General features: G+C 43.2%; 1 long non-coding RNA gene and 1 pseudogene across 1 annotated transcript; one reads left to right on the forward strand and one right to left on the reverse strand.

Annotated features, from left to right (window-relative positions):
- The first annotated feature begins 25,330 nt into the window (after positions 1-25,330).
- On the forward strand, positions 25,331-52,526 carry LOC132342331 (uncharacterized). Its single transcript, XR_009490663.1, has 3 exons — positions 25,331-25,595; positions 49,410-49,497; positions 51,743-52,526. It is a non-coding gene; the product is annotated as an uncharacterized lncRNA (long non-coding RNA).
- Positions 52,527-54,158: 1,632 nt separating this feature from the next.
- Positions 54,159-54,851, reverse strand: LOC616568 (leydig cell tumor 10 kDa protein homolog pseudogene; annotated as a pseudogene).
- Between the last annotated feature and the right edge of the window lie 17,238 nt (positions 54,852-72,089).

The raw sequence follows: 72,089 nt of genomic DNA on the forward strand, positions 1-72,089 counted from the left end.
GGGGAGGCACAGAATAAAGAACCAGTTTGCATATGTAGAATTAGGAGTTAGAGATTTCAGACTTCTCAAAATAATTCCAGCAGCTAGAAGGCAGTAGAATAATGCCTTCAAAATGCTGAGGGAAAATAATAAAGCTGGGTAAGGTCTCAAAAAATTTATATCCCATACCCCATTTCTCAGGACTCTGCTGACAATGTCTCCACCCAAATTTGAGTATAAACCCAAAAACTGAAAGAATATAATATCAGAAACAGGAGACCCGACCCAAGAGAGAGGCCAAAGGAATTCCTATGGATGCTGCTGAGAGGTCTCCGGATGACAGCTGTGCACTGCCAGGCAGGGCAGCCTGCACCAGCAGTTCCGAGGCCACGGAAGAGCCTTCAGGAAGATGAATTGATGGAATATCTGATGTGAATGAAGAGGAATATGGACAACCTTTGAAGAGTTTAGGAGCATGGGAAGATGGAAAGGTGCATATGTTTGGAGGCACAAGAGAAAGAAAGGGAGCTAAATCTTCATTTTTTTTTTTTTTAGAGTGAGAAATCAATAGATGCTTTCGAACTGTGGTGCTGGAGAGTCCCTTGGACAGCAAGGAGATCAAACCAGTCAATCCTAAAGAAAATCAACCCCAAATATTCATTGGAAGGACTGATGCTGTAACTGAAGCTCCAATATTTTGTCCACCTGATGAGAAGAGCCAACTCATTGGAAAAGACCCTGATGCTGGGAAAGACTGAGGACAGAAGGAGAGTGGGTGACAGAGGATAAGATAGTTGTATGGCATCATCGACTCAAGGGACATAACTTTGAGCAAACCATGGGGGATAATGAAAGACAACAAAGCCCGGGGCACTGCACTGCATGGGGCTGCAAAGAGTTGAACACAACCTCACAACTGAAGAACAACAAAAACCAACCCTCTCCCAAATCAAGAAACAGCCACACACATAGATTGTTGGATATAAGGTGATAATGACCAACAGACATCTAGAAAAGATGAACACAGTTGCCTCTGTGGAGGGGAAAAAGGAGGAGGTGACTAGGGGCTGTTCTTTGCCTTAACAAACGCTATAGCAGCCATTGAATGTGTGTGCAGGTATAATCCTAACAAAAATTAAAACTTAAAAATAAAGTTTTCCCTGGATTTGGAGTGGCAACTGAAGAGAACAGGAAGGTGATCTCTGAAAGAACCTGAGCCCTTTCATGCTTTGACAATGAAATAAATAGCTATAATCAGACTGCTGCACTTTTGCACCACCTTAAAGTTTATTCGTTCATTTATTCAACAAATATTGACCAAGGTCCCACTGTGCAAAAGCTATTTCACATCCATTACTTCTGATGATTTGGCTTTAGAAATTAGATGGAAGTTGCGTGGCTAATGACTCCCTCTCTCACCAAGTTTACACAGAGGCCCCCAACTCCCCTGGGAGGGAGAGGGTGGGTTCTGATCCAGTGATGCCAGGGGGTAAAAGAAGCAGAGGCAGGTCAGTTCCTCTGAGCTGCAGTGGAAGCTCCTGTGGTGTGTCTAAAATGAGACATCTCGCCACCCAAGTTTCCTCCCAAACGAATGCTTGCTCACAACATAAACTCATATTTGCTGTATTAATGGGATGCATGAGAGAACAGTGTGGGATGGGGAAATAGGTGTCTGTTCTCCTGTTTGTGGACTATTTGTGAACTAGAAAAGTGATGTTGTTGAAGTTCAACACATTCCCTGATAAATAGAGAGGAATCTATATAGCCTAGTGTTTGGTTCTATGAAACATGCCCTCCTTGAGCATGTTTTGCCCACTGTAAGTCACCAGAAATTCTCAACAGCCTGTCCATTCACAGGGAGCTCGCATCGCCTCCTCTAATTGGCAAGCCATTTTGACTTTCTTGGCAATGTCCTCATCCACAGAAGTGTCTGAGCTTTTTGTGACTGAGATTGCCTTAGGATCAAGGTGCTCAAAGGCGAAACCAATGACTCCTCATGCAAGGAAGAGTCACCAGGCACTTGCCTACTCATCAGGGTAGCTACTCTACCATGGAGGAAGAGAGGAAAAGAGGGAGAGAGGTAGGTTCAAAGTGAAGATGCTTAGGCAGTTTCCCTCTACAGTCTGTTTAATATCGCACTTGACTATCACTCACTCCTTTCATTACAGACTCCCCGAATCACAGCCAAGACAGAGGGGGGACTAGTCAACACTGAGATTATTTGTTGCATTTGCCTGTTGTAAAAGCTACATTTCAGAGCCAAAAGATGAGCTAATATTCTTCTTCAATGTCAGTAGCAGAAAGCAAATAACTTAGGGCATGAGAACCAAGAATAAGAAGGGAGCTTAATGCTTCCATAGAGAAGCAAATATTTGCACTTATTAATATCCTGAAACCCATGTTGCCATGAATAGTTCCTTCTCCTTTTATCCCCCACCTTTTGTCTAACACAGTGATATATTGCCACTCTTTCAAAACCCTGACACAGATGACATTGAAGCAAATTATGTACCTTGGCCAGATTTCTCAGTTGAAATGGAGATAGCTGATGTGTACTTTTTTCCATCTAATTAACATTCCACAGTCTGAATAGCTGTTATCATGCCCTGGGTCCCATATGAATGGGTGAATAGATAGAAAGATCCATAACAGCTTGGCTTGCATAGAATGAGATTTCTCTTCAGACAAAGAGAAAATGGAATGAATCACTGTCATCTGGTGGTAGCAGTCATCAGAGACTAGCACACAAGCCCTCTCTCCCATGTGTGCAGAATACAAGTATGTTGCCTGGCACCAGCAGCCATCTCTACAGAATCTTTGCCCACTCCCTGTTTCTGCAGTTGGCCAAATAATTGTTTTCACCCAGGTCTTTGTTTACACTGTGTGGTAGTTTTCAAAATTATGTTTCCTAGATTTTTTGCTACTCCTCCACTCAGATTAATTCTCCTCCCCTTGAACTTAATGATTAGCTTCCAAATGAATAGAATATGGCAGAAGTGATGGTATGGAACTTCTAAGACTAGATCAAAAAGCACATTGCCCTCTTCTTCTCTCCAAACCCTCGCTCTGGGGAAAACCAGTTGCCATTATGAGAGGCAGTCCTATATAAGATGCATGCCATCCTATAGAGAGAAACCAAGGCCTCCTGCCAATATTCATGGGAGCAAAACGTCTGGAAGTGGATCCCCAGCCCCAGAAAAGCCTTCAGATGAGACCACAACCCTAGCTGACATCACGACTATAACCCCATGAGAGACCCTGAGCCAGAACCACACTGCTAAGCTGCTCCTGAATTCCTGACTCAAAAAAACTATGTGATATATTAAATGTTTGTTGCTTTAAGATGCTAAATTTGGGAGCGATCTTCCATGTAGCAATAGCAAACTAATACACACTGTGACTTCTCTTGACTGTCATCACCATATTTACGGAAAAAATTTTCTCCCAAATATTCAAAGACCAGAGTGACTACAGCCTTCATAGCAAGACCCTAAAGACATTGCAGAGTGAACATGAGGGGATCAGAAGCTTGATCAGATCTTCTATAAACTAGTCAAGCCCAATCATTGGGAACTACAGAGACTGCTGGAGAATGAAAAAGAGAGAACAAAGGGAAATGTCAAGGGCATGCCATGGGCCCCTAATCTCTCCCTTCCTCCTTCTTCTGTGAATCCTCCAAGCCTTGTCTCACCTCTCACAGAACTCACTGTGTTCTTCAGCCTTTTTCATCAGTGGTGTGTATACTTTGGCCCCTAACTAACTCCCTGTATACTGGTCTTCCCCCAGAAACCTGTAGCTGGCCACACTGGTGCTCACACCTGCAGACTCCAGTCCATGGCAAGTCCTGAGCCAAGCCCAGCCAGGACAGACGGTGTCAGAGATCGTTCAGTGCTGTCAAAGCAAGCTGGATATAGAAATCCCCATAAATAGAGTAACTAAAAACTAGTAGAGGCTAATGGTCTTTGTTTCAGAGCTAGACAGAAATGGGTTTGATTCCAGAATCCACTCTTGACTACCTGATTGATTTTGGAGAAGATCAGTAATCCTTGGGTTCCTCTATAAAATGAGAACATAATACTACCTATCTTTAATAAGATTATATTAAATCTATATAACCTCTTAGCAAAGGGTCTGACACTTTGCTTAGTAAATATTGCTGTTAAGATCAGGAGTGGAAGGGTTGTTATCACAGCTTAGAATCCACTCCTAGCCTTCTGCTGTAACTTCATTCCATCTCATAAATGCTGGTGATTCCTCATATCCAAAGTGGGTGGTTAGTTTGGGGGAATTTCCCCTGCTATTTCCTCATTCTTCTGCAGTTTCTATCAGCCCTAGTCATGGCTCCTCCACTAACCCCCAGCCCATTCCTAGGCTCCTGTCATCTTCTGCTATTGTTCGTATCTGCCCACACGCACCTTTGAACACCCTGTCTCACCCTGGCCAGCCCAGCTAGTCAGCAGGGGACAAAGAGGAGCTTACCACCTGGACAACAGTGTGTTTCTACACATCTTTAAAAGATTTCCTGTTTTGTCTTCAGCAGGAAAGATGGAACCTAGGCACCTCCCTTCATGCAGGCCAACTGCCTATTCCATGGAACATCAGCTGAGGTAATTTAAATTCCCTGCTTAATTACTTCACTACCAGACTCCCAGCTAAACTGCCCTAGCAACACCTAGCAACCGGCTGCTGCCCTCAGCAGCTTCTGTAAGAGGGTTCTTCTAATTGCTTTATAAGCAGTCATTATTGGTAGCCTTGGTACAGAAATGAGTAAGTTAAAGTAAGACCGGGCGTGATATGTAAGCCAGTTCCATGCTACCCCCTTTACTTGGTTTTGCCTCCACTTTCCTGTGTAGGCCCAATGTCATTCCTCCCAGGGCTGAGCTTGCCTTTTCAGAGATGGGTAGAGGCAGTCATGGATGTGTTTCAAGCACATCTTTAGAGTCAGATGGACACTCTAGCTATGTGACATTAGGAATATTATTTAACGTTGATGCCCCTCAGTTTCTTCATCTGTAAAATGGGAGTGGTAACATACAGGGCCTGGCATTTAGTACATATTCACTGTTGGCCGCTATGATTATAAATAATCTAAGATGAAGAAACAGCAGCCAGTTTTCCAAACGATACTGCCGCAGAGCCAGCCAGCCTGGATACCCATGAGATTGTGAATTGCAGGCAGTCTGTACTTGGCTGGCCCCTCACCCTCCTGCTTTGTCCCCTGGCTGTCCCCTACCCCTTGTGTCCCATCCCCCCTCCCTCCGTGACATAAGGTCCATAAGAGCAAGAATTGTTGTCAATATTTTGTTCACTACTATATGCCAACACAGTGCTTGACATGTAACAGGTGATCAATAAATATTTGTTGGATAAATGTTTGCAAACTACTGCCTTATGCATATGGGTTCCCTTGGGAATTTCAAGTGCTAGGACATGGGAATTCCTGGATCCCTAACTTTATACATCTTTATAACATACCAACCCCTAACAGCTGCTATATCTTGTCTTTGTATATGGCCAGATCTAACCAAAACCCCAAATGTAATATCTAAGACCATCCTAAGTGTTCGTTTCATTGCCAAGACTGTCCTATGTGGATACAGATCACAAATGAGAGTGAAGGTGTTGGTCGCTCAGTCGTGTCCGACTCTTGGTGATTCCGTGGGCTGTAGCCCACCAGGCTCCTCTGTCCTTGGGATTCTCCAGGCAAGAATACTGGAGTGGGTTGCCATGCCCTTCTCCAGGGAATCTTCCTGACCCAGGGATTGAACCCGAGTGCCCTCCATTGCAGGCAGATTCTTTACCATCTGAGCCACCAGGAAAGCCTAAGTCACAAACTCTTTGCTAAAATTAAAGGTATGAACACAAGGGGGAAACTAATAAAATGAAATCCAGATTCCCAAGACCCAGAGTGGAAGGAGGGTGTTACCAGTGTACCATTCTCAGCTTGTGTCTCTAACCCAGCAGATCCGTCCTAAAGCAAAGAGTCTAGCGGGCAAGAGAAAAGGAAAGTCCGAACCAAGCAGAGAGAGCTTGTCAGGCTGTGAAGAGGAGGCAGGGCTGGAGCCAGAGCCAGCCCACACCTGGGGTCGAGAAAGCAGAAATTTAAAGGAGGTCAGAGAATCTAAGCCATGCATTTGTAGGAAGAAGAGGGGAAAGCCACAAGTGAGGGTAACAACAGATTCATTGCCAATGTGATCTGAAAAGTGTGAGAGGCTACCTCCTGCAGATTTTAGGATCTTCCCAAACAGGCACCTTTGGAAGGCCCAGGCTTCATCTCCCCATTCTGGGTCTTCTGTTACATCAATAAATCAGAAGAGTTTTATGAATCCAGAGGAAGCACATGTTCCCACCAGGGCCAATCTCTTGTGATCCAGCTCATGTCCTTCCAAATTTTCATATTTTGGAAGCAAAGTTGAGAGGATCCCAGAACGAAACATCAGTTAGCAGGACTGCCAGGGTCCCTGCACAGACTGATGGTGGCCCTCCCCAACCTCTCCTAAGGGTCACTAATAGGAGTTTTCTCTGTCATTCCCAGTGCTTGGTTCCCTTGTACGTAGGTGGTCCAGGAAGCAGCCTCTCCCTGCTGAAGGCAGAATGAAGACCCTGCCACCAGGGTTCCAAAGCAGATGTGGATCAAGCTACACCAAATATCAAAGACCCAGCAGCCAACTGCTCCCTAGCATCTATGCCCATCTCTCTGGCCAACCTCTTTAGAGCCCAGGCCTTGACCCTTAGAGGCACAACCGGTGAGACCATCCAGTGAAAATCTTTATTTATAAAACTGTGAAACTGAGATTTAGAAAGGAGCCTGGGACTTCCCTTGTGATCCAGTGGTAAAAACTCCACTTCCTTCCAACGCATGGGGTACAAGTTTAGTCTCCACTTCCTTCCAACGCATGGGGTACAAGTTCAGTCCCTGGTTGGAGAATTAAGATTCCGCCATGCCACACAGTGCGGCCAAAAAATACAAAATAAATTAATTTTTTCAAAAGAAGACAAGGAAAGCCTTCCTCTGTCTCCTGTAAAAGAGGGTCAGAAGTTAATTTTTAAAAAAGAAAGAAAGGAGCCATGATTTCCTTGACACACATCAAATCCATGGGCAAGCTGAGTCCAGGACCCAAGGCTCCTGATTCCTGTGTGTGTGCTTAATCACTCAGTCATGTCCATTCCTTTGCAGCCTCATGGACTGTAGCCCTCCAGGCTCCTCCATCCACAGAATTTTCCCGGCAAGAAATACTGGAGTGGGTTGCTACTCCAGGGGAACTTCCTGACTCAGGGATCAAACTCACATCTTTGCATCTCCTGCACTGGCAGACAGATTCTTTACCGCTGTGCTGTCCGGGAAGCCTGGTTCCAGTTTCTCTTTCCAGCACTTCTGGACTCTGCATTAAGTCTCCTGGGACTGGCAATGCTCTGAGTGACCAGGAATATATTAGGTGCACTTCCCCTGGGGAAAGCATGAGATTAACTATCAAAAGACCTGATTTAGTGCTCAGCACCACCTCTCAGCAGCTGTGTGATGTAGGCAACTCATATAACCTTTTTGATCTGCATCAAGAATAACTGCGAAGCTGGGCAACACTAAAGGCGATACGTCATGAACTCATCTGGAGGACTCAATCAAAAATGTATTAAAAAGCTCTATTTTCAAAAGTAATATACGTGTAATTATCCTTATTTCTTCCCCACATTTTTCAGTGTTTTCCAAATTATCTACAATATTAATTTTAAAAGAAAGATTATACAGAACTTTTAAAGAAATGGTACCTTTTACCTATCGAATCAACAAAGCTTTCATTTCTTACTCCAGCACTAAAGGGTACACAGAGATTAGCACTGTCAGTGGAAGTATGAATTAGAACTAACTTTCTGAAAAATTATTTGGCAACAGGCATCAAAAGGCTTAAAAATAGTCTACATCTCTTGTCCCAGTAAATCCACTTCTCAGAAACTATGTAAAAGAATCATTAGCTCTGCAGTTAAGAATAATTAATAAGGCACTTTGTAGCAGAATTTTACTTAAGTATTCCTGAAAACTAGAAACAACTAAATGTTGTCCAATGAGAAATGGTTAAATAGCTTACAGTACTGCTTACAATAAAATGTCATAAAGGCCCTTAAAATCAACTTTTCAAACAATACTTAATGGACTGAGCAAATATTTGTAGTATAATATAAAGTAAATCAAATAGAATATTACACTGAATAGGTAATAAAATTCCATTTTCTAAACACAGATAGACACACAGAGAAAGAAAAACTCACAAAACCATTAACTGCATTCCCTCTGGATGATGGGATATAAATATTCTTTATAATTTTTTCTGCATTTTAAAATTAATTACAATGAGATTACTTTCTTTTACCACCTGAAAATGCTGTTGCAAATAAAAACGTAAGTAAATATTTAAAGTTGTAGGTTTTTACAGTCCACTTTGTCACCGTGGTAGCAATTATTTACACATACCTGTATCAAACCCTCTCTCGTTAGTGGTTTGAAGCTTTTATTAGCTTTACATTTCTTTAACTGGTTTTTGTGCTTTCTGCAGCATCTTTCCAATCCTAAATTCCCATTCTTACATTTTTCCTTTGATTCATTTTCACGTAATTTGGAGGCGAAATTGAGTCATTTTATAGAAAAAGTACTTGGGCGATACCTTTCTTAGCCTTTGGAGATGAGAGAATGTTGTCATCGATTGATGACAACGTGGCTAGGTGTCTTGGTTCATTCGGGCTGCTGCAACAAAATACCATAGACTAGGTGGCTTATAAACAACAGAAATTTTATTTCTCACAGTTCTAGAGGCTGGGAGTCCAAGATCCCATGTCTGGTGAGGGCTTACTTCTTTGTTCATATAACCTCACATGGTGCACGGCAGGAGGGAACTTTCTGGAGTCTCCTTGAAATTGTTATTTGCTAAGTTGTGTCCAACTCTTTGTGACCCCATGGACTGTAACCCACCAAGTTCCTCTGTCCATGGGATTTCCCAGGCAAGAATACTGGAGTGGGTTGCCATTTCCTTCTCCAGGGGATCTTCCCAACCCAGGGATCAAACCCAGGTCTCCTGCATTGCAGGAAGATTCTTTGTCATCTGAGCCACCAGGGATTTAAGGGCACTAATCTCATTCCTGAGAGCTTCATTCTCATGACCTAAGTACCATCCAAAGGCCCCACCTCCAAATAATACCACCACATTGGGCATTAGATCTCAGTATATGAATTGGGGGTTAGTTAGTTAGTTCAGTCACTCAGTCGTGTCCGACTGTCTTGCGACCCCATGAATCGCAGCACGCCAGGCCTCCCTGTCCATCACCAACTCCCGGAGTTCACTCAAACTCACGTCCGTCAAATCTGTGATGCCATCCAGCCATCTCATCCTCTGTCGTCCCCTTTTCCTCCTGCTCCCAATCCCTCCCAGCATCAGAGTCTTTTCCAATGAGTCAACTCTTTGCATGAGGTGGCCAAAGTACTGGAGTTTCAGCTTTAGCATCATTCCTTCCAAAGAACACCCAGGACTCCTGTAGAATGGACTGGTTGGATCTCCTTGCAGTCCAAAGGACTCTCAAGAGTCTTCTCCAACACCACAGTTCAAAAGCATCAATTCTTCAGCGCTCAGCTTTCTTCACAGTCCAACTCTCACATCCGAACATGACCAGTGGAAAAACCATAGTCTTGACTAGACGGACCTTTGTTGGCAAAGTAATGTCTCTGCTTTTCAATACGCTATCTAGGTCATAACTTTCCTTCCAAGGAGTAAGCGTCTTTTAATTTCATGGCTGCAATCACCATCTGAAGTGATCCTGGAGTCCAAAAAAATAAAGTCTGACACTGTTTCCACTGTTTCCCCATCTATTTGCCATGAAGTGATGGGACCGGATGCCATGATCTTCTTTTTCTGAATGTTGAGCTTTAAGCCAACTTTTTCACTCTCCTCTTTCACTTTCATCAAGAGGCTTTTGAGGTCCTCTTCACTTTCTGCCATAAGAGTGATATTAACTGCATATCTGAGGTTATTGATATTTATCCCAGCAATCTTGATTCCAGCTTGTGCTTCTTCCAGCCCAGCGTTTCTCATGATGTACTCTGCATATAGGGGATGCACAAACATTCAATTTATAGCATTAGTTAAGAGATCTCTATTTCTATAGGCATTTGTACAATTGACTTCTCAGATTTATTATTTCAGAGAAGAAGTCTAACATTAGTTAGATTCCTCTAAAATTATCCTTAGTTTTTCAGCTTATTTGCTTCTGGGACTCCTACATCCTTGAAATTGAATTATAGTATGACTCTAGTGACCCTGGAAACCAAGTGCCAGAAATCAGAGCGACTGCCAAAGCCCAGATCAAATGAGTAAGCTTTCACTGAAGGTTTCTCCACTATACAATCATCTACATTCTACTCAGAGTTCAGACTCACCTCTTTACCACCTCTTCACTTTTGTTGCAATAAATACAATTGCAGACAAAACCTTATTTCTTGGTCTTTTAATTTCTGCAGGATGAACCCCTAGAAATGAAACTGCTGCATCATGAGCATGTTTCCCACCTACCTTCAGTAAGTGCCTTTAACAAGTATTTCTACGAGTAATACAAGAAAGTCCTTTCCCCAGCAAAAACCTCTATGAATTATTACCCCTATTTAATTTTTCCCAGCAGGGTGTGTGAGAGGTCTTATCTCATTGTCCTGCTGATTTGCAGTTCCCTAACATCTTTCACATTGTATCTGGATTTCCTCTTGGATGAATTGACTATTCATATCCTTTGTTTATTTTCCAACTGGGATGTTTTTCTTTATCAGTTTGTAGAGATGTTTAACAGAGAAGGCAATGGCACCCCACTTCAGTGCTCTTGCCTGGAGAATCCCATGGATGGAGGAGCCTGGTGGGCTGCAGTCCATGGGGTCGCTAAGAGTCGGACACGACTGAGCGACTTCACTTTCACTTTTCACTTTCATGCATTGGAGAGGGGAATGGCAACCCAGTCCAGTGTTCTTGCCTGGAGAATCCTGGGGACGGGGGAGCCTGGTGGGCTGCCGTCTATGGGGTTGCACAGAATCGGACACGACTGAAGCGACTTAGCAGCAGCAGCAGCAAAGGTGTTAAAATATTTTGAACATTAATCCTTTATCTGTTTTATAGGTTGCAACTTTTTCCCAGTCTATCATTTGTCAAGTAGATATGACTATCTTTCCATTATACTATCTACATTTATTGTCTTGGTTTAAAGATCTCCCAAGCCACCAAGCCATAAATGCACTCTCTTAAATTTTGCTCTTGTATTATTTTGTCCATATTTTACATTTAAATACTTGATCCATCTGAAATTTATTTTAATATGTAGAGTTCTCTTCCATTTTCTTTTGGATGGATAAGGTCAGTTGGAGAACACGATATAATACACAAGCCAATCTTTTTCTTCTCACCAGGGCTGGTGTCACAGATGTGTTTTTTACTTGTGCAGTCATATGGGGCCTCACTATGTGTCTGGTTTAATGCTCTGACCTTGAAATTCTTAATAATTTGATCTTTCAGTTTGTGTTTTGTAAGTGAATTCCAATGGCGCGCTCAGTAGGGGACTTGGATCCTCAGCACAGTTCCATCCCTCTCTGCCTCTCTGCCTCCTTGGGATGGTTCTGGGCCTCCACCTTGCCTGGTGCCTGGTGCCCTGGCCCTGCTCAGCTTCCCCCTTGCCACCTCTGCTCTTCTTCAGACCTTTGCAGACACACAAGTTCTCAAAGAATTTAGCTATCTGCACCCTTTCTGAAAAAGAAACTGGGAGATATACTCCAGCAAAACAAGAGTAAAACAAGATAGAGGAAAATATGAGTTCTGGAAATAAAAACCCAGCGTGGTAATGAGAAAGAGGAATTCAATAAAGATTCAGCTGGTCCTGAAGCTAGACAACAACTAGTCCAAACCACGTCAAGAGGACAGAAGATGTACCAAGGGAAAGAAAGGAAACTGCTAGATTCCCTAGTGTGCTTGCTTGACCTTACTCTGAAGAGCTTTATAGCTCTGTGGAAGAGATGGGGCAAAAGGGGAAAATGTTCACCAAAAAATCCCTGGAAACTGAAAAAATAAGACAAATTATTAACTCCAAGGAAAACTAAATGCCTTGAAAGTACTCATAGATTACCTATTGACTGCTGCTGCTGCTAAGTCGCTTCAGTGGTGTCCGACTCTGTGTGACCCCATAGATGGCAGCCCACCAGGCTCCCCTGTCCCTGGGATTCTCCAGGCAAGAACACTGGAGTGGGTACCTGTAATATAATTATGTGGTCATAAGCTGGTAAATACTGAATGTTGATCTAAGAATTATGGTGTGGTAACTCTTTGGAGAGAAGTTTGGGTGGGAGGGAGAAAAGGAGTACGAGAACTGGAAGATTACTTCATCTCCATTGTGGGATGTTAATAGGGAATGTCTAAAGTTGAAAGCATGACAAAGACATGACAGAATAAGCCTGTTATTTAAAAATAAGGATATACGTGCCTGTAGAAACAGCTAGAGTTAAATGTGTCTCTGGGAAGCAGAAATCAGGCCTGAGTTTCTGGGAGCAGGCAAAAGTGGTTGTTTTTCTTTAAAATCTGTATAGTATTCTTTGCCTTTTTAAACTATATAGTCATATTGCTTTCTTAAAATAAAAATTAATTTTTTTTAAGTAATAGGCATGTAAATCCAGGATGTGGCTCCCTTTACATAAATGAGAGCAGCTCTAGTCATTCATTACTCTTGCCTGGCAAATCCCATGGATGGAGGAGCCTGGTGGGCTGCTGTCCACGGGGTCGCTGGGAGTCGGACACGACTGAGTGACTTCACTTTCACTTTTTACTTTCATGCATTGGAGAAGGAGATGGCAACCCACTCCATTGTTCTTGTCTGGAGAATCCCAGGAACGGGGGAGCCTGGTGGGCTGCCGTCTCTGGGGTCGCACAGAGTTGGACATGACTGAAGCGAGTTAGCAGCAGCAGCAGCTAGTCATTCATTGAAGGCTTTTAATGTCCAGACCAATCTCTGTCCAGTTTGATTGCCAGCACTTAGGTGTTGATCAGTTTTATTGATTAGCTTTATTTACTTCAATTCTGTGAAACTATTCAAGAATTGGGCTTCCCTTGTGGCTCAGCTGGGGTTGGGAAGATTCTCTGGAAAAGGGAAAGGCTACCCACTCCAGTATTCTGGCCTAAACAATTTCATGGACTGTATAGTCCATGGGGTCCAAACAGCTGGACAAGACTGAGCAAGTTTCACTTCACTTCACTTCATCCAAGAACTGCATGACCCAAAGACAGTTAATCTTTAATTTCAGCATTTTTAAAAATTAGTCAATCATTTTTCATGTAATTTTCATAACAGTCTCTGATCTGCTTATTAGTGTCTCAGTTCCCACACCTGTTATCATCTTTTCCATTTCTTTCAACTCCTATTTTCTTTAAATCCCAAGAGTGCTTTTCCAAATTCGACCTCTGCTACAAAGGCAGAACTTGCCTCCCAACTTTCAGCACTTGATCCATTTTTCATAAATGGCCTAGGACATTTTAACACCAAGACGGAGAGAAAGATCAAGGTTCTTCCTTAAAGAATAATAAAGAAAACCATAATTACAGAGAGCAATCATCGCTAGCAATTGAAACCTAGCATGAGAGTCTCTATGTTGTACTTAACATAGTTATATTTATTTCTGAATTATCATTTCATGTATGTTTAGTAGCAATTCAATTATTTTAACACAGGATTTTGATGGGAGAAGAGTGACTAGACCAGTGCCTCTCAATCACCTGGGAAGCTTTTAAAAGTACTAATACCAGAGAGGGTTTCACCCTGAGAGATGCTGATTTAACTGGTCTGGGTACAGCATGGTCATAGGAATTTTTTTCATTCCCATTGTTATTCTAACATGCAAAAAAATTGGGGTACCACCATACGGGATCACGTCCCAAGTGTTCTCTCTCAGTCAAAACATCTAAGAATAATCTAATTCAATAACCATAATTCAGGCACTGAATTCACCTGGTAGCATGTGCCCTTATGGCATATGAATTCCTGGAGGAAATAACCAGCTGCTGCTGCTGCTGCTGACAAGTCACTTCAGTCATGTCCGACTCTGTGTGACCCCATAGATGGCAGCCCACCAGGCTCCTCTGTCCCTGGGATTCTCCAGGCAAGAACACTGGAGTGGGTTGCCATTTCCTTCTCCAGTGCATGAAAGTGAAAAGTGAAAGTGAAGTTGCTCAGTCATGTCTGACTCTTCGTGACCCCATGGACTGTAGCCTAACAGGCTCCTCCATCCATGGGATTTTCCAGGCAAGAGTACTGGAGTGGGGTGCCATTTCCTTCTCCAGAAATAACCAGAGGGTCTTGCAAAATTAAACCTTAAAGTTGCAGGAACTGTCAAACCGCCACCCCTGGGCCTCCTCCTCCTTTGCAATAGGTTCCCAAAATGGCGGGCCAAGGAGAGCATAGACAGGCTCGTAATGCCCCCCTATTATGTCTCTGCACAGACAGTGTTCATTTCCAGACAAGCAGTTTATTCAAATTACAACATTGCCCATTTTAGAGCCACCCTGACTGCCCAAACAACCAGCTCTTAGCTCCCCAGCCAGGGATCAAAACCAAGCCCCCTACATTGGAAGCACAGTCTTAACCATGGGACTGCCAGGAAGTCCCTTCCCTGCATTTTTTAATCAAAGAATTGGATTGTCCAATTCTGGTTAATTCTAAGTCTTTTGGTTGTGGTCCCTAGCACATTCAATGAACAAAGGTTTTATGGAGCCCATTTCCTATGTGGAATTAGAGGACATTTTGTAAGCATATGCGACACGGCTCTTCAACAACTACAATATTGTCTGCCCCCTCAAAAAGCATGTGTTTGTAGAGGATGAATCAAGTCCCACAGCTGAGACCCGAGATTGGTGACTGCTGTCAGCAGTTGGAGCCTATTAGTGAAGCAGACAAGGGGGCTGTTAAAAGGAGGGCTTACTGAACAGACTAGGCCAGGGAGAGCATGTCTGAACTGCAGCAGGCAAGGGGTAGGTGCCACTGGGATCTGGAGCCCAGGTAGAAGGAGCCAGGCTAACATGGGGCCATACTGGCCTGACTTCCAGAATAGAATCACTACTAGACTCTTAGAAATGCAGAAATAGATTCAGGGAACATAAAAGGGGGCAAGAGAAAAAAGAATGTTGTGATTATCTTCCTGGAGATCATCAGCAGTCCCGTCAACTTGCTGAAGCAGTAGGGTGAGGAGAAAGGACCCAGGGAGCATCTCTGGGGCCACAACATCTCAGAGCCAGAGGCCTCCAAGAGCAGGAAGAGAGCCCTCACGAAAGTAGCCCTGAGGAAAGCCATCTACCCAAGCCACAGTCTGCAGCCCCTGCTCATACCTGGATGGTATGTCCCCAGTTTCTCCATAACCAGTGTGAATGTAGTCAGGCCATTGTTCAGGAGCTCAGCTCAGACCTGAGTGAAGGGGAGCACACTCAGAGTGCCCCCGAGCCTGGGCCAGGCAGGGGCAGGAAACCATCACTAAGTAATGACTGCAACCATACTTAAATGGAAACAGAAGGCCACAGCTGGTCAGCCCTTGGAAGGCTGGACCAATTTCTAATTTTCCTTGTTGTACTAAAGAACCAACATCTTTGAGCTAATGCATAAGATGAAATATCATCCAAAATCCATCCCAGTTATTATGAAAACTGAGAATTGTTATCCTCCTCCATACACGTTTAAAATAATCTTGATCTCTAAATATTGGAAAGTCAGACCCAATCCTCCTAAGCCAGCCCCTTTAGTTCCTAAACCCTTTGAAAGCTGAGAGTTCCAGAAAAATGCTGGCCTTTCTTCCTAGGTTCTAAGTATTGGAAAATCTCTACAAATTTGCCAAAGATGTTAAACAGAATCACAGAGTTATGGTCTGTAATATCTCAGTTATCAACTATTTACTGAGCACCTATTTTAAATGAGGGACTGAGGATACAGAAATAAATCAGTCCGAACAGCTGCCTCCAGAGGCCCTCAGTGAGGGGGAGATGCAGAAATAGATTATCTCAGTACAATACCACTCATGTAAACCACAGACATACGAGTAAGTGACAGGGAGTTAGACCCTGCATGAGGAAAGGCTTCCTTGAGGAAAGGGTCCTGGAGCCTAACAATGAAGAAAGAGTAAAATAAAAGTTGAAACGCTAGCTGTGATATTTCATAAACCACAAAGTTCACACAAGGAGTGAGGGGCGTTGTGGAGGTTGGGGAATAATGCAGTGTTCATGACAGAAGGTCTAAGCAAAGGGTGGCCGGAAGGCCAAGAGCTGGTTCTAGAAGAGCAGAGCTCATGTTAATAGCCAGGGCTCAACCCCCTGAAGCCTCAGAGAAACTGGAAGTCCCCACTGTCACTCCCACCCACCTAACTCGAGACCCAAACAGCCCACTACATGGAGATGCAGCTGGGTCAACAAACTTTTCCCCTGGGAGGCAAACAGTGTGAATCTATCAGCCACCTTGAGTTTCATCATTTCCATCCTAAGAGCTCAGGCTCCAAGGGCTGGAACTTAGATTGGGAGGGAGATGGAGAAAGGAAAGGAAAGAGAAGAGGAGGGAAGGAGGACATTCACACAGGCCAATCTCACCACCTCTTCTCCCAGCCCCCACACACAGCCTCCCTCTCTAATGGCATCAAAGCCACGACGGGCTGCTCCCACTGACGAGGGCCCTAAGCCTCAGTGTCAGGGACATGCAGAGCAGGGATTCATTATCTTGGACCCTGCGCTGGTTCCCGAGAGAGGCTGTAACAAAGGATCACAAACAGGGTGGCTTAAAACAACAGAAAATTATTCTGTCACAGCTCTGGAGGCTCGAAGTCCAAAATGAAGATGTCTGTAGGGCTACACTTCCTCTGAGACTCTGGACAGAATCCTTCCTCGCCTCTTCCAGCTTCTGGTGGTGCTCAGCAATCGTTGGCATGACTTGGCTTGCAAGCACATCACCGCAGTCTCCGCCTCTGGCATCATGTGGTGTTCTCCCTGAGACTCTGGCTCCACACAGGATTCTCCTTTTCTCATAAGGACACCAGTCACGTTGGATGAGAGCCCACCCTAATGATCTCATCTGAACTTGATTACATCTGCAAAGACTCTATCTCCAAATAAGGTCACATTCCCAAGTACCAGAGCACTGTGGACTTCAGCATACCATTTAGGATGACACAGTTCTACCCGTAGCTGCCCCTTTATTCCTTCCCCCTCTGGGACTTGTGGCAATAACTAAGGAGCAACTGCACATCTTTCCCAGAAAAGATAAGCATGTCATTCCCAAGCTAGTCACCCTCAGTGAATCTGGAAGGCAAAGCAAGGGGATACCCTGTCTTCTGGTCCTTCTAGAATATATAATAACATGCTGACTCACCGGTGGCTGTGGGATTGGGAATTTCTCTGTTAAATCGTCCTGTGCTCACCCTGACTGACAGCTTCGCAACCCAGGGAATCCTATGGAAGCTGCAGTCAGGCCCTGGTTACATAAGCCCCCTCCCCTCAGAGCCCAGATTTCCTCATCTGTAAAGTCTAAAGAGACTCCTGGTGTCTGATGGTGACTATAAAGGGGGTACATCTGGCCCACATCAACTCCACATCTGAATCCCCAATTAATACACAGCCATTCAGCAAGTGTCGCTTGAGATCTACAGGAAGGCTCGTTAGAGTGCCTGAAGCACCTCCCTGGGGACAGCGCGTATCTCAGGATGCAGATTCTGAATTGAGATCATAACGAAGCTCCTGCTCTGCTCCTCCCAGGAGCCCATGCTTTGTATTCACACAGAATATCTGGACACCCACGCAGACACCACTAACATACATACGCATGAGAAATCGTGGCGGGTGAGAGCCAAATGCAGCACAGTGTCTGAATTACAGAAGAGGTGGAATCACTCAGCAACCAGTGTCCTCTTGGCTTCAGTCTGGCAACTGCATAGAAGCTAAATAGCTTCCCCTACAGAAGGAAGGGAAAGAATCTATAGCCCAGCAGGACAGAGATGGGAACAACACACAGTTAGGGGCCCTTGAGGGTCAGCAGGGCCATCTGAGAACCACAGCCACAGGCCACAGCATATCGAGCAGTCAGCCATGAGCCAGTTCAGCAGGGCCCTGCTGGGGGCTGGGGGGTGAGAGGATGAGTCCAAACTCTCCAAGGAATTATGTGCCCCAACCCCCGAGAGGACTAGGCAGAGAATCAGGACCCAATCACGCGGCTCAGTCATGCTAGGGCAGGACTCCTGGCCCAGCCTGGAAGCCCATACCCTGCAAAGGATCTGATGGGGAAGACGTTGACTGAATGAGAGGGTCGGGAGGACAGACAGGAAGTGAGAGAAGTGGGAATTCAGTGACCAAGGACAAGCCATGTGATGGGTGAGACAGTATTTGACTTGGGGGGCTCTGGAGACTCAGGGTTCCCCCTGGCAGGTGAACCATCAGGCCCCTGAGTAGCAACTACAACCCCGCCCCCACTGCCATTCCTCACCTGGGTCAAGCAGGCTGGACCCCACAGGGCTGGAGGGCAGATAGACTACACTGTGCATATGACACAGTGTGCACGGGTCCCCTGCTCTCCTCTGCCCCACCCATCTTCCCCTTACCCCATCTGTTGGTGAAAAGGCAGTGTCATCAGAGAACAAGATCTGGGCTCAGCCTTTACTGGGCAAATAATACTGAGCAAATTATTTAACCAGACTAAGTTGCTATATCTTCATCTGTAAAATGGGAAAGTAATAGTATCTGCTTCCCAGAACCGCTGGGAAGACTAAGTGAGATAATGCATGTAAGTAACATAAGGGTGGACATGGTACCTGACATACAATAAGCCCTAATAGATACATATCCCATAGCCCTTATAGAAAATGAGAATAAAGGGAACACTGTCTGCAGGACAGAACCCAGAGTCAGTCTTGAAATCCCTCAACCTGGCAGATTCCATGCACCAACAGCACTTGGAGCCCCCGAAGGCACTGCTTTGTGTCTAGAAATGAAACAGCAAACAGAGGCCTCTTTTTCCAGCTCAGAGGAGCCTGCTCATCCTCATACTAGTAGCTCTGGAAAAGGTGCTCTCTTACTGCCTCACGAAACATGTCCCCAACTAATTAACAGTCTGGCTGCTGAATAATACAAATGAATTTACTTACAAAACAGAGACCCTCAGAAAACAAATTTATTATGGTTGCCAAGGGGAAGAATGAGGGGAAGCGATGGTTAGGGAGTTTGCGATGGACATGTACACACTGCTATATGTAAAATGAATACCCAAAAGGATCTACCTTATAGCACATGGAACTCTGCTTAATGTTATGTGGCAGCCTGGATTGGAGGGGAGTTTAGGGGAAAATGATACATGTATATGTACGTCTGAGTTCCTTTGCGGTTCACCTGAAACTATCACATTGTTTGTTAATTGGCTATACCCCAATACAAAAAAGGTTTTTTAAAAATGTGATGCATATGTATATTACCATATGTGAACTAGATCACCAGTCCAGGTCTGATGCATGAGACAGGGTGTTCAGGGCCAGAGCACTGGAATGACCCTGAGGGATGGGATGGGAAGGGAGGTGGGAGGGGGGTTCAGGATGGGGAACACATGTATACCCATGGCTGATTCATGTCAATGTATGGCAAAAACCACTAAAATATTGTAAAGTAATTAGCCTCCAATTTAAATTAATTAGTTTTTAAAATGTGATATATATAAACATGGAATATATATGTATATGTATACAAAAATATATGTGTGTATATATGTATACATAAATATATATGTATATTAAAATGGAATATTATTTAGCCTTTAAAATAATAATAATATATTTTTTAAAAAACAGTCTGGCTGCTGCCCTGGGTGACTGATGGCTGCCCCTCCTCTCCCTGGGAGGCTGGGGATGTCTCAGGAAGATTGCCCACACCCCCTCCACCACCCACTTCACTCATTGAAAACACAAGATGCTGAAGGGTGTGCGTCCCCCTTACAGAGCTCAGACAGCTCAGAGGCATGGCCTGGCCTCACTGTGGTCTGACGAAAGAACATCCGTTGGTATAAGGCAGACCCTCATGACTGTCCTGATAAACTCAGAACCACTCAACTGGCTTCCCCCTAGATAACTTTGCTAACTCTGCTAGGAAGAGAGCAGAGAAGCAAGGAGAGATTAACAGCCTTTTCTTCTTAAATGAAGATGCCTAACTAAAACCTTTGTCTTTGCCATCAGCCCATCCCAGCTTTCCCCAGGGGCTGGAATCTTTTCACAGGTTCCCCATCCATTTGTCTTGATCAGTGCTGCTGTTGAGCTGTCTCCCTTCCTCCACAGCCCTCTTCCTAGGGATTGCAGGGTGCTATCCAGGGAAGCGACTTGAACATAAGAGCATTTTCCAAGGTGGCCTCTGCTCCCCAGCCTCCAACATCTTTATGTGTGTGTGTGTGTGTGTGTGTGTGTGCTAAGTTGCTTCAGTCGTGTCTAACTCTTTGCGACCCCATGGACTGTAGCCCCCCAGACTCCTCTGTCCAAGGGATTCTCCAGGCAAGAATACTGGAATGGCTTGCCATGCCCTCCTCCAGAGGATCCTCCCTACCCAGGGATCAAACCTGCGGCTCCTGCACAGCAGGCAGATTCTTTACCGCTGAGCCACCAGGGAAGTCCCAATGTCTTTATAGTAAATGACTATCCATAGCAACAAATTCTGAAATCTTAAAACAGTTGATAAACGGACACACTTAAAAAGCTGAGTGTGAATTTTATAAACTGCCTGCAATTACTAAAAGGGGTGGGTCTTTTTTATTTAAGAGAAACATTAGTCATGGAATTGTAGCATTTTAAGGCTGCAAACTTTGAGTGCCTACTGCTTGGTTTTATTTACATATTATATTTGGAGGCCCTACCATATTTCAGAAAGGTTTAACATATTCACATCGCAAATGCCTGTCTAAGCAGGGCTGTTTTGTGGATCAGAGGTGGGGCTGTGGGTGTGGAGGGAAGAGCCCTCCAAAGGGAGAGAGAAATCTGGGACTCCAGTTCTCAGCTCTGTAGCTAACTTGAGTGTGACCTGGTTCACTCAGCTCCCTCCATGCTGGTATAGTGAGTGACAGTACAGAGGAGAGGTTGAGTCAGAGATCATGGCTGCAAGCAACAGAAGGGACTCCAAGCAACAGAAAGGACTCTGGCTGAATTAAGCAGAAGGGAATTTACTGCTCCGATTGCAGGATCAGAATCAGGGGATGTTGGAACACCTGGCTTGGACTAGACTTGCTAGGACCTAAGGTAGCCAAGCCACCAAAACCTAGGCAACACACGTGATACTGATGGCCCAATCAGCAGGAGGCTGCTGTTGCCCCTAACAACCTCCCACCAATCCAACTTAGCCTTGCCAGACATTTGCTCTGGGACTCACTGAAAAAAAATCAGCCCCGAAGGCTGAGCAAAGGTCACAACCCACCGAGGCTTAAGGTCGGCACTCCGTGGGAAAAAATTAAGCTCTTTGGCCTTTGACTTTTAAAATGAGAGAGTACAGTGACAGACCATGTGAGGAAAGTCATTCTTTGGTGGTGGTTTTACTTCTGGTGGTGGTTCTCCAAGGGTGATCTCGGACCAGCAACATCAGCATCATCTGAGAATTTTTTAGAAACTGCATTCTCAAGCCCCACCCCAGATCTACTAAATTGGAAACTCTGGGCCGAGGGGCCCAACAATCTGTTTCAACAAGCCCTCCAGGTGACAGTAATATACACCAGTCTGAGTGTAATACACCTCCACCCAACTGCCCTACAAAAAATCCGAAGGCTACTTAAAAGGTTGAATGTCTGCCATCATGTTAAAATAACAGTTGGCCAGTTTTAATGGGTGAAAAGCCAGAATTTGCAACCAACTGGCAGGTAAACAAAAATAAAATATTGGGGTAAGGGTTTTCTTTAGACAACATTTTTTTCCTACTGATGTGTGACAGTGAGCTTGCTGTGCAAACACAGCTTCGAAACAAATTCGACCCTTCCTTCCAACCACACTGCCACCTCTTCACCTTCCTACAAAAACCCTGGGCCCACCTGTTTCTCAGGCCCCACTCCAACCCCCTCCTGCCTTCCCTCCAATTACAAGACCCAGGAAACAGCCCTTCTAGCATGCAAATCTAAAACCTTCCTGTTCCCTTTCTTCAGACAATGCTAATGAACTGTCAATGTCAGAACTGTACATTGAGATACTCAGAAGCAAACAAACTGCCATCCCCTGGCCTTCTGTCACCTCTGCCCTTCAGGCCATAGTGCCTTTCCTGCTCCAGCAGCTGGAAGCTGGCTTAATGGCTTAGAGTCCTCTCAGCTCCAACTAGCCCTTGCCTATCAGCCAGGAGGAAACTGCGTCTGAAGTCTGAAAGGCTTAGACTGAGCTGGAGGGACACCATGTGGCCATACTTGGTATGACACCCCAAGCCAGGGGCTTCAGTTTTTTCTTTTTTGGCCGGGCCACAGGGCCTTGGGGGTTTTAATGAACTTCGGTCCTCAGCAGTAAGAGCGTGAAGGCCTGTCCACTGGACTAGCAGGGGGTTCCCAGGCTTCTGTTCTTTAGGTGATCTTTTTGTAAAGACTACGAAACAATGACCTGAGGATATGTGGTGAAAGTTAAAAAAAAAAAAACTGAACCCACAATCATGTTAATGGGATTATTTTTATTTGTTCTTACTCTTAAATATTTTCTGACAGTTACAACCACAACACCCTCTCCATGAAGCATCCCTTTCTTTTCCATGGCTCTCTGATCATCAGTATTTTCCACGCTAATTTGAGGTTTTAGCCACTGTTCTCTTCAGTGACAGTCACTAACATGTTAGTGCAATGAAGTGGAACGAAAAGGCGTTCGACCGCTCGGCAGGTGTGTGGCTAAGCGCCCCATTTCGGGAATGACACGGGCAGGGTTTCAAAACCCAGCTCTGCTACTTACTTAGCTGTGTGATCCTGGGCATGTTTCTTAACTTTTCTGTATCTCACGTTCCTCATCTGTGAAATGGGAAGAGGGAAGACTATGACCTACTGAATAGGGCTGCTATGAGAATGAAATAATAATATGTGAGGAGACTCTCAACACAAGACCAGGCCATACCCCCGCTACCAGCATCATTCTTTCTAAATGCGTCCTCATGGGAACCATCACACACAGCTGATGCCCACTGAGGACCTCTCTTGGATGGGAGCCCTGAAACTGCAAGTCTAAGCATGTTTCATAGCTGGAAAAACGTAAAATGAGGCAGCTGAGATTTCAGAGACTAGGACCTTGGGACAGGCAAATGGGATTCGGGGGCAGGTCCCCTGTCCCCACTCCTCAGCATCACTATCAAGCAGTGTGTCCCTGGTCCCCACTCTTGCCAGTTGCAGCAGGCCCCAGATTCCTCACCTACAAGCCAAAAAAGGAGCTTAGCTACAACTGCCTTCTTCTAAAACACAACGTGCTCAAAAATGTGGCTACAAACTTAGGATTCTCTCCAGGACACAGTACCTCACGAGGTCCTTGAGATGCAGTCAAGGTCAGCTTGACTTGTAACTGCCTAAAATCTGCCGTGTACTCTGCCAGAAGTTTCTCTACAGGAAACCGTCTTGCTGCCAAGTGAGGCCCAATGAACAAAAGAAAACAGGGAAGAAAAACTCAGAGACTCCCTAGAAGAGGATGTAAGGGAACTCTTCCTCAATGACACCCTCCAGAGAGCCAGACACCCACCTGGAGAACGAGTCTTCATGAGACCCTCTGCTGTGTCAGGCCAGGGGACAGAAGATAAATGGGGCTGTTCCTCTGTCCTCAAGGCCTCAACTTTTTGTCAGAGGCAGGCTTAGGAAGAGACATAGACACATAGAGCAACAACTCTGATAGTTTCATAAGTTATAACACAGGGCTGTTCAAGGTGCAGTGGAAACAGAAGTGAGCCATTAATTCTGCCCTGAGCAGTCAGGGAAGGCTTCACTAAGAAGACCTTTTTTTTTTTTTTTTTTTTTTAATTGGAGGCTAATTACTTTACAATATTGTAGTAGTTTTTGCCATACATTGACATGAATCCACCACGGGTGTACATGTGTTCCCCATCCTGAACCCCCCTCCCACCTCTCTCCCCATCCCATCACTCAGGGTCATCCCAGTGCACCAGCTGTGAGCACCCTGTCTCATGCATCGAACCTGGACTGGCAATCTGTTTCACATATGATAATATACATGTTTCAATGCCATTCTCCCAAATCATCCACCCTCACCTTCTCCCACAGAAGACTTCTTTTAAAGGAGGATCAGATTACAGGTGAGACTCCAACAGGGCTGGATCCACTAGAAAGCTGTTTATTGTAAATCACACAATTACCCCTGAACTAGGACAGGGCCTTGGGCTACTGTGGAGGGAAGGGATGCACCAGAACTAGCCGAGGATGCAGGGAGGTGGGGAGCAAGCTAAAACATAGATTTCCAAGCCCTGCCCTGAAGACCCAGACCCAGTAGGCTTAAAGAGGGGCCCAAGACTGAATATTTAGCGAGCCCCTCCCCCAGGATAACGCTACTGCAGGTGAGTCACTTTCCCACCACTCTCGTTAGCCCCACAGCCATCCGGGTCACATCCTGGTCACCCTTCCTTCTTATGGATTCTGTGGCTTCTGCCTGGGAGGTTCCTCCCCTTCTGCTCCCCCTTGACTGTCTTCTCTTTCAAGACCCAACAGCTCAAAAACACAGATAAGGGGACTTCCCTATGGTCCAGTGATTAAGAATCTGCCTACCAATGCAGGGGACACAAGTTTGATCCCTAGTCCAGGAAGATTTCACATGCCGTGGGGCAACTAAGCCAGTGAGCCACAACTACTGAAGTCTGCGTGCCTAGAACCCAAGCTCCGTAACAAAGGAAACCACTGCAATGAGAAGCCTCCACACTGCAACCAGAGAAAAGCCCCCAACACAGCACAACTAGAGAAAGCCCAAGGGTGGCAATGAAGACTCAGCACAGCCAAAAATGAAATAAATAAATAAAATTTTAAAATATATATATATACTGATAGGTAAACCCTTTCAGATTTCAGAGTATAATCTTGTGCCAGGCACCAAGTTAGTTCTTTACATAGATGATTTCATTCAATCCTCAAAACAACCCTATAGAATAGGTCTCCTAATAAACCCCATTTTCCAGATGAGGAAACTGAGGCACAGAGCAGTTAAGTAACTGGACCCTGGTTGTACTGCTGGGGCTTGTGCTTCATCTGTATCCCCCACTAGACTGCTCACAAGATGTGGCTGAGGCTGTGTCTCTGAAGCCCTAGAGCCTGGGGCAGTGCCCAGCACAGTTGCTCAGTAAATGTTTGTCGAGCAAATAAAAGAATAAACAAACACCGCCTCCTTCCATCTGTGACCCTCAGCCAGCACCCAGGCAATGAATCTGCCCGCTCCCACTGCCACCTCCAGGAAGTACTCAGCAATCAGGGCATAATCCGCCCTGTTGTTGACCAAGTGACTCCGCAGACCAAGAAACATGACTTCCTGGACTGCTGAGCCTTTTTATTTGGCGATACCAGAGAGGGAGCAGAGAAGGCAATGGCCCCCCACTCCAGTACTCTTGCCTGGAAAATCCCATGGACCGAGGAGCCTGGTAAGCTGCAGTCCATGGGGTCACTGAGGGTCAGGCACGACTGAGCGACTTCACTTTCACTTTTTTCTTTCATGCATTGGAGAAGGCAATGGCAACCCACTCTAGTGTTCTTGCCTGGAGAATCCCAGGGACGGGGGAGCCTGGTGGGCTGCTGTCTATGGGGTCGCACAGAGTCGGACACGACTAAAGTGACTTAGCAGAGAGGGAGTGCTCTCTGTCTCAACTGCAGACAGGCCTCCTCAAAGTCTCCTCCTCCTCCTCCTCAGGGCTGCCTGCCAAGCCTCTGCCTCGCAGCTGCCTCCCCTCCCGCTCTGGCTCCGTCTCTTCACCCCACCTGCCTTTCTGCTCCCCTCCCAGCATTCTTCCCTCTCCCTTCCCCCTTTATCCTCCTCCGACTTCTCTCTAGGTTTTCCTGCCTCTTTCCTTCTCTCCCTTCCCCACCTCACTCCCTCTCTGCAGCTAGCTCTCTTTCTGTTGATTTGTGTGTGCTGTGCGTGCGTGCGTGCATGTGTGTGTCTGCTGGTCTCTCTCTGTTTCCCTGTCTTTCTGTTTCTCTCTCTGTCTCTGTCTCTCTGCCTTTCTCTCTCTCCTCTCTTCTCCCCACTTCTTCCCTTCTTCTTCTTTTCCCCAGCCTTCACTGTCGCTCTCCCTCCCGGAACCCAGCATCACTTCCTCTCTGGCCTCTCCCCAACTCCCGGAAGGAGGTCAGTTGGCTGCCCTGGTTCCCTCCTCTCTGCGTCAGAGCCTCAAGGCCTGGGGGCCTCTGGGCCCTTCCCGCCAGCCTCCCCGCTTGTATCCCTTAGGCTTCTTTCTCCTCTGAGTCCTCATTAAAGGCTTCTCCCGCCAAATCCTGCCCCACCTCCCTCCTGAGGGCTGCCTCCTCAGGTTGCTGGGGACTGTTCTCCCCGACCTGCCCAGCAGCTCTGTCTCCCCAGCTCCCTGCAGTGGTAGGAGGATCTTATTCCTCAGGCTGGGCCTCAGGTCCTGCCAGTGGAGGCCCGGGGGCCTCCACTGGCCCCCTCTGCTGCCTTCAGACAAACTGCAGAAATCCTGGAGCAGAGCCAAAGGGGCCGGTCCCTGCTTGGAGGCCACCCAACTGAGAAGCCAAGGGGCCTCCATATGGAGTGCAGCCACCCTACCAGCTCTGCTGTCAACTCCAGCACTTTGAGCCACAGCCTTAGGCCCTCCCCGGGCCTATAGGGCCTAACTGGCTCCACAGGGGCTGGGCCATCCGAGAAGGCCAGGAGCTGCAGGGAGTTCAGGACTGTTCTGCCCTCACCAGATGCCTGCAGAAGCCTTTGTTTCCAGGGCAGAAGCTGTCAGAAGACTCCAAACAGGCTCATGGGTGATAGTGGGGTCCTCTGGGGGCTTAGCCAATAAGCATAAAGCTAGGGCTGCAGGGGAAGAGGAGAGCTCAAGGAGCCCCTACCCCAGATCTCCAGGCAGCTCCCTCCATTCCCGTCTTCAGTAAACATTTAATTTAGAGCCCAGTGTGTGCCAGGTACTGGGTGCCAGAGATAAGCAGAACGGTTGTCCCTGCCCTATATGGGCTGGTGAGAGAGAAAAACAACTAAACGGCAAATACAATGTGATAAATGAACTCATAAAAATGGATAATTAGGAAAGGAAACATTGAGCACGTTATGAGCAATGACCAAATGCTGTAAATTGGCAAAAGCATTTTATGGTATCTTATTTCAATCCTCATCTGCACAAAAGGTTTCATCTCCATTTTGCAGATGAGGAAACTGAGGCTCAGTTAGATAACTTAACTGCACAGCTAACAAATAGCAAAGCTGCCTAACTGACCCCAAAGTACTGCTCCCTTCTGATATAAAACACTAAGGACAAATAGAGAGGTGAGGGGGGTTGGGGTATAAGTGGACAGAGTGGGTACGAAGGCTTCACAGAGAAGGTGAAGCCTGCTGGGTGTTTGAAAGGTGAATAGGAGCTCCCCTGGCAGCCAAAGAACACAAGGGCAACGCAGACCAACAAATGCTGTGTCCAATCTCCTTTGATTTCTTGCAGATTTTTTCTCTAATGAATTTTTTCCCAAGCTATTCAAACTCCAACAACATTTGTTTACTAAGTACCTATAAATGTAGCAAGCACTTTTTAAAATTTAAGTATAGTTGATTTACAATATTATATTAGTTTCAGGTGTACAACACAGTGGTTTCGTATTTTTGTAAATTATACTCTATTTAAAGTTATTATAAAATAGTGATTGTTTTCCCTGAGTAGTACAATATATCCTGGTAGCTTATTTATTGTATATACAGTAGTTTGCACCTTTTAATCCCCTACCCTTACCTAACCCCTCTCCTCTTCCCCTCCCTATTGATAGCCACCAGTTTATTTTCTGTGAGTCTGTTTTTGTTATGTTATATTCATTCTCTGTTTTTTAGACTCCACATGTAAGTGATAACATCCAGTATGTCTTTCAGCATAATCCCCTATGGGCAGAATTTCTTTTTATGGCTGAGTAGTATTCCATTGTATATGTACAGCACATCTTTATTCGTTCATCTGTTGATGGACACTTAGGTTGCTTTCGCATTTTTGCTTCTGTATATCATGCTGCTATGAACATTAGGGTGCATGTGTCTTTTCAAATTAGTATTTTTGTTTTCTTCAGATAAATACCCAGCAGTGAATTGCTGGATCATACGACAGTTCTATTTTTAGGTTTTTAAAGAACGTCCATACTGTTTTCCGTAGTGGCTGTAGCAATTTACATTTCCACCAACAGTATACAAATGTTCCTTTTTCTCTACAACCTTGCTAACACTTGGTATTTGTATACTTTTTTCATGATAGCTCCTTCTGACCAATGTGAAGTGATATCTAATTCTGGTTTTGAGTTATATTTCTCTGGGGATTAGTGGCGTTGAGCATCTTTTCATGTGGCTATTGGCCATCTGTATATCTTCTTTCAAAAAATGTCTATCAGGTCTTCTGCTCATTTTTAAATTGGGTTGTTTGGTTTTTTGATATTGAGTTGTATAAACTGTTTCTATATTTTGGAAATTAACTCCTTATCAGTTACTTTATTTGCAAATGTTTTCTCCCAAGCAGTAGGTTGTCTTTATTTTGTTGATGATTTGCTCTGCTGTGCTAAAGCTTTTAAGTTTAATCAAGTCACACTTGTTTATTTTTATTTTTGCTTCCTTTGCCTTAGGAAACAGATCCAAAAGAGTTGTTGCTACAATTTATGTCAGAGAGTGTTCTGCCCCATATTGTCTTACAGGAATTTTATGATGTCCATTCTTATGTTTACATCTTTAATTCATTTTGAATTTATTTTTGTATATGGTGTGAGAAAATGTTCTCATTTCACTCCATTACATATAGCTGTCTAGATTTCCCAGCACCACTTATTTAAGAGACAGTCTTTTCTCCTTTGTATAATCTCTCCTCTTTTGTCAAAGATTAATTGACCCTAAGCGTGTAGATTTCTCTATGGGCTCTCTGTTCTGTCCCGTTGATCTCTGTGTCTTTTTTGTGCCCGTACCATAATGTTTTGATGACTGTAGTTTTGTTAGCATAATCTGAAGTCAGGGAGTGTGTGATATGTCCAGCTTTGTTCTTTTTTCTCAAGATTTTTTTGGCTATTCAGGGTCTTCTGTGGGTCCATACAAATTTTAGGATTATTTATTGGTTTGAGTTCTGTGAAAATTGTCATGGATATTTTGATAGGGGTAGCATTAAATCTGTATATTGCTTTGGGTGGTATGCCCATTTTAACAATATTAATCCTTCCAGACCATTTAATGAACTTTTAAAATCTAAATTTCTGGCCACTAAAATTTGCAAAAAACGTAATTTTCAATTCAGAAATTTCCTTAGGATCCTAACATGACTGAGCTCATTAAAAAAAAAAAAGCAATTAGCATTTAGCAGTAATTTTAAAGTCAAGTTTAAAGAGGAAAAGAAAATCACTCATAAAGCCACCATCCTAACACAGCTTTTTCAGTCATTCTGTTTGCTTCCAATTCTTATTCATAAATGTGTAACCATTTAACATGAGCAGTATGGAAGACAGCCTATTAATTTTCTTCATTAGTATGGCCAAGCACATGTGAGTCTTTGATGAGATTTACAAATATCCTCTAAGTGGCTGCTTGTTTATTAGCAGAGTTTCTTAAACTATCTGAGTCAGCATTTTTGTGTAGAAGAAACAATTTATTATCTCTGTAGAAGTTATTCATTTCTTGTTTTACAAAGAAGACATAGCCAGTACATGTGCACCTGCTTAAGGGAACTCTCTTCACAGAGGAGACTGAGTCCTTAGCTGGTGACCCAGCTTCCTTCTTGCTCCCCAAAGCTTATGCTACTGTCAGGCAACCATGCCTCCCAGTGTTCTTAGAACACACCAAGCACACTCCCATCTCTAGGGCTTTGCTCTTACCCTTCCCCCTGCCTCCATTATTTTTCTTCTTCTCCCTGCCTTCTCCAAATCTTTTCATTCTTTAGGATCCAAATGAAGTCCCCGTTTGTCAATAAAGCTTTTTCAGAACCCTCAGGGATTTTTCCTACCTCTGAGCCCTTCCACTTTTAACAATCAACACCACTTATTGCTTTATACTGTTGTATCATTTACAGACATGCTCCATCTTCTAAATTTGACGACTATAAAGGCAAGGACTAAATCTGATTTCTCCTCCCCTGCCTTCTGCCCACAGCTGACAGTTTGCAAATGTGTGTGGATTATAATGATGCTGTTCATATGTGTTACAAAACTCTAGCTTTCTAGCCAGAAAAAAACAGTGTGAATTTGAAGTCAGAATGAGCCAGATTCAAATCCTTAGTATATCTATTTACTAATGATAGGACCTTGAAAAATCTTCTAAACCTCTTTGAGCTGTAGTTTTTTCATCTGTAAAATGGGGGCAATAATAGAGGTATTGGCTGCGATTCATGGGATCGCAAAGAGTCGGATACAACTGAGCGACTGAACTGAACTGAGTGAGGTAATGGTTAACACAGTATACAAAGTGCTTAGTATATCACCAGCATTCAGTAAACACTGAATGCATAGTTGACACTATTCTTTTCTCCTACTAATAGTAATGAAAAATAACAATAAGACTAGAGTTTGCAAACAAATTCCAAAGAGCATTAGTTTAATCAAAGTCATTATCTACCAATATCATGAAATTGTCCATCAAAGAATTTCACATTAAAAACTCCTGACAACTGAGTGGTTTTAGGGACTTTGCACTTGAGTTGAGTTCTGTATCTCTGAGATTTTACTGCTGCTGCTGCTACTTATAAGTCGCTTTAGTCGTGTCCGACTCTGTGTGACCCCATGGACGGCAGCCTACCAGGCTCCCCCGTCCCTGGGATTCTCCAGGCAAGAACACTGGAGTGGGTTGCCATTTCCTTCTCCAATGCATGAAAGTGAAGTAAAAGTGAGATTTTACTATCCAGTGCCAAATGTCTGTGACCACCACCCCCAGAGTTACCAAAAATACTCTAATTTGAACAGTTGTTACATTGTTTCCATATTTTTAAAAGACTGTGCAGTTCAGTTCAGTTCAGTCACTCAGTCCTGTCTGACTCTTTGCGACCCCATGAATCCCAGCATGCCAGGGCTCCCTGTCCATTACCAACTCCCGGAGTTCACTCAGACTCACGTCCATCGAGTCAGTGATGCCATCCAGCCATCTCATCCTCTGTCATCCCTTTCTCCTGCCCCCAATCCCTCCCAGCATCAGAGTCTTTTCCAATGAGTCAACTCTTCACATGAGGTGGCCAAAGTACTGGAGTTTCAGCTTTAGCATCATTCCTTCCAAAGAACACATAGGACTGATCTCCTTTAGAATGGACTGGTTGGACAGTCAACATCCAAACATGACCACTGGAAAAACCATAGCCTTGACTAGACGGACCTTTGTTGGCAAAGTCATGTCTCTGCTTTTGAATATGCTATCTAGGTTGGTCATAACTTTCCTTCCAAGGAGTAAGTGTCTTTTAATTTCATGGCTGCAATCACCATCTGCAGTGATTTTGGAACCCCAAAAAATAAAGTCTGACACTGTTTCCACTGTTTCCCCATCTATTTCCCATGAAGTGATGGGACCAGATGCCATGATCTTCGTTTTCTGAATGTTGAGCTTTAAGCCAACTTTTTCACTCTTCTCTTTCACTTTCATCAAGAGGCTTTTTAGTTCCTCTTCACTTTCTGCCATAAGGGTGGTGTCATCTGCATATCTGAGGTTATTGACATTTCTCCCGGCAATCTTGATTCCACCTTGTGCTTCTTCCAGCCCAGCGTTTCTCATGATGTACTCTGTATATAAGTTAAATAAGCAGGGTGACAATATACAGTCTTGATGTACTCCTTTTCCTAAGACTCTGCAAACTAACTCCATTTCCTAGAATGTTAGAACTTAGAGTCATCCTAGGGACTGCCCCTTGTTCTACAGACAAGGAAACAGTACTCCTCACAGAGTCCCTTGGCAGGTAGGTGACAGAGCCAGAATTTTGAACCCCAATATCCCAATCTCTAATTCAAAACTCAGCATTCACCATGTCATTCTGACTCCTTGGAGAAAGAGAAACTCCAAGAGACTTGTACCCCATACACAGGGACATTGGGATTTGATCTCAAAGTGTATTTATTTGCATGAGCTCCACTAAGTGGGTGGAGCTCCTCTAAGCTACAGTGGGTGGTTTTAATTATTCCATTTTCTGATAGAATCGTTCATGCACAAAGATGCTAAACACTTGCTATAATACACATCTTCTCTCAAGTGTTCCTGCTTGGCATTTAAATCCAGCCTCTATGCTGGAGTTTTGAGTAACCTCACTGCTTTAAAAGGTAGGTCTGGGAATAGTAAAGAGTCACCAACCCTCCTGGGATTCATACGTAGAGTCACTTCTGTGTATGGACGCAAGCAGGAGGAAAAAGTCTGCATAGAATCATGCCATGCTCCTGGCATATTGTGAGTCCAAATAAGTGGTCTTTCATTGCTACAGTTTCACCGAGGAGGAAAGCAAGGAAGGAAAATGGTGTTTGTTGGCTGAATGACTGATTACCAATGGTGTAACTCAGCAATCACTCACAGCACCATCACTCACGCCTAAGCAATTAAAATTTCACAGACACAACCATCACCCTGACAGGGCAGAGCTTGGCTCTTATATCAGTGTTCTGGGGCTCTCTCAAGTGACAGATTGTAGAAGTTCCTGGCGTGGAGATCTCACAATAAAATTTACCCAGTGGTGCATCTTGCTGGAATCAAGTTTAACAGTCATCATGGCCCTATAAAAATGCTGGACAGGGAGGGGCCATCCATGAGCAGACACATGTCTTGATTCATGAGGAAGCCCCATCAAAGCTGAAAGTGAAAGTTGTTCAGTCATGACCGACTCTTTGTGACCCCAGGGACTATACAGTCCACGGAATTCTCCACTGGAGTGGGTAGCCTTTCCCTTCTCTAGGGGATCTTCCCAACTCAGGGATTGAATCCAAGTCTCCTGCATTGCGGGCGGCTTCTTTACCAGCTGAGCCACCAGGGAAGCCCAAGAATACTGGAGTGGGTAGCCTATCCTTTCTCCAGGGGATCTTCCCGACCCAGGAATAAAACCAGGGTCTCCTGCATTGCAGGTGGACTCTTTACCAACTGAGCTATCAGGGAAGCCCAAAGCTGAGGCCGGAGCTAAATCCAGCTATAGCTCCCTTTTGCTCTTCATCTCCTATGAAATCAGTTATAACTCTTATCCAGGGAATCAAGCAGATCTGCTTCTGGCTCGGTGTGACTCCATCAAGTCTAACCCTGGCCTCATCCCCATACATATGGCCTCAGAGCCTTTCACTCATGATTTGTGGTCTACACACATGATGATAATCCTGAGTGCCCTGCTCTACACTGGCTGACACCACAGGGTCCAGAACCCACCATGTCATCCCCTCTAGAAACAGTGACGTGTGCCATCTCCCCCACCCGCCAGGCTAACTCTCCAGGTCTATAAGCATTGCATCTGCAAATGCAGAGAATTCCAGATGGGCCCACTGAGCACTTCTTGTGTACCAGGGACTTAGCTGACTGTTTGATGGGCATTATCTTATTTTACTCTCCTGAGCCAAATGAGGAATACTTTATTATATCAATTTTCTATGTGAGGAAATGGAAGTCAACAATCAAGTAACTAGTCTGAGGTCACATAGCAAACCAGGGACAGAGTTAGGATTAGGACCCAAATCCTACGCTCATAGCCTCTGTACTCTATAGCAGCCTCTGTCACATCATCCTTCATTGCTGAAGGAAGGCGCTGCACACATATGCGTGAAGACCAGACAAGCAGGATGGCTAGGACTGCCCCTAGCCTAGCCTCACTCATGCATCCATTCATCCCTCCAGCAGATGTTGGTAACTACTGTGGGCCAGGTGCTGTGGCAGGAATAAAGAGCACAGCAGTCCTCTCCTTAGCAAGAGGACCTCAAAGACAAACACGGACTTATTTTGGAGACTGCTCAGTCTGCAGCCCACGAGTGTCCACTTTTCCCTCCAGGAGCCATCTTTACGGGGAACTTTAGGACTGGACCTTGTTGACTCTTGAGACCCAGATCCCACAGAGTCCTGAGGGCAAGGCCAAGTGCCACTGCTGTTGATCCCAGGCTAGCTATTTATCCCAGGGGAACCTCAAACCGCACAGTGACCGAAAGCCTCTCCTTCCCACCTGTCTGGAATTGCTCTTTGACTACATCCTTGCATGACTCACCAGGAGCAATATTTTTGGAGCGCTTCCAATTCAAGTGAAAGTAGTTGGTGTTTCTTCAGTTACCAGCTTAACCTGACATAAGACGGCTGGAAGGTCCTGAGCAAGTTCTGCTTGATGGACCCAACACCTGCTAACACTCCTCATGTAGTTAATGATAATGTCTTCCTTCTCATGGGAAACCATCACACCAAGTCAGTGGGCATACTTTCAGAAGACTATGCTTCTTGTAACCAGTGGAACTTGAAATGGGTACAAGATTGCTGCAATAATTTCTCTGTGTCCAAAAATTATATTCACTTCTCCTTTAAATATTCTTCTTAAAGGTAGAGAAAGCCTCCCCTCTGAGGCTGCCTACATCAAACAGAGGAACACTCCAGTTTGTTCCCCAGGGGTGGTAAATAGTACCATCACGTAATAGCCTGATAGTGTTCAGAGGACTCAGGCAAGAGCTGCCGGCAAATGACTTCTGTCTTCACTCCCTAAGACCAGGTGGGCCATTCCAGCCAGGGAAGTCCTAGAATACAAAAACTGCCGGAACAACCCCATTCTGGGTAAAAAGATGCAAACCAACACAGGTCACATCTGAATGCTGCTCGGCAATGCTTTTCATAGAGAATAAAGTAAACAAAGAATATTCCTTTCTCTAGTCTCCAGTTCTTGATGTCCTAAAATAGTCATCTCATTCCTTAATAAAAAGAATGTAGGTCAGCCTAGCCCATAGAAGGTACATTGCTGATACTGGCCACACTCTGAAAAGAGGCCTCTTAGGAGGGTAAACTGTTGGTCAAAAAAGCATTATGTTCACTAATGGGAAAATAGCTTAAGTTTTGCATTTTATTCCTTTTGTGTACCTGTGGTTTTATATTATGCTGATTTATGGCAAAGTGCTCCAGATGGCCTTTGTCCCCACAAAGTGATACAATCTACTCCTCTTTGGCTTACTTGATTCTACCGAAATTCAGTTCCCCACTCAAGACTTGCCGCCTCCAGGAAGTCTGCTCCGACTTGCATCCTGAGAATTTTCCCAGTCTTTGTAGGTTGCTCCCTCTAAATGTTGGTCATAAAGCATTAATGGCCTCATATGATTCCAAATCAGGAAAGGAATAGTCATCTAAGGAAAACATGCCCTTTGCCCACTGAATGAGAAAGCAGATGGAAAATCAAAACTGCCAAATGACTTTTCAAGGACAACTCAACTGTCAATCAGGAGACCTTTCCCAGGAAATTACTAAATGTATACAACTGCACAGAATAGGGTTCTTGTACAAAGTAGCAACAAAATACTGATATTTCTTTTACTTTTCTGCCGGCTATGAAAAAAATTGCTTATGAAAATGTATGTGGTGGTATAGCTTTCCTGGGGAACACATCCACTTCTAAAATTTATCCTAAGGAATTAACTGCAGCTGTACACAGCAGGTGTCCTTTGCTATATTTATGATGAAGCTGAAGCTCCAATGCTTTGGCCACCTGATGCAAAGAACTGACTTACTGGAAAAGACCCTGATACTGGGAAAGACTGAAGCCAGGAGAAGGGGATGACAGAGGATGAGATGGTTGGATGGCATCACCAACTCGATGGACATGAATTTGAGCAAGTTCCGGGAGTCGGGAAGCCTGGCATGCTGCAGTCCATGGGGTCGCAGAGTCGGACACAACCGAGCCACTGAACTGAACTGAACTGATATTTATGTAATATGGAAAAAATGCTGGGACACATTTGTAAGTAAATTGTGATACATCTATTGGGGAATACTAAGCAATCATTTAAAATCATATATGTATGCTAACTTGTGCCCAACTCTTTGTGAGTCCATGCACTGTAGACAACCAAGCTCCTCTATCCATGGAATTTTCCAGGCAAGAATACTAAAGTGGATCACCATTTCCTTCTCCAAAAATTATGTACAATAACATCTAAAAATATGACAAAATACAATATATTGCTAAATTAAAATTTTTACATAGTATGCATGGTATTATCCCAATTTTGCACATGAAAGAACTTAATGTCATAAACACAAGGAAAAAAAGAAAAATTATTATCCAGGTTTTTTCCCTATATTCTTCAATTTTTCTGCAAGAATGTATTTTTAAAGTAAAGAGAGAAGTTATTTTTTAAAAATATGAGATAGGGGGCACTCTCGGTCCCCCTGCTGATGTCTATGTCAGAAGCTTTCTCTGTCCTTTTTTATACTTTAATAAAACTCTGCTTCACCGAAGGTCTGAAGTGATCAAGCCTGGTCTCTGGTCCCGAAGCTAAATCTTTGGAGATCACAAATCTGATATCGTACACCATAAGGTATCATCTTGAGGGCTCATCTGGGATCTTCAGGACAAGCCCAGGCCTGATCCCTCTGTACTACAATGCCCCTAATGGAAGATGGGTCCTACTCAAGTGTAAAGAATCAGACAAAGGGTTAACTGGACTTAGAGTGGATACCAAACTACTTTTTCTTTTTTAAGTTTGATAGAAGCAAACAAAATGTTGAAAGAATTAGAAGATATTTGCTGTGTTGAGAACTTGATTTGTATGTGCTTTCAGCACTGAATCATCCTAGCATGGTGTAAGAGAAAGGTGTTGGATTAAAAATAAAATCGATAAGATAAACAATTGTAGTAAGAATTTGGAAAAAGAAAGTCTCTGTCATTGAATACTAATAAAGCTTTAAGCTTTCTGACAGCTGAAAGAAAATATAGTTTTCATGTTTCATAGTGATTATTGGATAAATGTTTATCTTCTAAAGGACACTTGTCTTTATCCTTGAAGTAAACTTGTGAGTTAAGCTCAATGTAACACAAAACGCTTTTTATACTGTAGACTATTCTAAGGGGTCAAAAAGGGAGTGGATGATTTTAAAGTACTGTTTGTCCTGGGCATCAGTTGTTTTCACTATGCAGCATGCGTATAACTTTCTTTTCTGTGCCCCTATTTTCCTCTCTGGAACCCACCCTCACGCTCATGAAGTCCCTGTACAAAGGGCAAGGTGACTAATCCCTAATTCCAGGGATGGGCATGAACTCGGGCCTGATCAATTATAGCATCATAGTCCCTGGCCCATACTAATTGCTTACAGGATAAACTTTGACCTAAACACAGTCAGTGAAATACAACAAACCTTTTGAGGGACTTCTGAGAGAGAAACACATACTCTTTTCTGCTGCTGCTGCCGCTGTGTCACTTCAGTCATGTCCGACTCTGTGCGACCCCATAGACGGCAGCCCACCAGGCCTCCCGTCCCTGGGATTCTCCAGGCAAGAACACTGGAGTGGGTTGCCATTTCCTTCTCCGATGCATGAAAGTGAAAAGTGAAAGTGAAGTCGCTCAGTCGTGTCCGACCCTAGCAACCCCATGGACTGCAGCCTACCAGGGTCCTCCGTCCATGGGATTTTCTACTGAACTTAAATGCAGGACAAAAGGCTGCTCAAAACCTTCTTTTCCACTGCTTAGAGTCTGAAGATAAACCCAGTATAGGGACAACCAGTACCAATAAATAGAGTGAGATTTGGTTCTAGTATTAAGCCTCTGGATCAAACTATACCCAAAGATCTGTCTATCCTTGAACTTATTAGTTGCATAAGCCAATAAATTCCCTTTTTATTGCTTAAGCAAGGATAAGTTGAGTTTTTTTTATTTGCAACCAAGAGAGTCCTAAATGATACACTCTCAATCAATTTCCAAATATTCATTTCCAATTCTACAGGGATGGTCAAACACACCCTTTAGAAATTATAAATATACTGCAAAGGGTGAAAAACTCCCCATGAGAGTAATTAAGGGATAAAGAAAGTGTTATTATTCCTATTCAGATATCTGAGACCAAATGTTTTTTTCTTTTTTACATTAATCATCTTCTTTGATTAGAGTTTAGTTTTGATTCAGGAGTTATACTTCTGAATAATAACCCCTTTCTCAGAATGTTGTTATGAAGAATAAATGAGAATAAAAGTTTATGAAAATGCTTAGAACAGTTCCTGACACCCAATGAGTTCCCAAGAAATTTTAGTTTCCTTCCCCTAGAACATTATTGTCAAGAAACAAAATAGACAGACAAGCTATTTGTAAATTATCAAGACCTCCAAGGTCGTGCAAAACAATGTTCTTCAAATTTCTTTTGAATTGAAATATGACCAGAGGATATTTGCAAGAAAACATCCATAAAGCAGTGATACTGCTATATATACAAATGATGGGCCAAAGCGCATGCCTTAGGAAAAAGACACCACAGTGGGCACTTTGGCAGAACTGTGGATGCACAGAATTGACTCTGAGCAGAGTTTGTCAGAAGTGAAGCAGGAAAACCTATGAAGGACTCGGAGCAGGGACATGTTTGATGTGCCAATTCAGATAGCAAGGAGCATGAAAACAGCTCCAGGTATGACTCCAAGGACAGATATGCCCCAAAACCTGGGATTCTTTTTGGAAATGTTGCAGGTGATCCTAGGAGACTAATGTGGTACAAAGAGCATGTGTTTTAAGTCATAAGAACCTAAACCACAACCTCAGCACCTCCACTTACTTGCTAGTGACCATGAGCTATTTCTTTAACTCTCAGGGGTTTTTTTTATCTGTGACATTAGAATAATAGTATGTACTGGTCGTGGCTCCTTTTCTCCAAGATGTGCCAGGCATTAGGGAAGCTCACAGATAACCTGGTTCTCCTGCTCGGTGTATGATGGGTTTGTACTTCTCTATCCCCTTGGAACTTGGATGTGTTCTTATGGTTTGTTTTGGGAAATTAAATGTGACCCAAAGTGCCTTGTATCTAGTGAGGTGGAAGCTTCAAGAGCCAGAGCATGATTTCCTAGGTCTGCTTCTACCAGATGAGGTGATTCTAGACACAAGATTGGATCTCTATCAGCCTGAATTGCCTGATATCATATGGTATTTGTCTTTCTCTCTGACTTACTTCACTTAGTATGATAATCTCTACGTCCATCCATGTTGCTACAAAGGGCATTATTTCATACTTTTTATGGCTAAGTGGTATTCTGTTGTGTGTGAATATATATACACACATATATATTGTTGTTGTTCAGTCACTCGGTCATGTCTAACAATTTGCAACCCCATGGACTGCAGCATACCAGGCTTCCCTTCCCTTCACCATCTCCTAGAGCTTGCTCAAACTCAGGTCCATTGAGTCGGTGATGCCATCCAACCATCTCATCCTCTTTTGCCCCCTTCTCCTCCTGCCTTCAACCCAGCATCAGGGTCTTCTCTAATGAGTTGGCTCTCCACTTCAGGTGGCTGAAGTATTGGAGCTTCAGCTTCAGCATCAGTCCTTCCAATGAATATTCAGGATTTATTTCCTTTAGGATTGACTGGTTTGGTCTCCTTGCTGTCCAAGGGACTCTCAAGAATCTTCTCCAACACCACAATTCAAAAAGCATCAATTCTTAGGTGCTCAGTCTTCTTTATGGTCCAAATTTCACAACCATACATGACTACAGGAAAAACCATATTTTTGACTCTACAGACCTTTGTTGGCAAAGTAATGTCTCTGCTTTTTAATATGCTATCTAGGTTTGTCACAACTTTTCTTCCAAGGAGCAAGCGTCTTTTAATTTCATGGCCACAGTCACCATCTGCAGCTCTTTAACATTCATTTGTCAATCTGGACATTTAGGCTGTTTCCAAGTCTTGGCTATTGTAAATAGTGCTTCCAAGAACATAGGAGTGTACATATCTTTTTGGATTATGTTTTTTTTTTCCCAGATATATGCCCAGGAGTGGAATTGCTCAATCATATGGCAACTCTATTTTTAAATTTTTGAGGCACCTCTGTACTGTTTTCCATAGTTGCTACAACAGTTTACATTTCCATCTACAGTACAGGTGGAGAAGGCAATGGCACCCCACTCCAGTACTCTTGCCCGGAAAATCCCATGGACGGAAGAGCCTGGTGGGCTGCAGTCCATGGGGTCGCTAAGAGTCGGACACGACTGAGAGACTTCGAGTTCGCTTTTCACTTTCATGCATTGGAGAAGGAAGTGGCAACCCACTCCAGTGTTCTTGCCTGGAGAATCCCAGGGACGGGGGAGCCTGGTGGGCTGCCATCTATGGGGTCGCACAGAGTTGGACACGACTGAAGTGACTTAGCAGCAGCAGCAGCAGCAACAGTATAGAAGGATTCTCTTTCCTCCACACATTCTCCAGCATGTTATTCGTAGACTTTATCATGATGACTGTTCTGATTGGTGTGAGGTGGTACCTCATCATAGTTTTGATTTGTATTTCTCTAATAGTTAACAATGATGAATATCTTTTCATGTTCTTATTGGTCATCTGTATGTGAGAAGAGTTATGTTTAAAGTGGGTGTAATCAAAGGATTGTTGTTTAGTCACTACGTCGTATCTGGCTCTTTTCCAGCCCAATGGACTGTAGCTCACCAAGCTCCTCTGTCCACAGGATTTTCCGGGCAAGAACACTGGAGTGGATTGCCATTTCTTTCTTCAAGGGATCTTCCCAACTCAGGGATCGAACCAGTGTCTCCTGCATTGGCAGACAGATGCTTTACCACCTAGCCTCCAGAGCAGCTGATAATCCAATGATACCAAAAGCTAATCAGCTATATTCAGCCCTGAGAAAAGACATTTTTTAAAGATTGTTCAGCATGGAGTGTAGGGAAAAAGTCCAGTAGCCAAAATGTGTCACTGTGTCCAGAGCTGCTCTATCCAATAAGACAGCTACTAGTCCCACAGCTATTGAGTATCTGGAATGAGGTTAATCCACATTCATGAGATGTGCTGTAAGTGAAACATATTCACTGGACTTCAAAGACTTAGTATGGGGAAAAAAGAACATAAGCTGTCTCAAGAATTTTAACATAGACTATGTGTTGAAATGACATTTCAGATATATTGGGTTAGATAAAATACATTATTTAGATTAATTTCACCTGCTACATTTTACTTTTCTAATATTGTTGGGCTAGAAAACTTTAAACTCCACACATGGCCCACATTTTATTTCCAGTGGATGGTGCTGGTCTAATTATTGTCCAGAGGAAAGAGTGTCAGTTCTTGGTTAAATTACCTAAACTAACTCATCTAGAATTTAAATTTACAATATTTCATGTCTGATAGAATGGTTTCCAGTGCTTTTTTAAAAGACTGACTTTTTTTTTCTATTTTCCCATTTTTGAGTACTTTCAATATATTTCAGATAGTTTATCTAAAGCTTCTTGTCTCATTTTTAAGCTTAAATACTAATCAGAAGGTGAGAATATTTGAAGAAAATTCAACACATTCAGAAAACAGGGAGGTTATTCCCTATCACTAGGAAAACCAATGTAGAATTTCACACCAATTCCGTTACCACTCTCCTTTCTTTTCAGTGAACAGAGAAAAGGTAGATGGCTCAGTGCAAAGAGCTCAGAAAGTGCAAATCAGGCCCCTCCTGTGGGTAACATTTAGCAAGTAGTGAGATCCTCTCCATAGATTTCATGCCAACATAAATTCCAGATGGATTAAGGAAACACTTTTAAAAACCATAAGAAAAACAAGAAGAATATTAAATGTACTACACAGTTAACCATTGGGACAGGAGGATTTTAAACATAATAAAAGTATATTTTAATTCACTGATATAAAAATAACAATATTTACTAAAAAAAGAGAGGATTTGTGTAGATAGAAACTGATTCACTTTGCTGTACAGCAGAAACTAACATATTGTCATAAAGAAACAATACTCCAATAGAATTTTTTTTTTTAATTACAAAAAAATAACCCAATATTTAAAGGAAGGCTTGACTCTGTTTTCAGATGCTCAACCCAGGACACATTTTACTTTCCTTCCTTCACGTATAGAGTCAGGCCACCAATTTATAGATTGGCATTTAGGCTCAAATTAGAGGTTGACCTGGGGCTTCCTTGGTGGCTCAGTGGTAAAGAATCTGTCTGTCAGTGCAGGAGACAAGAGTTGATCAGAAGGATCCCACATGCCGCAGAGCAACTAAGCCCATGTACTACAACTATTGAGCCTGTGCTCTAGAGCCCAGGAGCTGCAACTACTGAGCCCATGTCCACAATCACTGAAGCCTGCAGGCCTGGAGCCAGAGCTCTGCGACAAGAGAAGCCACCACAACGAGAAGCCCACACATTGCAACTAAGAGTAGCCCCAGCTCACCGCGACTAGAGAAAAGCCCAGGCAGGAGCAAAATTAATTAATTAATTTTAAAAATTAGAGGTCAACCTGCCTGGCCCTTGCCAGTCTCTTAGAATAATCTAGTCTAGTTTTCTTTTTTTTTAATTGAAGTATATTTGATTTACAATATCATGTCAGTTTGTTATATAGCACATTCAGTTTACACATATTTAAATATTCTTTTTCAGATTCTTTTCCCTTATAGGTTGTTACAAAGTATTGAGTATAGTTCTTTGTGCTATACAGTAGGTCCTTATTTTTTATCTCTTTTATATTTAGTAGTATGTATCTGTTAATCCTATACTCCGAATTTACCCTCCCCCACCTTTCCCCTTTGATGACCGTAAGTTTGTTTTCTATGTATGTGAGTCTCTTTCTATTTTGTAAATAAGTTCATTTGTATCTTTTTAAATTCCACATATAAGTGATAGCCTATGATATTCATCTTTCTCTGTCTGACTTACTTCACTTAGTCTGGTAATTTCTAGGGTCCATCCATGTTGCTGCAGGAACAGGAGGATTTTTAAAGTAGCAAAGAAAAAGAGGGGAGAAAAGATGGATAGATTAGACAATGTACACATTTTAAACTTCTAGACATAAAAGATATAAATGAGAGACAAGAGAAAATATTATAGCAAATATCACAAATACTAAATAAACTTTTAAAATGTATAGCTATTAGATAGACAAATTAAGTTAAAAACTATTTTGACTCCCAAATGTAAAAGGCATGAATCAATAATTCATCAAAGAACTATAACTAGCAAATGATCCCATGAGAAAATGTTCACTTTCGCTTGTAAACAAATGAATGCAAATTAAAACAAAACGAAATTATCTATTCTACCTACCTGATTGGCAAAGTTATTTTTGTGATTGCTGTTTTATTTGGTGCTGGTGAGAATGTAGTAAAATGGGTACTAACATATATCTTGATGGTTCTGAAAATTTATATAAACTCTTGGAAAAACATTTGCTGTAAAAAGACTTTGATAAAGTAAGTCCATGTCTGGACTCTATCCTTAAGGGAAAATACAAGCAAAAAATCTTTAAAGCAAAAACACTTGTCACAGAGATATTTATAATATTAAAAAATTAAAAACAACTTAAAATTAAAACAATAAGAAAAGGCATAGGCTAACTGGAGCCTATTATACAGAGTGAAGTAAGCCAGAAAGAAAAACACCAATACAGTATACTAAGGCATATATATGGAATTTAGAAAGATGGTAATAATACCCTGTGTACGAGATAGCAAAAGAGACACTGACGTATAGAACAGTCTTATGGATTCTGTGGGAGAGGGAGAGGGTGGGAAGATTTGGGAGAATGGCATTGAAACATGTATAATATCATGTATGAAACGAGTCGCCAGTCCAGGTTCCATGCATGATACTGGATGCTTGGGGCTGGTGCACTGGGACGACCCAGAGGGATGGTATGGGGAGGGAGGAGGGAGGAGGGTTCAGGATGGGGAACACACGTATACCTGTGGCGGATTCATTTCGATATTTGGCAAAACTAATACAATATTTTAAAATTTAAAAATAAAATAAAATTTTAAAAAATAAAATAAAAAAATAATAATAGCTACTAAAAAAAAAATGTTCATAGTGCCTAGGTTTATTCTAAGTTAAAAATTGCTATATTGTTATATCTGTCACAAGCTTGTCAACAAGAAAGTACCTCTAAACAACAACAACAAAACTAAAAAATGTAAATGTGATATGAGCTTTTAGATAAACTATTAACAATAATTATACTCTAAAATATCTGCCTCTAATAGTCTTGATTGAAGGCAGAGGAGAAGGGGACGACAGAGGATAAGATGGTTGGATGGCATCACTGACTCGATGGACGTGAGTTTGAACAAGCCCCTGGAGTTGGTGATGGACACGGAAGCCTGGCGTCCTGCAGTCCACGGGGTCCCAGAGAGTCAGACACGACTGAGCAACTGAACTGAACTGAACTTACAATCGTTTCTCCAGGTGTTTTAGTTACCTGAGTTTCTATCCTTGTGCTAAACTAAGTGACGACAGTGTATTGAATAGCTAGGTCATTTCCAAATAAGTTAAAGTTCTGAAACATTCAAAAAAAAAAAAGAATCTTATAGGACTTCTATGGTGGCTCAGTGGTTAAGAATCTACCTGACAATGCAGGAGAAAGGAGTTCAACCCCTGGTCTGGAAAGATTCCACATGCTGTGGAGCAACTAAACCATGTACCACAACTACTGAGCCCACGTGCCAAACTATGGAAGCCCAAGAGCCCTGGAAGCCATGCTCTGCAACAAAGAAGCCACTAAAGCGAGAGGCCTGCGCACCACAACTAGAGAGTTGCCCTTGCTCTCTGCAAGTAGAAAGAAGCCTGGGCAGCAACGAAGGCCAAGAACAGCCAATAAAATTTTTAATAAAAATTAAAAAGAATCCTGTAAACATCTTCCTCAGTAGTGATGGGGTTTGTCTTCCTGGGAAAAGGGATGTTCACTTGGTATAAAATCAATGGATACAGTGAATGTATATACTTTATTTTATTTTTATACACATAAACATTCATGGTACATTGTGATGGGAAATATTTTGGGGTTGACACCACTAACAGTGACGTTTAGGGTGACAGATATTTTGGAAAACACAACCCAAAAATTCAAACACACAAAGAATCACACTATTCATTATACATAAAAACACACCCAGTCCCATGGACACAAACCTACACTATTAACCATAATACAGCTTCTTCCTGGAACTACAGTAATCATCCACATTGATCTCTTGTAAATTACTTTCTATCACCAGGGCCCCTATACTCATTCCCAGCAGGAATTTGGAATCAGTTTGGCCTCTACACTAAAACCAGCGAGAAAGCCCCAACTTTCTCATCTACAAAGTTTTTTCTTCCAAAGGGAATGATTCTAGAATACATACCACTTTCACATCCTGAAAGGGCCACCTGCAAGTACAGAAGAGAAGACGCTATGAGGGTAAGATCACATAGATGCACAGCCTTTGGTTCATTTGGTGACAGTAGAAAACCTGATGAGGAGCAGTGTGGAGTCCAGGGAACCCAGCAAGATCAGCACACACATACTCAGGATGAAAGGCAAGACCTGTGCCTGGAGGATGGAACTCCAAGTCCATTTAGGCTGGAAATTGCACAGTTCTTTTCCTAGAAGAAATGTTGCTGCAGGAGAGAGAAATCTGTACTCTACAGAGTGTAATGGATGCTAAAAATTTTAGTATCTTGTGGACTGAGGAATCATGAGTTGGTAATAAGACTCTCATCTACATTATCCCAACAAAGGGAACTGTCTCTAAATGAAACAAAAACCATCAGAGTCACAACTTAATTCTACTGAAAGAGAAATGAAACAATATTTCTATCTCATACCAAAAAAAAAAAAAAAACAGCTTGCCTTGGAGAAACACTGAGTCTCTTCTGTGTTGTCACATGGTGGGTTGACTGGCAGGTCCTCAGTGAAGTCTAGAGGGACACAGAGTAGCTGTTAGACAACTGGTGAAGCTGTTCAGGAATCATTCAAGGGGTTTTCTCTTTGTGTGGACACGAGGTGGTGTGTCCAGATGTGGGAGGTTAATAAGCATGAGGTGAACTTGTGTTCATCCATCCTCTTTGGAGAAGGAAGGAAAGTAAAGGAGAGGAAGAAGGAAATGAAAATAGTACTTTGGCTTTCTAGCTAGAGGAACCTAATCAACATGAAATATTCAATCTAAAAAAAGGAAAGCTCTAAAATGTGTGTATTGTTCAATGAAAGAGACTCATGACTCCTCCTGCTTATTGTGAGGTCCTGCTAAATTACCACTGTCCCTTGATTTTTCCCAGATCACTCTTCTCCAGGATCTACAGTTGCTGATATTCTAATCATCATGTTTTGTATGAGACTTTGTACTTGATTAAAAGTGATCTCTGTTAGAGAACTGAATTCAATATTGGGCAAAGTATGCTATTCTCTTAATTCACTAACCAATTTTCTTAAATGAAATCAAATATGCAGTATTTGGCAATACTGAATTCCTGCCATTTAATAAGAGCCACTATGAATGATAAAAAGAAAAGGCTTAAGTGAAATATGGTATATTCATTCAATGGAATACCATGTAGTCAATAAAGCTATGTGGTCAGGCTGTACACTAACATGGAAAATGTACTATGATATAATATTTTGTGAAAGAGCAGTTCCAAATTGTGTACATACATATACATTGTATAATCATAACTATGTAAAACTGTTCATTTTAAAAAGATGGAACAAATGTTCATTATGTCTACCTTTCAGTAGTCGAACCATGATTTATATTTTTCTTTCTATTTTTATGACTGTATTTTATTAATACCTATGAGTGATTATTATGGTAGGCCAAATAGGATAAATGAGTATTATTGTAGACTCCCCAAAGATATCCATATCCTTATCCACAGAGCCAGTGAACATGTTACTTTACCCAGTAAAAAGGACAATGTAGATGTGATTAAATTAAGGATCTCAAGAGAGAGATTATCTTGGATTATCTGGTCCAATATAATCACATAAGAGGAAGTCGGGAGTGTTAGAGAAAGAAAGATATGATAACAGTAGCAGCAGCTGAGGCCAGAGAGATTTGAAGATTTTTCACTGCTGACATTGGAGACAGAGGGAGGAACTATGAGCCAAAGAATGCAGGCCACCTCTGGAAGCTGGAAAAGGTAGGAAATAGATTTTGTCTGAGAGCCTCCAGGAGAAACACAGTCCTACCTTGATTATATTTTATTTTTATGTTTTGCACATTGTTAAACTTATTTCTAAGTATTATTCTTTTTTTGGCCATGCTGTGTGACATGCAGGATCTTAGTTCCCCAACCAGGGATCGTACCCATGCTCCATGAAGTGGAAGCGTGGAGTCCTAACCACTGGACCCCCAGGGAAGTTTCTTACACCTTGATTTTAGGACTTCTGACCTCTAGAACTATAAGATAATAAGTATGCATTATCTTAAGCCACTGCTGCTGCTAAGTCACTTCAGTCATGTCCGACTCTGTGTGATCCCAGAGATGGCAACCCACCAGGCTCCGCCATCCCTGGGATTCTCCAGGCAAGAACACTGGAGTGGGTTGCCATTTCCTTCTCCAAAGCAGGAGAGTGAAAAGTGAAAGTAAGCCACTAACTGATGGTAATAACTTACAGCAGCAACAGGAAACAGATACAGGTATATACCGTGTTTATGGTGAAAACAAATTGTCTTGGTTAAAAATCAGTTTTTTTCGTAAAGCTTTTAAAATAATGTGTGGGGTAATATTTGTAGTCCAGTAATATTACTTCATCATTTAGATGTCAGAAACTGCAGTAGAGCTTAATACATTTCTGATGAATTTGTCTCATCTTTCCACTCCCCCTATCAACACAGAAATGTCTCACTACAGAGCAATAAACATTGAATTTGGGATAATTTCCTTAATACTGAAATCTAGTACACAAATGTCTGAGAAACAGGCAACAAACAGCATGCAGGAGAAGTTTTTAAAAAGGGACCAAGACGATGAATCATAAGTAAAACACTCCCTTAGTTGAGCAACTCCAGATTTATGCAAATTCAACATTGCACAAAATTTTCCAAAAGATACGTAATATGATTTTAAAGAAACAGAGGACTCTAAGATAGTTCATGAGCAATGGAAATACAGAACAACTGTTATTATCTCCTCACTTGCTTTCAGCCTGTTCTCCCTTCAGTTCAGTGTCTCGTCCCATCCTCGACTCCTGGCTTGACTTCTTGTTATCGGGTCCTGTACCTGCTGCTTTGATCTTGGTGTTTCAAGTCACCTGGAGGGTCTGATTCTTGACCTTCAGCTCCTCCTCCAAAATTCCCACCCATCATTCTCAACATCCACCCATTTTCCCCATTGGACATTATTCCTGGTCTTCACTAGCTCACCCCTGAAGACCCAATCTCCAGTCTCAGGCTCTAGGAGATGATGGGGACAAGGTTGATGTGGGAGGGAGTGGATAGAGGTGATCTTAAATAGGGTTAGAAAAGAAAGGAAAGAAGGGAGAGATGGGGATAAAAGCAGAAAGAAAGGGAGGGAAGGAGGCAGGGGAAGAGAAAGGGAAACGGAAAGGAAAAAAGATGGAACAGAACTGTACAACATAAAAGAGTTGCCAGTCATCTTAGGGGGAAAATACTCAGAAAGCTGTGGAAACCATTCCATCACATATGAAATGTTTTTTAACAAATACTCATTCTAGGTTAATGGCTCATATGCTGACCTGACTTATGGGTGAACTGGTTTCTGTGAGTTGATCTGTTTTCCAAGCATGCCCTAGCACACACACTCATGTACACCACATGGCAGGTTCAGCACATCCTGGACCTCCCGGGAAAGTGCCTCCGACCATCCTCGCGTGCACACAGCCCGCTCAGATCCCCTAATTATCTGGCTCTGTCTGCATTCATCAAGCTGCCTTCTCATTATAATGTGGCTTTCCATGTAGATTTTCCCACTGGGAGAGAACAGGCTGACCTGTAAGTCGGAGGATTCTGGTCCCATTGGCAATCAGTCTGTATGGAAATTAATTAATCAAACTTCTCCTGGGAATTTGATTTGCAGGTCCATTCTCAGAGTCTAAAATAATTTTTTACTGCACTAAAAAATTATTCTGTTAGTGTCTTAGTTAAGGCAATTCAGTGAAACCCACTTTAGGTAGCATTAACACAAGTAGGAATTTACTACAAGATGGTAATGGGGTGTCAGAGAACTCAAGGGCAGAAAGGGCAATTAGGACTAGAACCAGAAACCAGAAAGCACCGAGGACCGAATCCGCCGCCCTTGCTCATCGTCTGCATCTCACATTCCCAAGGCTACCCGCCTTTTTCTCACGCTGCAAGGCAGCACGGACCTCATTCCTGTCCCACACCTTCTTCACTTTTTCCTCTCTACAGGTTAGCTTTTTCTGCTTCTCAGACATGCAGCTGGAAAAGGCTACCTCTCACCTGCCTCAATGCCAGCAACCAAAGGAGACAAGCACTGGTGAGTGCCAATTCTAAATTCCCACACACCGAATCCAATTGGCCCAATCTGGGTCAGGTATCCACCCTGATCAAATTCTCTGTGACTGGTTGGGGGAGCTGGGAGAAGAAGGACAGGTTAGGCCCAGTTCTGTGAAATGGAGAACCATTCCCAGGAGAAGGAAGATTATGTGAATGGGTAGGGAAAGCATCCCTCAGATTGCCACAAACTCCAAGTCAGAGATGTTTCAGAATTTGGAATATTTTTTTCTTTTTGGAACTTTCTGGGGTTTGCTTTTATTGAAGTATAGTTTATGTATAGTGTTAGCCTCCAGTGTATAGCAAAGTAAATCAGTTATACAACCATACATATATTCTTTTTCATATTCTTTTCCATTATGGTTTGTTACAGCATGTTGAATACAGTTTCCTGTGCTATACAGTAGGATGTTGTTGTTTATTTTATATATAGTATTTTGCATTTGTTAATCCCAAACTCCTAATTTATCCCTGCCCCCCTTTCCCCTTTAGTAACCATAAATTTGTTTTCTATGTCTATGAGTCTGCTTCTATTTCATAAATAAGTTCATTTATATCATTTTAGATTCTACATATAGGTGCTAACATGATATTTGTCTTTCTCTGTCTGACACTTCACTTAGTATGATACTCTCTAGGTCCATTCATGTTACTACAAACGGCATTATCTCATCTTTTTACGGCTGAGTAGTATTCCACCGTATATATATTCCATGTCTTCTTTATCCATTCATCTGTCAATGGACATTTAACTTGCTTCTGTGTCTTGGCTGTTGTGAATAGCACTGCTATGAACATTGGGGTGCATGTATCTTTTCAAATTAGAGTTCTCTCCAGATACATACGCAGGAATGGGATTGCTGGATCATATGGCAATTCTATTTTTAGCTTTTTAAAGAACCTCCACCCTGTTTTCCATAGTGGCTGTGCCAATACATTCCCTGAAATTTGGAATTTTTATATTCTAGTACGGTCATGTACCTCATATAATATCACACCCCCAACAGAGTCTAAAGCAGCTTCCCATAATCAAACACATTGATATTTTTAGAATGAAAACATGAATATTCATACAAAATAGGATTATACATAGTCTCACGTGAGTTCAAGTTTGCCTCCAAAGAAATTACGAAAGTGCTTTTGGTTTTCAGAGCATCTGAATTTCACAACTGCTGATGAGAGGTTTCGACTACACTACTCCAGGCTTGCAGAGCCGAGGACAGGCCACTTTCGCCTACATGCTGGTCTCTGGACCAGCAGCAGCAATGTCACCTGGGAACTTGTTAGAAGTGCTGAATCTCAAGTCCCATCCTAGCTCCACTGAATCAGAATTTGCATTTTAAAAATGTACATAGTGGGACTTCCCTGGCAGTCCAATGGTTAAGGACTTTACCTTCCAATGCAGGGATACAGGTTTGATCCCTGATCAGGGAGCTAGGATCCCACATAACTTGCATTCAAAAAACAAAAACAGAAAACAGAAGCAGTGATGTAACAAACTCAATACTTTTAAAATGGTCCACTTGAAAAAAAATTTTTTTTAATTTTAAATAGAAAGATAATAGTGTCATAGTCCATTCAGACTGTTTATAATAAAGTGCCATAGACTGAGTGGCTTATAAACAACAGAAAATCATCACAGATTTGGAGGCTGGGAAGTCTAAATCGAGGTCCTAGCAGATTGTTGTCTGGTGGAGCCTTCTTCCTGGTTCGCAGACAGTTGTCTTTTTGCTGTATCCTGACATACTAGAAGGGGTTAGGGAGCTCTGTAGAACCTCTTCTAAGGAGCACTAACGCCATTCATGAGAGCTTCACACTCAAGGCCTAAGCAACTCTGAAGTTCACCTAATAGCATCATCTGAGGGGTTAAGATTTCAACACAGGAATTTTAAGGGGACTCTAAGATTCAGTCCATTGCACTCTAGTGCTTCGTATGCATATTAAAGCTTGAGACGCACTGCTCCAAGTGACCCTGGACATATTTTTTTAATCTCACCTCCCTGGGTCTCAGATTCCTTGCTCCCTAACCCAATCTCTCGTGATGTGGTAGTGGGTGCGTGTTCAGTCATCTCCGACTCTTTACAACCCCATGGACTGTAACCGGCCAGGCTCCTCTGTCCATGGGATCTCCCTGGCAAGAACACTGCAGTGGGTTGCCCTTTCCTTCTCCAGGGGATCTTCCTGACCCAGGGATCAAACCCACATGACCCTTGTCTCCTGCATTGCAGGTGGATTCTTTACCACTGAGCCACCTGGGAAGCCCTACCCTACGTTTCACGATGAATGAGTGAGTGAGTGATAGTCGCTCAAGTCATGTGCGACACTTTGAGACCCTGTGGACTAGAGCCTGCCAGACTCCTCTGTCCATAGAATTCTCCAACACCTCATGATGCATCCAAAGTAAATCTTCAGTTATGTAATTTCCTAGTTTAAAACAAAACAAAATAAAACAAATGCATGTTGTTAAAAATCTCAATGCTCCCAATTCCCTACCACAGAGATTCTTTTTTTGTTCCTTTTCTTTTTTCTACAACCGAGATTCTTAATATCTGTATCTTCTAAAATTATCCATAAATTTTTGAGTGTATATTTATTTTACTGTAGAGTAGATCCATGATTCACACTAGTTTTTCAAAGGGGTTTGTGACCCCATAAAGGGTAAGGATTAATCTTCTGGTAATTCTGATTTATTTATAGTTTCCCATGTTTTGTGTGTGTGTGTGTGTGCTTACAACATTTCCTCTGCTGAGATTTCTTTTATAAATGCACTGGATTGAATGTCTACCATGTGCTAGGTGCTAGAAATACCACAGCGAATAAGCCAAGAGGGCTCCTCTCACCACTTGGATCTGGCTTTTGCTCATCCTTCAAGGCTTAGCTCAGCCTCATCTCCTCCAGGAAGGCTGAGATATGCCCTTCATTTTTGACTCCTTGACACTTTGTACTTATCTCTGACATTTAAAGGAAAGGTATCTGATTGTGTCATCTTCCCCACTATTAGCAACATGTAACCTCTAGCTAACTTTGTATAATACAATTCCTGTTTACAGTAAGGGTTCAATAAACATTTATTGTAATGAAAAAGAAAAGTTCAAGATTGATTCTTCTTTCTCTGTAATGGAAACAAATAGTCTATTCCCTGTTGATTTTACAAAACTATTGGAAAAGTCACATCAGGATAGAAACTATTTATAAGACTCTATTCAGAATCAAGATGAATTTCACAGTTAATTGATCCTTCCATGAATCTCTGAGATCAAAGTCAACGGAAAAACAATGCTAAGGATGGGGCTTCCCTGGAAGCTCAGTGGCAAAGAATCCACCTGCCAAACCAGGGAGAGAGTTTGATCCTTGGTCTGAGAAGAGTCCCAAAACTAAACCCCTGCACAATTATTGAGCCTGTGCTCTCAAAGCTGGGAGGCACAACTGCTGAAGCCCACATGCCTTGCAGCCTGTGCTCCACAACAAGAGAGGCCTCGCCATAAGAAGCCTGTGCACCACAGCTAGAGAGAAGCCCATGCAGCAGCAAAGACCCAGCACAGCCAAAATAAATACATAATTTTTTCTAATGCTAAGGATGATGGTGCTGTGAAAAAAGTGTGAATGGCTACTAGAGGAGCCTTATCCCTGGGACCTGGTGCTGAAAAAGGTCCCATGTTTCAACGTGACACAGATCCAAGAGTGAAGCCTGGGATCCTACACAGAGTGCCCCTCCGGCTCTGTGGAGCAAGACCTTTGGGGGCAAGACTTCTGCTTGCTTCTTACTTCTCACCTGCTCCAGAAGCTTCATCCTCCACAGCGTCCTTAAGGGTATGGCACAGTCATCCTTAAACTGTCATCAGGATGCTTTTCTCATTTGCATTTCCTTGTTCTCCATCTCTCCCCAAGAGTCTTGTTCACTGCCCGCAGGGAAGATTAAGATTGTTATACTGAAATACAAAAAGAAAGACTCCAAAATGGGTTGATGAAATCATTCGGTAGTCATAGCTGCAGGAACAAAAATAACAAAAAAAGCATTTTGCCAAAGCTAAGCTATTTGATAGAAAAAGAGAAGAGAAATTGTTGAAATTCAAAGGGCAAACTATTAAGGGAATAAGGCATGGTGTTTGTCTGTTAATGAAAAAAATGTGAGCCTTCTACTAAAATTGCTAACCAAATGTAATCAAGCCTTTAAAATTAATTTCCAGCTTATAAGGGAAAAAAGTATATTAAAAAAAAGTTTAATGACACCACAAGGAAATGATTAGGCAAATCAGAAGATGAGACATTCTACATGACAAATCAAATACCAATGTAATATAAAAGAAAAAAGTAAGGGGATTGTTTTAGAAAAAGATTAAAAACCTTAACAAAAAGTAATGCAATGCATTTACTCTGATTAGATCCTGGTTCTAAAGTATCCATTTTAAAAATTCATATTGGGAGAATTTGAATATGTAATTTAAATTAGATTATATTAGCAAATTATTATTTATTTTCTTAGGTATGATAATGGTATCATTATATAGAAGAATAACATTCTACTTAGGAGATGCATATTGAATACTGAGGTATTTAGGAGTGAAGAGTTTACCACTTAAAGTGTTTCATATATAAAACTTTTTTTTTTTTTTTTTACCTGGACATGCGGCTTGTGTGTAAACTGGGGCTGGCTGGGCGGTCCAGGCACCTGGCCTGAGGCCCCAGCACGGCCTGCTCACAGGAGCATGTGACCATGGGAGGAATGACAAAGTCAGGTGTCTTGCTCCAAGTTATCCAGACAGGATGTGGGAGGGGGTAGTGGGGACACAGGAAGTCAGTGAAAAGATCCCCCTGGCCTTGGCCTGTTCAAAGACCTCGGCACCTACGAAGCCAGTCCGTCAGTGTGCTTCTGACCTGCTACTCACTGGCTCATGGGCCAGGGCCCAGTCAAGTTCGAGGTGCAATTCAAGTCTTTGGAGAGCACAGTTCCTCTTTCCCGTGGGGTTACCTGCACAGGTCTCAGCACAGAGGAGGGGGCTGCAGTGGTGGTCACTGCTGGGGCGCATCCTTAGGCAGGCATCTTGGTGGAGGAGGAGGCCTCCTTCTTCTTGGTGCTGGCCTTCAAAAGCGCCAGCTTTTTGGGCAGGCTGGTGCTGGCTTTCATCACCACATCATGCTCAGTCTTCTTCCGGATCCCAACCTCCAGGTTCTTCTTGAGCTGCTGCTGCTGCACGATGCGTGCCTTCTTGGGTGCGATAACGCGACCGCCCTTCCTCGGGCCCCGGTTCCGCGCCGAGGCCGCCGCCGCCGCCGCCTTGCTCTTCGCTGGCTTCTGCGCCTGGAACTTGCGCTGCCCCTGCGCCATTATCAGCCACCAAAACTTTCTATTTAAAGTAAATATGGCAAAATGTTAACAAAAGTTTAATCAAGATATCGTACATGCAAATGTCATGGTTCTGTTCTTCTTCCTTATGCTTGAAATTTTCTGGAACAGACAGTTGAAAAAAATAGCTTGAAAAGAAAACAGATGAAGACCTAGACCACCCAGCCCCAAGAGGTGGAATTGGAGTTGCTGTTGGGGTACAGGGGGAGCACCAGAATGGAAGCCAGTGGAGCCTCCAAGACTGGAGGAGCCACTTGAAGGTAAGATTCACATCACCTGGGCCCAAGTGAGCACTGTCAGTGGCGAGCGCCATGTGCCACATGCTCAGCCAATGACCAGAATTCAGCCAACGTTCGGTGCCTATGCCAATCAGCCCCTTTTGCTGCACTCACTGTCCCCAAGGGAGGGCATCCCCCTAGGAGTTGCCTTTGTGTGGCTTTCATGGTCCAGCAGGGACAATGCCCACCCATGCCTTGGTATTTTCTTAGCCCAAGAGACCTATTTAATGAGAAAGATCCTATTTTCGGTGGCTCAGGACACTTATAAACCCCACTGAGGGGACGATGGGGATTTAAAACATCCTGGCCTCCAGTGCCTGTGCTTGGGTAGAACTGAATAGAACCATTTCTCGATTTCTTCTGGGATCAGGAGTTGTTAAAAACCCACTCACATGACATAAAGAAATCCCCACACATTCCTGAAGGAAACTAACCTATATTAGCTCAAAAAAAAAAAAAAAAAACACCTTGTCACTTCTGAGCAAACACCCTCCAGATCCCAGCAGTCCAAGAAAATGATAAATGGGACCTTGGAAGAAGCAGAAACTGCTGATGGCACAGCCACTCAGAAGCAGAGAAAGATTTGACAAACTTCCACACAGAAATCTATATTCCATAGGTTTCAAGACTCTTTTGCCTCCTACTTTCTCAGTGTCTTTTTGTTTTCTGAAAATGTGACTAATTCCAAAATCAGTTTATAATAATGATGATTTCATCTGTTCTCAAAGTCCCTGTTTCATAAATGAGCCAAAAGTTAAGAGGCATTGTCCGTCCATATTTTTATCCGTCCATAATTTAAAACAAACATTTTAAATTAGATGAGATTGTTAAATTCGTAATCTGTTGGAATAAACCACATCATCATTGTGCTATTAACAAATCAAAACATATGTAACCCAAAGTCTCACCAGCCAGGAGGTACAGCTATGGTTGCACTTGTGTTAATATCTGAATCCCAGTGGCCCAAACCCCTAGCCAGTCAGTCAAGAATTGCAATGTCTTACTCACCCGGTAAAGAATCAGCCTGCAATGTAGAAGACCTGGGTTCGATCCCTGGATTGGGAAGATCCCCTGGAAAGGGACATGGCAACCCACTCCAGTATTCTTGCCTGGAGAATCCCATGAAGAGGAGCCTGGCAGGCTACAGTCCATAGTGTCGCAAAAAGTCGGACATGACTGAGCTACAAGCACAGCACAGCACAAAGTTCTCTCCAGAACTTTCCAGAGTCTCTAAGGGGGCTGGCATACAAACATGAAACAACTTGGCCTTCCCAGGCTACAGCCTCTGTTCATGCAAAAGACAGCTGCTAATGCACCCTCCACCAGACCTGACATCTAGGATTCCTGCCCCCATCCCGTCGTCACAGATTTAGCCCACTACTGTCACTGCACTGACTCTGCCAACCTGGATGGAGACCCTATCTCTGAGCCCAGATTGCTGAACCACTGATGCCCATGAGGTGCTTCTGTGTTTTCCATAAGGAAATAACTGGCCCTCTTCAAGCTGCTATAACTCCCCCCAGAAGGTTTGCTTTAGGTCCCAAAGCATTACAGAGTTTAGTTAAATGGGCCTTCTAATTTTCACATGTCTGCACCTCCCAGAGTACTCAGGAGTCTCCAAGCCGTTCCCCGAAGGTGCTCAGGCCCCACTGTTGGATCTGGCTCACCATGCCAGCCTGTGTTCTTCTCTTTCAGCGAATTCTCCCTGGAGGGGAGAAACCTTTCTGAAACAAGGCTTCAATCAGAACCCTGCAAACTATCAGCTGTGACACCATATGCCTGAAATCCTTTAGTGGGCAGGGGTTAAGTGTTCTTTCTCAGGAGTTCTTCCCTTCCCAGATGAATCATCCAATACAAATTAACACTCAGGAGGAAGGGCGTTGCCCAGAAACACATACCAAGTGTTGCCCTCTCACTGAGCCCCACCCTAGTTGAGACTCAGGTACAGATGCATGTTCAGTTGCTCAGTAGGATCCAACTCTCTTGCCATCCCATGGACTGTAGCCCGCCATGCTCCTCTGTCCATGGGATTTCCCAGGCAAGAACACTAGAGTGGGTTTCCATATCCTACTCCAGGGCATGTTCCCACCCCAGGGACTGAACCCGAGTTTCCTGCATTGGCAGGTGGATTCTTTACCACTGAGCCACCTGGGAAGCCCCCATACACAATGTATTTTATTCCCTGTTTAAGAAAGTAACTTCACAGCTACAAAACAAACAAACAAATAAGTGCATATGTCCATTCAGCCTTTCCCCCCTAATTTACAATGGTTTCTGGGAGAAAAAAATTTTTTTTTCTCTTGCTTTAAATTTGATCTCTCTATACACAAAGAAACAGACGTGGATGAACCTGCAGGACATTATGCTAAATGAAAGAAGTCAGACACAAAAGGACAAATACTGTGTGAGTCCCTACAGTAGTCAGACTCATCGAGACAGAAAGTTGAATGGTGGTTGCCAGGGGCTAGGGAAGGGAAATAGGACGTGTTGCTTCAACGGCACCCCACTCCAGTACTCTTAACTGGAAAATCCCATGGACGGAGGAGCCTGGTGGGCTGCAGTCCATGGGGTCGCTAAGAGTCGGACACGACTGAGCGACTTCACTTTCACTTTTCACTTTCATGCATTGGAGAAGGAAATGGCAACCCACTCCAGTGTTCTTGCCTGGAGAATCCCAGGGACGGGGGAGCCTGGTGGGCTGCCGTCTATGGGGTCGAACAGAGTCGGACACGACTGAAGCGACTTAGCAGCAGCAGCTTAACAAGAACAGAGTTTCAGTTTGGGAAGGTGAAAGACGTTCTGGAGGCAGAGGATGACACAACAGTAGGAACATATTTAATGCCACTGAACTCTACAGCTAAAAATGGTTAGAATGGTAGGTTGATGTTACATCTATTTCACGACAATACAAATAGAAGAACTCATAGATCACTCTTAAAACAAAAATGATTCGAAAGTATCATAAAGGAGGGGAAGAGGCTGGTCCAGCCTCGAGAGACCAAAGTAAAGTGATTTGCCTGAGATACTGAGGACTAAAGAGAAGAGAAACTCTCTCTCTTTTTTTTTTAACATGGTGTAAAGTAATAATTATTGCTGTCAGGAATGTAGCATCTTAGTTTTCCAAGCACTTCCTGGAGTGATCTAACTTGCTGTCATAACAAGCTGGGAGGTAAAGAGTGAAGAGTGGGGTTCAGACTCCAGGGCTACAGAGACGGGGCTACAGAGACGGGGAACTGGTCCTGCCTGAGGGATGCACACAGCTTCCTGGGGGAACTGACACCTCATGTTTCCAACAAGGGAACTGCAGCTCAGGGAGGCAGACTGACTTGCCCCAAATCCCAGTGATGGGCACTCAGAGCAGACATTTGACTGAACCTCCTGACTCACTCCACAGTGCTCTCTCTGCAACCAAGTATGAATTCAAACAGAATGCCAGTAAGAAAGTCAAAAATAATTCCTGACTGCATCAAAGAATGAAAGAATCCTGATTCTGCATTAAAACCAAAAGACAAAAGGAGATAATTGGGGGATATATTTTAAGCTTTATCCAATCCTCCCACCCTGCCTCTGAGTAAGAAAGTGGGTAAAAACAGAATCTGGGGTGAGAAGTCATCTGACTCACCCATGATGTGGTGGAGAAGAATCTGTAAGCAAACACCCTGCGTTTATTTCCAGCTCTGCCTCTCCTTCTGCCAGCCTTGGCAGCTGGCCCACCGCATTTGCTCCAGGGGCCCTCCTTCAGAGACATGGTCAGAGCCCTATTTTAAGACAACAGAAGTAGCCTAAAACCTGTGGCCTTTCAGCTAGAATTTAAAAGGACATGAATTATTGCCATTTGCAACAACACGGATGGACCTAGAGGGTATAATATTGAGTGAAGTGCAGACAGAGAAAGGCAAATATTATATATCACCTACATGTGAAATCTAAAAAGTAATACAAATGTTTTTATTTACAAAACAAAAGCAGACTCACAGACAAAGAATACAAACTTATGGTTACCAAAGGGAAAACAGGGGTGGGGGAAGAGGGATAAAATAGAAGTACGAGACTAACAGATACACACTACTATATATGATATAGATGGACAGCAAAGATTTACTCTGTAGCACAGGGAAGTGTATGCATTATCTTGTAATAACATAATGTAAAAGAATCTGAGTATATATCTGTACATATGTAAGCTAAATCATTTTGTTGTACACCTGAAACTAACACAATATTGTAAATTGACTACATCGTTGCTGGTTAGTCACTAGGTCATGTCCGACTCTTTTGTGACCCCATGGACTGTAGCCCACCAGCCTCCTCTGTCCATAGGATTTCCCAAACAAGAATACTGGAGTGGGTTGCCGTTTCCTTCTCCAGGGGAATCTTCCTGACCTAAGGATTGAACTCGTGTAACCCTTGTCTCCTGCATTGCAGGCAGATTCTTCATCACTGAACCACCTGGGAAATCAACTATACTTCAGTTTTTAAAAAGAAAGAACTAAAAAACAATAACAACAATACAATAACAAAGGGACAGACCCAAGCAGAGGATGGGTTAAGCCATCTGGCTGCCATAGTATGCTAAGGGTTAAGCATCCAGATGTGAGCCTGGGCCTGGCCTGAGACGGCGTAGCCTTATCCACAGCACACCATCCCTGTGTCCTGGCCTGTTCCAGAAAGCGGCCTGGGAAGTTGCTTACGAGAGAGACCACATGGTCTCAGAGGTGAACCGGGGACACCCTGTGAGGTGCCAAGGATTTATCTGAGCAGCCAAATGCACACTGACAGACAGGTCTGTGTGCACTGGAGAAGCCCGTTCCGCAGCTCAGATGAACTCATTGCGGAATTCACCCACAAAGGGAAGTGAGTTAATGACTGGGGCGTTCCGCCTTCTGCCTGGATGCGTCATAAAATCAACTTGTAAAGCCTAGCTCTGAGAATACACTTGCTCACCCAAACGTGGTTCTGTGCGGCTTCAGGACATTTCCAAGAGGGAACGCTAACAGAGGAGAAAGTTCTTAGGCTTTCTGTGCTAGGAACGGGACCAGTGGCCTGAGCCCCGCAGCTGGTCCAGGCATGGTCAGATTCGCTGACAAGCAGCCCCAAGCTGCCTGCCACAGTATCTGCTCCACGTCTGGGACTTGTGACTCATCACACTCTCTTGCAGCCCTACATTCTCATGCAGGCCTAAGCATGCAGGCCCCAGGGTGCTGAGGGCCCAACGTATCAAGATCAGTCCTTATCTCCAGGTTGCCTTCCTCTGCCTCAGACCCTCATCCGAGTCCACCAGCTCCTGGGCCAGGGCAAATTGCCTAGACCATCTCAGATCCAGGCTGAGATCAATATCATAAGAGGCTCCTAGGCTGAGATGGATTCAAGATCTCGTGGACACTGGTGTCCATTCCAGCCCTTTAAATTTAGCAGCCCACGCTCCCACCGTGCCCAGCTGGCCCACCGTAGTGAGCTACCAGCAGCACCTGTTCTAGGCCAATCCTGTTTACTCTGGACATACTATTTTTGTTCTCACCTCTCTGGTTCTCAGATTCCTGGCTCCCTACCCCGGCTACCATAGCTGCCTCTGGCCCCTTCACTTTGGTGACCCTTCGGATTTCCCTTTTTAGACCACAGCCTCTCACATGTTTCTGACTCAACTTGCTTCTGCAGTGCTGGCTTCACTCTTGGTCTCAGGTGAGCACCCATGATTCAGCCCCAGCCTCTGGGTACCCCCTCAGCTAGGATGGCTCCCAGGAAAGGCAGAGGGTCAGGACTTGTTCCTAAGGTCCCTGCTTGCTTCCCTGCCCTCGGCTTTGCTTTGCCCTCCAATTCCAGCACTTGGGAGGGCTCCCCAGTCATGCCTCTGGTTGCTGGCCCCACTTAGGTCCCTCACCAGAGATAGCTCTACCCTGAGCTCAGCACCTGATTTCATCCTGGCCTTGCCGGGCCTCCACCAGGCACCCCCAACCCCCACCCACAATCTCATTGAGACCATAGTAGGGAGTGAGGGTCTGAGAGGAGAGGGAAACACTGCCTCAAGTGGATCCCAGACGGGGTGCAGAGCCTGGGGAGAGTTTTGCCTCTGTCTCCTCCTCTGGGAACACTTCCATTTACAGATTGAGGGTTACCCATAAGAGAAGCCTAATGGGGCAGTAGAACGCAAGGCCCTTGCCATCTCAGGCCCTTGCTTCCTACCCTCTAAATTGTGCACCGGGGGAGGGGTAGTGTGTTGCTCCAGATGATATCTTAGCCTTCTGGGTGTAAGATCCTGGAAGCTAACAGTAGTCCCATGTGGTTCATTCCTTTTCCTTGTCTGCCAGATCCCATGCTTGACTTTAGGGACACATCTGATCCTCCAGCCTCTCCACCAAAGAACAAAGGAGTCCACCCAGTCTCCTCCACTCGAAACCTCTCTATTCCCTCCACTCCAGAAGGTGCAGAAACCACGAACCAGCCCTTGCTCCCCTCCTTCTCCTCTCCAGCCTTCATCATCCCCTTCCCTGGAAGCCCAGGAACCCAAAGACCATCTTCCACTAAAAGGTCTGCCAGCCACTCAGTTTTCCTTTCCATGAGCCCTACAAGAATCATCTCTGCTTCATGAGCACGCACATGGGTGAATGTTGAGGAGCAAGACTGGTCACGCCAGGTGCCCTCAGCTCTGCCACTTACTAGTGACATGAGCCCAGACAAGTGATTTAACTTCTCAATGCCTGTTTCCCCATCTCCAAAACTGGGGTGCTAATAGCCCCTCCCTCGCTGCATTGTTAGGAGGATTCTATGAGTTTATTCACACAGGAATGGTGCCATTTGTGTCATAAATGTTGATGCTACAAGCTCACATTTACTGATTACTCTCTGTCAGGCCTTATTCTAAATACGTGACATTCCAATAATTCATTTTTCCTAAGCAAAGTAAAACAAGAATGGAGGATCATTCCATAATTCCAATTTAAATTATCCCTAACGTTTCTTGTGCCCATCAACAGGAGTTGAAATGCACATTCCTGTTTCTCCAAAGAATCAAATTGTTTTTATTTTGTAGTGCCCTCTCTACTAGTCTTGGTAAGGTTTGTGTGTGATAAATATTCACATCTGGTCAAAAACTAAGTTGTAAGAGGCTAGAGAATTCTCCCCATCTGAACAAAAACCCAACGCTTCCTAGGCCCATCTGGAATACCACGACGATATTCTGACTACCCAGATGAGACACTACGTGAAATACTATTTCACCCCAACAAAGGCAAAGCACCTAGAGGTCAGAGACTCCCAACAGTGCCCCTCGTATGGATACGAGCCAGAGTGTGTCACAGTCTAGGCACTGTAATTCTATATATATCTTTTGATTTAACATTAAATCATAAATAGTTTTCTTACTGTTTCCCAGGATGGAGGTGAGAGGGGAGCGGGAAGAAAGAGAAAGGAATTAGCATGTGCCGTTGAGTGTTAGGCATGATGCTAACTTCAAACTGAATCCTTGACGGGCTGCGATCCAGCTGGTCCCATTTTGTTGTCATTGATGTTGTTTTGGCCATTTATGAAAACGCTCACCAAGCAGTACACTAGAAGCTTTGTTCACTTGATCTCATTCAATCCTCACAGCCATGCTCTGAGGAAGATATTATTATCCCCATTTTATAAAGGAAGAAGTAGGAACTCAGAGAGATTCATCCAAGGTCGCACAGCTAACAAATGGGAGAAACTGGGTCCGACCTTACACTCTGTCTGCTCCACCACACCATGTTCCAGCCCTTCCCCCAGCCCTGAAATTGCAGATGGGATTTCCACCCTCTGCAGGATGAAAGGTAGAGATGGGCATTGGCGGGGAGGGTGAGCTACAGGGCTTCTCTGCAGAGGACCGAAACCTTTTGGCCTTCTGCCCACAAACTCTTTCCCTTTTCTTTCTTGCTGGGGAAAAGCATGATATTATAGGTGACTTTGTTTTATACACACACATACACACACACACACACACACTCCAAGGAGCTGCTACTGCTACTAAGTCACTTCAGTCGTGTCCGACTCTGTGTGACCCCACAGACGGCAGCCACCAAGCTCCCCCATCCCTGGGATTCTCCAGGCAAGAACACTGGAGTGGGTTGCCATTTCCTTCTCCAATGCAGGAAAGTGAAAAGTGAAAGTGAAGTTGCTCAGTCGTGTCCGACTCTTAGCGACCCTGTGGACTGCAGCCCACCAGGCTCCTCCATCCATGGGATTTTCCAAGCAAGAGTACTGGAGTGGGGTGCCATTGCCTTCTCCGACTCCAAGGAGGGCTCACTATATAGAGAGGATCAACCACTTATCAAAGATGCTGAAAAAGGACTTATCAAATGTCCTTTGAGGCTAAGTATCTCTCAGAACAGGAATTACTGAACCTGAGCACATGGACTAGGGATTGGGCCTATCCTTGTTACAATAGCTCTCCAATGGAATTACTTGATCTACCCCAACTTTGCCTACATTTTAATATCTGAATTAAGTCATCTAACCTCAGAATACATTAATTCTAGCCTTTTCCTCCCCTACCTGGAGGTGGGGAGGGGCCATGTTATTTTCCCTTCATATTTTAGAACACTGTCTCTCCCAAACACAGTGAATTCATGAAATTCCAGATGTTGCTCAATGAGTGATGCCTCTGGGTCACTGATATTCTGGCTGTCATAGTTAGGACTACCTAGGAACAAGCTGCAGCTGGGTAGAATTTATGGAAAGAGAGGGGCTGGGACCCACACAGATCAAGAAGCTCATATTTAGTGAAACAAATGGGTTAAGGAGCCACTGCTTTGGGTGGCAGGGATCATCCAGGTGGTTCCATGAGCTGAGTGCTGCAGTATGCTGACCTGTGCATACCATGCAGACCTCAGGCCTCTTTCAGGTACAAATGATGGAAACCTCACTAGTGGAAGCAGAGGGAATTTATTAACACTTTGCTGAAAATTCTGAGGGTGGTCTTCAAGTGTAACTGGATCCAAGTGCTTAAATGTCACTAGGAATTCATCCCCATCTCTTTGCTCTGCTTTCCTCTCTTCAGAGGGATGACAAGATGACCACCAGTAGATCTAGGCTTGTTTTTCACACAGATCCCCGTGGATGAATATGTATTACCCAACTATTCCATTAAAAGTCCCAGGACTGACTCTCCATTGGCCAAAATTGGCTCACATGGGGAACATCTTCAGCTTGATCTTCAAATCCACTCTCCATCCTTCTTCCTGCTCAGTAACTGGGAGACTAGCCTGTACAGATGTTCCAATGGCTCCTTCCTTTGGGTATTGTCAGTGGGAAGACCAGCGGGAGACTAGAGGAAGAGAGAAGAGTAAGGCCAGAATGTTTGTTTTCCCCCAGATCCCTTTGCAAGGACCAGCATGGGGTAGCTATGTCTCTTGGCCAATAGTCAGAGGTCCTACCCTGCTCTCTTCATCCATCTTTCCCTCTTTGAGATCCAGTAGTGCCTCCTCAGTCTTGCCTCTACAAGCTGTTCGTGGTACCAATGACCCACTATGAGTAACCCCAGGAACTACATTGCCTCTTAAGGTCTTCCTATACTCTGCCTTACTTCTATGGGAAGGTTATTTGAGAGTTTCATCTGTTCCCATGATCCTGACTGACAGCTAACATACCCATCCCTAAACCAAATCCATGTTTCTCACTGGACAGGCCTAGGTCACATGCCTACCCCTGAAGCAAAGGTGTGAAATCAGCTCCATCTAAACCACAGGTACTGAGAGTGGAAGAGGTGGTCAACGGCCAAAGAACAGACAAAAACAGCCTCTGATCAGTGTTTTTAGCAAAGTAGATAAGAAGGAATTTTAATCAGTTTTAATCATCACTAAGTGTTAGACTGCCAGACATTCTTCAGAAGCAGCATTTACCACATAAAGAAGGATAAGTTTCTTCACCCTTTGCTAAAATAGCAATAAGACTGACTTTCACCCACGGACGCTCAATGCCTCCAGAAGAACTGGCTGCTCATTTTCTGAGCTCTGGGCCTGTTGACAACTCTCTACTGAAACAAATTGAAATTTCTATCATCAATTCACTTCGAAATGTCATAAAGCCGCTTAGGCCTCGGCTGGCTGAGCAGTAAAGCAGGCCCTCTTGGCAGCTGAAATGAGCTGCCCCTGACAGTAAGACAAGGGACAAGGCATTAAACATCGCCAAGAATGGACAATTTGGAAGCCGCCTAGTGGCAGAAATGACAAGGCTAAAATCATTACCACTTTGAAAGAAATGACATCAGTTGAAGGATAAACATAAAATGGGACGATAGCAACCTCATCGCAGAACTATAAGTGCTTTAGAAGAACACTGAAGCTGATGTCCTTATATCTTAGCAGAGAACTTTTTTTTTTTTGTATCTGGCTAACCCCCATGATAATGACTGGCTTTGCCATGGATCAGTCACCTTGCAGGAAAAACCATGGACCCCAGTGAATCTCAGCCCAAAACCATTACTGAGAAAACAAATAGTTTTCTATTAGTACAGATTTTAGTCACCTCATCCCCCAACTCCATGTGGATTTTTGTTTAGTTTTTTAATTACATTGACATATAGTTGATTTATACTGTTGTGTTAATTTCTGCTGTACAGCAAAGTGCTTCAGTTATACATATATATATATATATATTCTTATTCACATTATTTTCCTTTATAGTTTTTCACAGAATATTAAATATAGTTCCTTCTGCTATACAGCAGGACTTTGTTGTTTATCCATTATATATATAATAGCTTGCATCAGCTAATCGCAACTCTTCCTCCCCCACCCTTGACCAATCGCAAGTCTGTTTTCTATATCTGTGAATCTGTTTCATAAATATATTCATTTGCATTGTATTTTAGATTCCACATATAAGTGATATCATATGGTATTTCTCTTTCTCTTTCTGACTTACTTTGCTTAGCATGATGATCTCTAGGTCCATCCATATTGCTGCAGATGGCATTATTTCATTCTTTTTATGACTGAGTAATATTCCGTTGTATATATCTCCTTTATCCAGTCACCTATCAATGGACATTTAGGTTGCTTCCATGTCTTGGCTATTGTAAATGGTGTTGCTATGAAGACAGGACCAACCCCATGTTTCAATGGAGTCTCCACTATGCTTTTTTAATTAACAGATTGTCTTTCAATGACTTGCTAAGGATATCTGGCTTTTCTGTTGGCTTCCTCCATAATGCCTCAGCTACTGCTTTGGGTGAAGTTCAGGACTAAGGACTTGGCAACAGGAAGACAGGTTTCTTGAGACAGCTGTGTGCCTCTCCTAATCCTACTAATAACTCCTTGGTATACAATTCCACCATAGTTTTCTTTATTCGCAAAGAAGACACTTGGATACCAACTTGATGGGAGAAAGAGAGATCTAAAGTAGCCATTTGCTTCAGTGCCTCTAAAGTCTGAAAAATGAAAAATCTGAGGCTGGGCAAGAGAGGAAATCCAAAGGCTCTAGCCACTGGAATACTTCAGCCATAGCTGGACCCTATGGGTAAAATGGAAAGATTATGAGCATCAGAGACAAATAGTCCAAGTCTCGGTGTATGACCTTGAGCAAGTCACACCTTTATGAGTTTGCATTTCCTTCTCATCTAGTATTACTGTTTCCAAGACATTGATGATACGATGAGCATTCAAAAGAAAAAATGATTCTGAGAGGCAGGCATCTCTGATCAGTATTTCCAAGGGCATTCCTGCTTTGAAAGACTCATCTAAGCAAAAGCTATCAATAAACGTAGAGGACAGAATAGAGTAGTAGAAGCATGCCAAAAAGGTTTCATCTCACCAGCTGTCTCTGCAGGATTCATAGTCGCTCTCTGGAACACTGTATTCAAAAGCACTCTGAGGTCATATCTGGGTTCAGTGGGAAAGAACTCCCGGATCATTGAGGATCAGTGATCCAATGATCTTGTATCAGTGATACAAGAGGAGGGTCTGTTACCGTGTGTGACATCTCTATTGTAGTGACCAAGAAGACTGAGCTTGAAAGTCAAATCTTAGTGGAAGAAATGTGTATTAGTTCTTGCTTCAATAACAAACAACAAAAAACATGGCTTTCAGTAGCTTATAAACATAAACACTTATTTCTCACTACACAGAGGGTCAGACTATGGGTTGGATTGGGCCTACTCCACATTTCTTCTCATTTTAGTCCTCAGGCAGAAGGAACAGCCCTTATTTTGGACATGCTATGCTCAGAGCAAAGAGCAGAAACTCAAATGGCCAAGCCAAATTAGACATTCATGTTAAAACTTCTGCTCAGACAGAGCATGTCATATCATTCACATTTCATTGGCCAAAATCAGCCATATGGCAAAGTCCCAAGTTAATAAGGAAGGGATATATAATTTTCTTATAGGAAAGGAGGAAGTGAAAAGCTGCAATCAATGCAATCTACCAGATAGTGTTTGAGAAAGATACTTTCAATATTAAGATACTATGGCTGTTTTCTTAATTTTTTCTATGCTGCTGCTGCTGCTGCTGCTAAGTCGCTTCAGTCGTGTCAAGTTGAAAAATGCTAGTGTATCTTGTAGATATTGGAATCCTTGAGGAGGGAGCAATCTGATACGTAGAAAGAGGAGAGCAGGTATGCTGAAGGAAATTGGGGGAGAGAAGAATGCAAAAATCAAGGAGCTCATCAAAGAATGTGTGAGTTTAAAGGAGGAGATGGCAAGGGAAGTATTTAGATGACAAGTACCTCCATGATGGAAGCCCTAGAAAAGTGCAAACAAGCTGATGAGCAAGTGAAGTCATGCCCAGGATGTGCCACTTGGAAAAGCCGATCTGCTCAAGACCAGCAGAAGGCACAGAGCTCTCAAAATTGGGGGATGGAGGGATGGAAGGAATAAATGGATGGATGAACGAATGTTAAAGACATCTGAATAGCAAGGGTTACGGAATACTGGTAAAGAATACAGTTGTTATATAAAGTAGCCATTTCAACAGAGTCACACAACATTAAATCATTGAATATTTACTGAGTATTTACTAGGCACTGGGTCCAGGTACATTGGTGCACAACAAAAGAAACACAGTTTCTGCACTCACCGAGCTCAGAGTCGAATGGCAGAAACAGACCATTGGAATTTCAACAGCAATGGAGTTTCACATGGATACTCAATGTTCTTTTTAATCTGATAACACTTTCCTAGCATGTTCACTGTCTACCGTCCAAAATAACGATTTCCCTCTTCTCCCTCTTTAAATCCATTACCCCAACACTCCTCCCCCTGTAGACAACATGTAACCTCCCCTCACACCACCGACCTATTCAGCACATGGTCTCTCACTGTTTCCTCACTGCTATATGGGCAACCTCTCGATTCCATCCCCTCTTGTATTCAGTCTTCACTTTTACAATTATCCTTTTTCTCTTCTGCATTTTCCCTCCCTTCTAAATCATTTGCATAGTTATACAACTTGTAGTTGGGCAAGGAGGAAGGCAGGATTTTCCCTTCCAGGAAGATTTAGGAAATGAATGAGAATACATTTTGACTGTCACAGTCACTGGGGAGCCCTAGTGGCATTTAGTAGGGGTTAGGGAAGCTAATTATGTTCTATCATATTTAAACAGGAAAGCTTCCTTAAAACTCCCAATTTCCGTCAATCGTTACCAACCAAATCTCAAACCCTCCACAGAGAAACTTCTTGGTAGAGTTAGCTATAAACACTCTCTCCACTTCTTCATCTCACAATCTCTCATCCACCCACTCTAATCACATTTCTGCCCCCTCCCCCTCCCAGAGACTGCTCTTTTCGGAATTATCAAGGACTCCCACAATGCCAATCCAGTGGTCATATCTTGATGCTTATCTTATTTGGTGTCACACATTTAACCCAACTGCCCACTCCTTCCTTCTTGAAAGGTTGCCTAAAATAGGCATTTCAAAATAACAAAGCCAAACAAAAAAACTCTTGATTTATTCTCCACTCCAAGCAACCAAACAAACAAAAAAGACTTTCTACTCCTCTCCTCCTTGTCTCAGGAAAGGCTATCCAGGTATGCAAGCAAAAAATAAAAAAAATTATCCTTGAGTCCTCTCTCCCATTCCCTACATAAGCCCATCAGTAAGTCCACTCTGAATCTAAAATATATCTCAAAAGTCTACATTTCTTTCCATTTCCACTATTATCCCTCTGGTCAAGCCATTAACATATCTTGCAATTAACGATCAACATATCAATAAGCATTTATTCTCATGCTCACAGATCTTCAGATTGAGTGGGACATCTTGCTTTAGGCTGCAGGTCTGCAGGGAAGCTGGGATGTTCAGGCAGAAGGAACAAGGAGAGCATTTTCTTCTCATGCCAGAGGACCAAAGCTGTTAAGAGCAATGAAGGAATGCACACAGTTCCTCTTAAGGCCTAGGCTCACACATTGTATGTCATCCCTTCTGCCCATGCACCACTGGCCAAAGCAAATCACACAGCCAAGTCCAACATCAATGGGAAAGGGAAGAATACTCACCCAAACCGTAAGGATTGGAGGGCAGGGAATGAATATTTGCCCAACAATAATCTACTTTCCCCAGCCCCCTTGGAGAAGAACTTTGAATAATGGTGCTGTTATTACTACTATGGATGCTGAACAATAATGTCTTCTAATTAACCATGCTCATTGTATTACAAATGAATGAGACTAATCTTCTCACTGTATTTATAATTATTAAAAGCCATACAGAAATGTAAATTCTTTAAAACTATTTTACCTAGTCAACAAGTGTTGATTTATTAATTTATTCTTAGCTGAGCAACATCATCACCTCAAGAAGAACTTTTGCTTAGATACCATCTCTATTCAAGTGCTGAGTAGGAACTTTTTATTTTTTTTTTAACTGAAGGCTAATTACTTTACAATATTGTGGTGGTTTTTATCATACATTGACATGAATCCGCCATGGGTGTACATATGTTTCCCATCCTGAAACCCCCTCCCACCTCCTTCCCCATCTCATCCCTCATGGTCATCCCAGTGCATCAGCCCTGAGCACCCTGTCTCATGCATCGAATCTGGACTGGTGATCTATTTCACATATGATAATATACATGTTTCAATGCTATTCTCTCAAATCATCCCACCCTCGCCTTCTCCCACAGAGTCCAAAATCTGTCTCGCATATAGAGTCATTGTTACCATCTTTCTAAATTCCATATATATGCATTAATATACTGTATTGGATTAGGAACTTTTTAAAATGTCTGCATGATGTACAAAAGCACAAAAAGTGAATCTGTCACCACTAATAGACTGAATTAAGAGAAATTTCCTGAAAATCTTCCTAAAAGAAAAATCCCTTGACATCTGAATTTTTGACGTATGGTAGAAAACTTCAAACCTCAGATGGAATCTTAGAGAATTTTATTTCTGCTAAAGTAAAAAATATGCAATACAGAGCCTAATCTTCCCTGGCCTACACACTTTGGTGTGTTGCTAGTATCTTCACACAAGGAAAAAACTGATTATGAATGATGACATTATCCTGGACTCTGCATTATTCAGTCAACTGATTATACATAGCCTCCTCTCCTTTTATAATCCCCTTTCCAATAAATATCTCTCCCACAAAGATTTCCATTCTTTTGTTTGATTTAGAACTTAGTGGAAAAAAAAGATATTTTTATCTTAATTTCATGCCAGAAAATATGAAGTCATGAAAACTTACTGAAGAGGATAGACATTTTTTTAATGGGACCTTAAGAGCCAGGCCCAGTGCCTGTTGCCAAACTCAATGAAGAACAGAACATTGCTCTGGGACTGAACCAACTAGAAAGGCTGATACACCATGACATCTCTGACTCATATACCCTCCCTGACCTTGAAATAAACTCTAGAAGGGAATAGCATGTCCAAAGTTGACAATGAGGTGAAAAGTCCATCTCTAAGTCACAAAGCTCCCCAAACCTCACTATTTAAACCCACCTAGTTGGGAGCTGACTGTGGCTCAGATCATGAACTCCTTATTGCCAAATTCAGACTTAAATTGAAGAAACTAGGGAAAAAACCCACTAGACCATTCAGGTATGACCTAAATCAAATCCCTTACAATTATACAGTGGAAGTGAGAAATAGATTCAAGGAATTAGATCTGATAGACAGAGTGCCTAAAGAACTATGGACAGAGTTTCGTGACATTGTACAGGAGACAGGGATCAACCCATCCTCAAGAAAAAGAAATGCAAAAAGGCAAAATGGTTGTCTGAGGAGGCCTTACAAATAGCTGTGAATAGAAGAGAAAAGAAAGGCAAAGGAGAAAAGGAAAGATATACCCATTTGAATGCAGAGTTCCAAAGAATAGCAAGGAGAGATAAGAAAGCCTTCCTCAGCGATTAATGCAAAGAAATAGAGGAAAACAATAGAATGGGAAAATCTAGAGATCTCTTTAAGAAAATTAGAGATACCAAGGGAACATTTCATGCAAAGATGGGCACCATAAAGGACAGAAATGGTATGGACCTAACAGAAGCAGAAGATATTAAGAAGAGGTGGCAAGAATACACAGAAGAACTATACAAAAAAGATCTTCATGACCCAGATAATCACGATGGTGTGATCACCAACCTAGAGGCAGATATTCTGGAATGTGAAGTCAAGTGGGCCTTAGGAAGCATCACTATGAACAAAGCTAGTAGAAGTGATAGAATTCCAGTGGAGCTATTTCAAATCCTAAAAGATGATGCTGTGAAAGTGCTGCACTCAATATGCCAGCAAATTTGGAAAACTCAGCAGTGGCCACAGGACTGGAAAAGGTCAGTTTTCATACCAGTCTCAAAGAAAGGCAATGCCAAAGAATGCTCAAACTACTGCACAATTGCACTCATCTCACATGCTAGTAAAGTAATGCTCAAAATTCCCCAAACCAGGTTTCAACAGTACGTGAACCGTGAACTTCCAGATGTTCAAGCTGGTTTAGAAAAGGCAGAGGAACCAGAGACCCAATTGCCAACATCCGTTGGATCACCACAAAAGAAAGAG

This window comes from Bos taurus, chromosome 15 (assembly GCF_002263795.3).
Source record: "Bos taurus isolate L1 Dominette 01449 registration number 42190680 breed Hereford chromosome 15, ARS-UCD2.0, whole genome shotgun sequence".
NCBI lineage: Eukaryota > Metazoa > Chordata > Mammalia > Artiodactyla > Bovidae > Bos > Bos taurus.